This window comes from Coloeus monedula (assembly GCF_965178545.1).
Source record: "Coloeus monedula genome assembly, chromosome: 10".
In the NCBI taxonomy this organism is placed as follows: domain Eukaryota; kingdom Metazoa; phylum Chordata; class Aves; order Passeriformes; family Corvidae; genus Coloeus; species Coloeus monedula.
The window spans coordinates 18,079,082-18,150,011 of record NC_138790.1 but is presented as its reverse complement, the minus strand read 5'-3'; the positions used below and the strand labels follow the sequence as shown (position 1 = coordinate 18,150,011).

The window sequence follows — 70,930 nt, the reverse complement described above, 5'->3', positions numbered from 1 at the left end:
ATAAGGAATCTAAAAACTGTCTACATTTTCTATCTGTAAGTACAAGTCAGGTAGAGCTGCCCTAACATTTGTGCTGCTGATTAAGGAATAGCCTGTTATGTAATAAGCAATAAATACTCTTCTCTAGGAGCAATCTTGCAGTGAAGCAGGAGAAACCACCTGGGTGGAGGGACCAAGGATTAGCTGGTGCCTGAAGCAGAGACTGTATGGACAGCATCTCCAACTGTATTCCTCAGAGCATCTTGAAGAACTCTGGCAGATCACAGCAGAACTATTCTACTTTATTATGTGCTGAAAAGTAACTGGTTTTTACACATTAGACACTAATCAAGGTCACCCCTTCATTGCTGAATGCTCTGCATTCACTGCACTGTTGGCAGGAGGGCTTGCTCTGCTCCTGTGTGTTCAGAAAAAGAACCAAAATAAAATAAAAGGAGAAGAAATCCTTTGGCCAGCCATCTGTTGGAACAGAGGCCATGGACACAATGCAGATACAAACGCCTGGATGCATTTTGCAGGTGTGCCCTGTGACCCATCTTTCCGTGGAGAAATTCACAGGGAAAATAGATTGCACTAGACTGTTCCTGCAACTGCAGTTAATCGTGCCTTTTCTATATTACTGCTACAGGATTAACACAAACATTGCTTCTATTTTCAGGCTTATCAAAGGCAGCAGCACATCTCTCTAATCTCCTATTTCCCTGCTCTCTTTAAAGTGTTTAAATGAATGGAGCACTGATGAGCAGGGATGTGGTGCCAGCAGGGATGGTGTCATTTAATGCCTCGCTATTTATGCTATTTAATGCCTGTGTGGCTTTATGTGCCCTGGGTGACTTGCAAACCATCTGGCACCCTCCACCCTTTCGCAGGACAGACGGAGGTGTAGACAGCACCTTCATTTGTCTCTGGCTCAGAGAGTGACCAGCAGCAATAAAACAGTACAGTTCTGATGTGCCTGCTCCTACACAGCCTGCACCTGCTGTTACTGAAGGATGAAGCTTGAAGGCCATGGCTTGGTGACCCTTGAGACCAGGCAGTTTGGATCTCAGTGAGCTGTGGGCACTCACCTTCATTCCTGTTGGACAGGTTGGCACACACAGCCTGGATTTTTCTTACAGCTGTGAAAAGCATAATGATATCTGATCTGCCCCAGCACCTGTTTGTGCACTGTTAACTTGTCAAAAGGTTTCAGACAAGCTGGAATCAGCAGAATTGCGTGTGTCATATCAGCTCCCTGTCCTAAGAGTCCTACAGCTGGATTTACAGTATCATTGAATCACAGCCTGAATTTTTAGCCGTATTACTTACACAAATCACAAATACTTGAGTTGTGTCCTCCAATCTGCTACAAAGTGGGCTGAGATCCACCCTGCAGCTTTCACACCACTGTCAGCTGGCATTAACTTCCAGTCATTTTTTCCTTTGAGGCCAGATTGAAATCAGTGACCTAGAAGTAAAATACTCTGTATTTTGTTAGCAAGCAGTCCCTGGAGTTGTGCAGCCTAAATTGGGATGTTTTCTCAGTGAGCTCTTTTGTATATCTTCTATGGCAATTGTGCTGTAATTATCACAATCCTCTTTCTGGTAGCAGAATTTATTAATTGCTTTCCACTTTCTCCAATGCATTTCTGCTCAGATCACAGTGAAATAAAGACTTTCTTTAGTGTGTGGATGGGATGTGATATCCTACTGTAAAGCATTAGTTTTCTATGGTGACAAAATCAGAGATTATATTATGGATTCACTGATATTCCTGCAAGGAGAGCAAACTGGAAACTGTGTTGGACACTCACTGCACTGCATGTTAGCAGTACAGCTGTGGGATCTGACCCTGAAAATGCTCATGTCTGGGAGAATATCTGCAGAAGAAAGGACTAGTCATGTGTAGAGAAATTTTCAAAATCAGCCTTCATGTTTATAGGATGGATCACTTGTGGACAGTGCCAAGAGTCTGCTGGGAGGTGCTGGCTGCCCTTGGCAGTGCCATTGCTGGAGGTTCATTTTATTCAGCATTTTAAGGAAGTGCCCAGCTCACGCTGTAACCTTACTGCAGTCTGTTCATATGAATAACTTATGTCTCCACTTTCTCTGGAGTTCAGATTCGGTGTTCAGATTCAAGGTCAGACCCAGCTGGTCACTCTGTGGCACTGTATAATGAATTGCCAGCGTCCCAGAATGTACAAATTTGGAGATTAGAAGCAGCTCCACCTTATTACCATGATAGCCAATTGCAAGTGGTAGTGCAGTGGATAAAGGGCAAGGTAATGTAACATGTGAGTGGAATAGCTCTCAATCTGTGTATTATGAAATTGTCATTCTGTGCCACTGTTCAGCATAAATGGACTAATCTTCAGCTTGAAAATGAGGAGATCTTGACTGTTAAAGAATAGGTCATTTGGCTTCTGGCAGCAGCAGCAGAAGATGCTGTAATATTAGCTGTAAGAACTTGTGCATTCTTGGTAAGAAGATAAAAATGATTAAATTGCACTGCTTGCTTCTCTATCTTCTAAAGTAATTCATATTTGGACCCGGATTTGTCTAAGCATTTGCATAATTCCTCAGGCCATTCCTATTCAGCCATGCAGTTCAGCTTGTGCTTAAGCTCAAGCAAGTGCTGAAGTTCTTTTCAATTCCTGGGGCTTCAGCCTTGCAGAACAAAGTCTGGGTTGTTACTTTATAATGTTTCAGTAGCTTCTGAGGTTGCTGTGCTGTAGCAAATGGAAGTTTGCTGTGTTTGCTCTATTTGTTGTATTACGGGCTGAATACTCTTTAACGACTCAGAAAGGTTAAGGGTGAAGATGTTGGGGCCCTGGAGAGGATAATTTTTAATAGAGTCCTCTGTTGGAAATCCAAGAGCCAGAAGAGGGGTCATGTCTCCAAAGAGTTTCACGGACTCTGCAAAACTGGCAGTCACACTGACTGCCTCCCTTCCGCTGGGCTCTTCCTGAAAAGGAATGAGCAGAGCCAAGGGGAAGGTTTTGATGGGCTCTTTGGGACATGGAGCCTTCAGGCTGATTTCTGTTCCGAATTATGCTCTGTTTTCCAGAGTAACTTCTTAACTTTGGTAGGGTTGTGCCAGGTGGTAGCCATTGGTGATGTGAATTGTAATTTTAACATATCTTTCAAAAACTGCAGTATTACCATATGTATTTCTCTGCAAACTTGGGAGGGAGGGTTGGAGAAGAACCTTGATATGGTGATTTTTTTTTCTTTTGTGGGCCTGGAAAGTTCAAAACATTTTGCCTGGCATTATCAAGCTCTTGTGTGTCAGTTCAGTTTAGCAACAGAACATGTCAGCCAATAGAGTTCCACTGCTTCATGAAGATGTGTGTGGGAACTGGAAATTTTTTAATTGGAATTGACCCCAATCTAAAATGAAATGTTTGGTTATGGCTTTTTATAGAAAATACAATGAAACAATTAATTTTTCCTTTGGAAAAAATAATTTTTAAACATTTGGTAGGAAACACTCTACAGAACAGATTTACGGCCTGAAGTCTTGTTCACAGTGAAACTGGTGGGAATTTTGCTGTTGACTTTCATGTAGCCATTTTACTGAGGTTTTCTTTGCAGCAGGAGGGATTGTGTGACTTTCTATCTGGAGGTATTAATGTAACTTCAAAGCTTCTTGGTCTACTTTAGAAAGAAAAAATATTCTTTATATCCCATCGACTTGTTGGAGGTCTTGCTTCATTGAAGGTAACATGATTTTTGTCTCTATCCCAGAGAACCACAAGGAACTCAATCTGTATTTGTTAAAAGGGAGACCAGCAACATGTTCTTCTAATACAAAAGTAGCAGAAGAAAGGGCAAATGTCCAGGTTAGTGCTCTGCTTTGCTGGGCTGTCTTCACATCATTGCTTTAAGATGTTTGTTCTGTGGAGGAGATCACTGCAGGTTCCAGATGTAGGTGTTTACAGGGGGATTCTGTTTCAGTGCAGTGCTTTGCACGATGATGCTGTCTCTGCCTGCTCCCAGTGTATGAGATGATTCACCTGGATTTTCCTTTCTGTATAACAGATTTATTAACCCCCAGAAAGCTCTATTTGGAAGTTGGTTTTCCACTCCAAACTGAGGTCTCACTACTAACAATCTTTTATGAGCATGGAGCAGTTCATTCCATTGCTGAGTCCTTCGTTACTTCTTCTTCACCTGGGACAAAGTGTCAACAATAGTGAGAGAAGGAAGAGAAAGGACTGGAAGAATCAGAGGAGGGGGGAAAGAAGTATTCTGTGATCATTTTGCATGAGATACACGCATTTGGAAACTTGCTAAAATATGTAATATAGTATGTGTGTAATGTTTTTCATAAGAAACATTAAATGAAAGTACAGTGAGGCCTGGACTTAACCTACCCATTTTTCTCTGGATTTAGGGCTGGCTTAGGGCAGTCTTCCAGTTTTGCACTTCAAGCCCATCCCTACCTGCTCGACTGGCAGGTTGCACTGCACTAGGGACAGCTCTGGTAGACACAAAAAGAGCAGGATCTTTCATGGAAGAAGTGATTCCTAGAAGGGGCCTGAGAGCTGCGTTTCAAAAGCATCGTGTTCCCAAAGAAAGGCCAAATTTTTCAGAAGGACTGAACAACAAACATTCCTGCTGTGACAGATGGCTGAGTATTTCAAAAGATCTTGCTATTAAAGCTGGCTGGAGATTGTCTATTCTCTTGTTTTTGACAGGAACTTGGGTTTTCTGTTAAACATAATAATAGTGCAGAATGGACAGATTTTCCTTCCAGCATTCTATTTTTATGTGAGAGTTTTAATTGTTTTGGTCAGGGAAACTCTCACTCCTGTAGTACATTGATTTACAATCACTGTGCTGGAGACACTTCCCAAAGTCTGATCCCAGTTTCTGACTCCCCAGTGGCAATGAAGCTGTTCTGAAGCTCTGGCTGAACACAAGGGTGCCATGTGTGATGTGGTGGGCAGAGCACTGGAGTGTGCTGCTTCCAGACAGGTTTTCTTGGGTTTCCTTTTAGGTTTCCTAGAGAGGGTTGAGTTTTGAGATACTTGATTTGGGATCCTGAACACACGATCTCCAGTGGGTGAATGTCTTCACTTGTAGCTGCTCACAGGTGGGGTTGGGGTTGAAAGGCAAGCTGTGTTTGTATGTAGCTGAACATGCAGAAAGTGGGATCTTGGAACTTGAGGCCATTTCTCAAAATGTGTGCTTTAACATTTCCATTATTTAACTTTCCCATCCATAAATGGGAAGTAAATCTTCATCATCAGTGAAGGACTTACAAAGTTCAGTGTTTATACACACAACTTTGGAAAAACAGAAATACAAATAAATCCTTTTCTTCCACCTGAATTTCAAAGCTCTTTTAAACTGTTAATTAATTGAGCAGTCATAATGATGTGCCAATGGGGATGAAGAGGGAGGAATAATTTACAGGTGGGAGAAATGAGGCATGAATGCCTTCCTAGCCTTACCTGTGCCATGCTGTTAGTCTGTGTCAGATCCAGACAGATACCTTCTGTCCTGTCTCCTTTTGCATCTGTGATGGGTGGCTGGGAGCATCAGCTTCCCCCCCTCCCTGCTTCCTCCTCTTCTTCTGTAGGGAACCCAACTCCTTATCCCCAGGCTACTGTTTCATGGAAGAACAAGGAGTCCATGTGGCTCCCTCTCTGAGGAAGCAGGCCTGGAAACTGGAACATTTGCTTCAACTCCCAAGTTCCACCTACTGAACAGGACACGGCCAGAGAGTCAACTCTACTGCATGGGAGAAAGGGAGTAAGGAAATCAAACTTCTGGGTGCTCTTAGAGCAATGGCACATTATGGCCTGCCTTCCTCCTCCTGACCTTATGCACAGCTGGATTATGGTGTGCTGTCCTCTGCACACCTTCCACAACAATTCAGGTTATACCTTTGCTGCACTGAGCAGAGTGGCTCAGGAATATCTGACCTGGCTCTGAAATACCAGCTCACCTCTAAGAAACAGCAGAGCCCCCTTTGTCACCATCTCTTTCTTGTCTGAACTCCTGTATCTAGGGTCAGTATACTTTTGTACAGAAAACACTGCATCTTCTGGCATATATAGAATAAATGAGCACAAGGTAAATTCAAATTGTTTAAAACTTAAGGAATGGGCAGGACAAAACTACTGCTTAGGAAAATACCCAGTGCACAATTTCAGCTACAGTTTGGCTGAGAATCCTGTTTAAACTTAGTTCTTAAGCACGTTTGTTAAACTCATGAAGGTGTCACATCACCTGCTCACCCAATAACCTTGAGAGCCTCCTGGGAAGGTAAGCACAGCACCAATAGTGAGCAGTAATTCTAACAGGCTGCTTTGCTTCATTCCTCTGGCTGCTCCTTGTCGAGCTCCTGCAACTCCAGACATGAAGTTTTTCTTCTACTCAGCGTGGTTCCCACTGCTTCTCACTATCAGTTATTCATATCTGAAAGGGAAAGGAAAAATACTGACATAAATTGCTGGTCCTTGGAATACAAGATTTTTATTTAACTGACAGGGCTTATGGTTACCTTCAGACATAGCTTTTAAAGCAGTTTTTCGCTGGATGACAGAGATAAGCCTTCCAGGAAAAAGCAGTGGTAAAGTGGTGGGTCATTATAAATATTTTGTTCTCTCTGTAGTCGTGTTTTCCATTCTTTTTCAGTTTATGTATCTTGTAAAAATTTTCCAGTAAATCTGCTACCTTCTATGTGGTGAATTTAAGCCTACTGATTTGTAGCTGTCCTAATTGCATTTTACAGAACCCCTGCTGCCTCTGGGACCAGAGCTTGAAAAGTCCTGTTTAGTGAAATGGATTGTCTTCTACAGGTCATTGACACCCTATATTCTGCTTTATCTAAATTAGGCAGTCTCCAGTATTTGCTGATCTAATCCCAAAAGTAAGGGGGGTGTGTTATGTGCTTACACAAAAATTTCTACGGAGAAGTTATTGGAAAAGGAGCTGAAAGCAGGTAGAGCTTGCCGTCCCAGCTCAGTGCAAGTGCGGGGACGCAGTGCCTGCTAACAGCTGGCTCTTCTGGAGCTCGGCAGGTGATGGAGTTCCCACCACCTCAGGAGCCCACTGCCAATGGTTAGCACATGCTGTTGTGAGAAGTCTCATCAGTCAAAAATGTCTCATAAATAATTTAGAGGAAAGCAATTAGCACACACAGCTGTAGCTGTTTGCAAAGTCACAGTTATACCTGCCAGGGCAATCTGGAAATGGAAATTTCAAACCCGTTTCTTGAAGTGGCCAGAACAGTCTAGCTTGGAGCTAGGGCTGATGGGTAGTTGTTGATGAGTAAGGAGTAAATTGCACTTTCATGTCTTTTTATGTGTAATGAATTCCAGGAGAGCATTTTAGTATTTTGTGCATATTGGGAAAGGGATCAAAGGGATGCATAGTTTCAAAAACTCCAGCAGTCAAGGCCTTATCCTTTCAGAGGCTCTGCAACTCATTCAGTTTCAGAGCGGGGGGGACAGATTTTAACAGAGACTTGGACATGCATTTTGAAGGCATCAGCTAGTTAGAGTTTGTCTGTATGTACAGACTGCTCAGAGAGGACAGGCAGGAGGAAAAGGAAGAAAATACTGTTTGAAGTATCCCATCTGAGTATGCTTGCCTTGACAGATTGATGAGAGCAAATTTTTTGAGGACTTCTGGGTAATGATAAAAGGGAAGGGAACCTGCTCTTTAAGAATCTCAAGCAACTACAGGGAAAGTGTGAAAACAGATTTGTTTGTGGAGGTGAGTCCTGAGAAGGGGTATCAAACATGAAATCTAGACACAAGGTTGTGTAAATAGGGCACCTGCAAATATGTTCTAGGAGAGGGTTAGAAGTTGCCTACCATGACACTATATTGGGACAAGGGGACAGAGCATAACACTGCAAGATCCTCTCAGCATTTCTGATAGCTGTGCATTCAGTCACAATTTCTCTGCTAACTGAATGCCTAAAACATGTTCATCTTCACAGGATCACCCCTTGGCTACGGAATTATCATTCCTATGTTACCAACTGGAAACTAAATCACAATAGGTTACCACATGAGGCAATCCCAGTCTTAAACTCTGAGATTCCTTCCTCTTCCTAAGGGGAAGTTTGACACTGTATTGTGAAAAAAGCATTCAAATGTGGGTTCATAGTATGAATGCTACAAAGCATTTCAACTATGCTTAAAGACCACCTGAATTAGAAAAGACTGGAGTTAGAATTTGTAGCAGTGGCATTCTTTTTTATTCTGCAACTCTCCTATGCAAAAACACGTCCCAGAGAACCACAAGGTTGTCTGCACCATTTGACTCGGTCTTCTAAATCCAGCTGCCATCACCTGGCCAAGAAAGTAGCAGAGAAGCCCAAGAACCTGCCTGCTACTTTCGGGTGGTCAAGGCCTCCATCCAAGGAAAATTCCACGGGCAAGCCTTAGACAGTAACCAAAAGCAGCAGCTGCTCATTGACTGTGAACTGGATGAAAATCTCTGCAGTCAGCCACCAGGCTGCCCCAGCTGGTCTGGCCTCACAGAGACAAGTAAGACCTCCTGTAAGTGATATTAATTGGAGTCTATCTAGAAATCTCTAACAATAGATTTTGTTTGACTGCAATGGGAACTTTAATACATTATTGAATACATTATGGCAGTGCACCTTCCTGGACTGCATAATGATTAGCTGTTAGTGTGTTTTGGTAAGAGGCTCAAATATTTCATTTGCTTCTTTCTTTCTTTTTTTATACTTACTAGCTTTTAGTAGAAGTGGGGAATGTGAAGAATGTCCTTCAGAACTGCAGATGAATAATTGCTCAACAGCCAGAATTTCAGTAACTCTGAAAATCTTCCTTGAACAGAAATTCAGCCTGGGGTGAATCACTGGTCACTGGGGTGAAACTGGAGTGTTTTGTGGTTTTTCCTCTTGTGAGTTAATCCAACTTTATTCCAATTTAACATGTTAGCTAGACGGGATCATTGTGTGGCTCTTAAACCAAATTAACACATTTTATAAGATTCTAAATCACATTATCTTCTGGACCACAAATAAGTGTTCAAGAAATATAAGTTAAAATAATTATCTAACAGGCTTTAAATGAACATCTTTCCCTCCTATCCAGCAAAATTTGAGTGCAGAATTTGGATCACTATCCATAAAAGCCTATAGGAATATTTACAGGTATCCTTCTTGAAACAAGTTGAGCCCTTGATCTTTGTAACATTATTGCAGGTGTATTAACTATTATATATATTATTATATATATTAACAGCACTGCAATGCAGAAATGTGAGAAACTACTAAAAATCTCAACTAGGTCAACTAAGGATGATTTTGTTCAAAACAATAGGCAGAGTGTTTTCATAATTCAAGAAAATATTCATTGTACAGGAGAGATGACTTCTGTTTTTAAAAAGGGGATTATCTGGCTAGGGTTTAGCTGAGCTTTTCCAGTGACTGCAGCGTACATGAGGGTAAACATCTGCCTTAGATGGTATCTTCTGGGTCCAGAGGTTACCACCTGAAGTCTCCTATCACATCCCTGTTCTGGGAGCTCTGGAATCTGAATTGGGATGTCTTTCCGTTGTCTTTGATGATAAGTTAGGGAAGAAAGAAAGAAACTTTTTCACTAAAGGTAGATTCATCTCCCTCACCTTTAACTTGTAGGAGCTGTCTGGGTGTGTCCACAATGAATGGAGAAGGAATGGTTTCTTCACCTGAAGATTCATCTTCTAATCTAGATTTGAGGACTTTCCACTGGAGGAGGATATACTTTGCTGTTCATTTCAGAAGTCCTGGCAGCAAGGTCAGACTGGATGTCTCCTTTTACACAGTCAGTTTTGGTTAATACCACTATGTATTTCAGCACAGTCGGATCCCTGATATTTCTTGTGCTAGAATAACTCCAGTAACACTGTACAGGTTTTGCTTGGGGGTTGTTCTTCTGCATGGTTTTTTGTTTGTCTGGGGTTTTTTTTTTTGATTGGTTGGTTGGTTTTTCATATGCTCAAAGAGCACAAGGAATCCTTTAAGGAAACCTGTTTTCCCTTTTTAGTCTCAGACATGAGCAATAATCCATGATCTTAAACCTTCAACATTTATCAGTGTGAAGTTCAAGTGCTTACAGTCACTAGCCCTAGGCCAGCCACACTGGATACCTTCCAAATGCAAACAACTGATGCTTCAAACTGCCAAAGTTCCTTATTCACCTGGGGCTCAGCCCAGAACAGGGATCTTTCATTGGACTCTAATGTGAGAGTTTACATTTGTTTTAAAGACACATACAGAAGAGATTAAAGAGGTTCAGCTCTTTTGGCAGTGGCATGTGGCTTTTTCTACAGCTTTTCCAGGGACTGCATGGAAACAGAGGTTATGTCTGAACACTTTCAGATCCTTCTACGTGGTCAGGGTACTATCTGCTTGGCTTTTAAAAAGTCCAAGGACACAGAATGAACTGATGTCTCTGGGGCAGAGGCTGACAGTAAGTGCTGATCTGCTGCATCTCTTGAAATATCTAAATAAGGCCATGCCTATGTTTATAAGATGATAGTTCCTGTGTTGGAGTGGCCCCTAGCTTGGGTTGGGGCATTCCCCTTTCACTTGTAACTTCAACTCAGAAAATGGGCACAGGTCTGAATAACAAACTTGTCATCACAAACATTTTTCGTAGGTGCCAGGGCTCCAAGTATACTGCCTAGATTTTCTTTTTGGGTTGTTTTTTTTTTGGTTTTGGGGATTTTTTTTTGAGTAGGGATGAATAATCTATTTCATTTGTCAGTTCTAATTTGAAAAGCAAAGTTCATTCTGTGTCAAAAGCCTTAGGTATGGCAGCCCAGCTCCAGATGATATTGCATAAATGTCTTGATAGGACACTGGGAAAAGCTGACATCCTTGCTTGCGTCATTTTGAACTCCCCCTTTGACCTTACTTTCTCCTAGCGGATTCTCCCAGGCTAAGAAAAATCCATAAGCACAATTGCCTTTCATTGGTCTGAAAACATGTAGGAAGGCCCCTCCAGTACTCTCATTTCTCTCTGAAGATGGTCTCGGCTTCTCCAGCCTCTCCTGAGAACAAAGATTTTCACTGACTGAAACATCCTCATTTCTGTCCTACAGTGCATGTTCTCTATCCTTCTCCATGTACAGGTCTGGTGCCACAATAACTGTAGCTATATCCTGCTTTAGAAGGAGTTTGGTAATTACAATAATACTATCATTTGGGGAAGCTGATAATCAAATCTTTGCTGGTTTTTACCTCTTTTTCTTTCAAGGTAAAAGAATTGAAACAACAGCTTGGTCCTTCTTAATTTACTCCTTATTCCATTTCACTCTTTTGTTTCTGATTAAACAACCCCTCACAATCTGATATCAGTGAAAGCCAGCAGAGTGTCAAAAGCAAGTCCCACGTCTGGCTGCCAAGCAAAAGACAAAATGTACCAGTAGGATGCTGTGCAGCAGCAGTACTTCCAGGAGGCAGCCTTCTTCCAGATCTTGTCCCTGGTGTGTCACTGCAAGAGAGAACACAACCAACATGTTTTAACGAAGAATATTGGCAGATGACTGGAATAAAAGAAACTGTGTTTATTCTTTCTGTAACACCATTTGTGTTACCATTTGGACTAGCGCCATTTAGACATGTTCAAGGGGGATTCCCACCTACACTTCCAGCCTTGACCACTTCAGCCCCTGCCTCTGGTGGTCCCTTTGCAGCTCCAGAGAAAAACTGGTGGGTATTGCTACTCTTTTTGTTGTTGTTGTTTGGTTAGCAGGGGTTTTTTTATCCATGTGGATAAATTCAATCATTCAGTTTCCAGTGAGCCTCATGGATAGTTGTAGTGGCACCATGGGAGACAGTGGAAGGGAAAAGAGATGCAGGAGTAAAAAAGAGTGACTGGAAACAAGAACTTCCTCCCCTGGCTTCACTGCCTAAATAAACATGAGGAATTGTACCTAGAACTAGCTTTACATTACCTGCTGAGCAGCTGGTGAACTACAGAGCACAGCAGTGGTTACCTGCACATTTTCTGGGTTTCAGAAGTGGGCTCTGCAGCCTGTGCTGGTACCATGACGACACTGCCTGTGGTACCTGGAATAGCTCATTTAAATATAGCCTGTACATGGTCTCCATGAGCTCTAGTCTGTGCAGACATACAGTAAGATATAATTATGGATTTTCCAAGTCCAAAGCTAAACACTATGTTAGGGCTGCCTTTCTTTCACTTGCACAGTCCCTTTTCCAGTTGTATCTGGGGCCTGTTGACTTAAATCTCTTTGTTTCCAAAACACATCTGCAGGGCAGGCAAGCAGCCCTGCCCGTGTCCTATAGAGTGAGATCTGAGAACACACTCAAAAGCAGCAAGAAACCCTTGGGACTTTACCACTCCACCTGTTTCAGGGCAGCCATCAGTGCCACAGCAGAGCCAATGGGCTGTGTGGCTCCTCGTTCGTCAGCACAACGCTGGGTATCTGCACTTCACCACCTGAGGGTGGCCCAAGCTATTCTGACTTGCACACAAAGTGGACAGGGAGCAAGAGCATCTTGTGCCCTGCAGCCTGGGCTAGGAGGTGACCACTGTGGGGGAAGCACTGTCCTGAAATGCCAGATACAGGGAGGGTTACTCTAGGAGTTTGTAGTGGAGCAGAATATTGATGTCAATGCACACCATTCTCAATCACTAAGCATCCTCTCTCCTTCATGAAAATTAGCCTTCCCTCTGAAATCCTTGTCAATGTTGTAATTATGAAAGTACAGATATTTTAAATGCAGCTGAGTAAATGTGCAAGTCGTGGTGGCTTCATGCTTTAAAAGCCCTGCCTATATTTATATAATTGGGTTATAATCATAGAGGAGGAAGTGAAAGCCTCACTCTGCAGTGGTAGAAATGTCAGAGGTGCCCTCACCCCCACCTCTGCCAGAAGTTGCTGTGGGTGAATTGTGCAGGCCATGGAGTAGCCCTAAACAAGCTACCAGAAGTCTGCCTTTAAAATATTGTGGGTTTGGGGTTTTTTAATCAGGTCACTTTGCAAATCCAATTTGGAGTTCGCAGCATACTTTATATGGACTGTCCTTGCTTTGGGGTAACCAGCATGTACTAAGATGTGCAGCTGGAAAATTTGCAACCCCTTAAATGAGGTTTGTGCAGATCTACATGGCTCTAGTGGTATAAGGCTTAATCTTTACCAAGTCCATTAAATTTGGGGGAAGAAGAAATGCCACTTTTACTTTATTGTGAGATAGAAGTCAATGTTTAAATTCTAGAAGATTCACTTCTGGGATATGCTGAAATTATCTTCTTTTCAGAAGCTGCTGTGCACTTGTCCTGGGAGGAATAAGTGAACAAGTAGAGGTGGAGGCAGCAGAATCCTGGGCAGGGTGTGAGCACATGGGGTGGCCATGGGGAGGGTCATAGCTTCTCCAGCTGACCAAGGTTCTCCTCATTAACTAGGCAGGGGCTGGAAGTACTGAGGCAAGATTATGTAGTGGGGCTGTTTCCTCTCAGGGGAGCTCAGGCTACCTCTGTTGTATTATTGCTTCCTTCCCACCTCTTGTAGCCCCCCTGCCATAGAAGCATTAACGTCATGAAACTTCTCATGGCCTGGAAAAACTTCAGACTTCCAAAGTATGGGCCAAAGAGTAGCTGCATTCCATCATTATGTGCATAGTTATGTTCAGGTTAGAGTTCACCTGCTGTGAAGTACCTTTTTTCAAGCTTTTTTACTTTGTTGTAATTTAACAACAATCCTTTCCATGTATTTAATGACAAGTATGTGCTGAGACCTACAGATATTTCTGCCAGTATAGTCTTTACATCACAACTTGAAGTTATGTGAAGGAATGTGCAAGTTCTTTGGAGTGATCCTTCATTTTATTCTGATTCAGAAGTGGAAAAACAGGCAGGGACAACAAAGAGCAAATTTAATTTTCCTTCTTAATCCCTGCCAGTTCGAATAATCTCTTGCTGAGTTTCCTGATGTGGCTATTCACATTCCTTCGTGAATTCAGACTGGCTGTTAGCAGCCTCCAAATAAAACATGGTTATATGGCGATTTACCTTGGCCCTGTTCTTGCTTGGCGGCATGAGACACAGAGAGCAGCCAACTGGTTCAGCTCATACATGTCCTCTTCCAGCAACTGCTTCCTGTACAAGCCCACTGCTCTCCAAATTAATGGGATTGTTGCTTTAGCTCAAGATGTAGGAGATTTAATTCTGGTGTTTGTGTCAGCGATCAATGAAGTCAGGAAATTGCCTTTACAGAGCATTCAAAAGCCCTTTTATTCCGAAAGAATCAAATCCAGGCTTCTGTTAAATGCAGTAAAGGCTGCCATCATTAAAACATTGAGGCTGCAAGTTTGGCCACAAAAATGTTACCGTAATGCAGTTGGTATTCAGTCCTTTCTGTCAGCATTGCCAAGTCTGGCTTCTATTTATTTATTCATTTTCACAAGTCTCATGTTTTTCAGGCATTCCATAAAGCCTCAGTGTTTACAGGCATCTTACTCATCTGAGAGTCTCAGCTTCCAATTTTCAAGGATCTGCTATTAGCCCTCACGGACAGGGAGGAAGCAGGAACGTGTGATAAGGCTGATCCTCACAGGCAAAACCAGAAGGCTCATAAAACCCCACATTTAAAAAGTCAAATATGATTTTTTAAGAGGATCACATGAACTTGGTCTCTCATTTATGTGTCTCAAGTGCCTGGCGTAGACTCTACTAATGATTGCCTGGGTCAGGCCGTGATTCAAGTGCAGAGGTGCTGTTAGATGCAGAGAGCTCTGCAGCACTCAGATGGATTGGGGGAGGAATCCTCTTTCCATTTATTATACTCCTGTTTTAACTTCATGGCCCGAGCCTTGCCCTGTGCACCCTGTTTACTGTGTGTTTCATAAAGGCCAGAGGACTCATCCTGTTGCTCTGAAACTGCTTAGCCCATCTTTGGCTGGATTTACTGTTCAGGAAGAACAAACGGTTGCTTAGGAAAGCGCTGTATTTAACAAGAGAGCCGGGCTGGACTTTTTTCAAACAAACAAAAGCCAGCAACTCTCAGCTTGGCATGGACTTTGCCATTTTGTTTGTTCCATCACCCCATTGTCTTCTCTATCCCTTCTTTTTTAAAATTTCTTTGTTACAGCATTTCACAACCCACAGCCTGGATACTGTAATTCCTGAAGGAATGCACAGCATTAATTAATACTGCATGATCACAAAATAGTTCACCTTGTGCAAAGCCATAGAAGAAAACGATGCATCATGGCTGTTTCCCAATCTTTCCTGCTTCACTGGTTTCTTTTATTTGGAGAAATTCTTTCAGCTTCTCCTCACAGGGGCTACCCAGCGAGAGGAAGTGTAACCTTTCTCCACCCAGCAACAAAAATGCAATGGTTTTGGAGCACTTCCCATTTCCATGATGTCTCTGTACAGCGCAGCACAGAAGCTACCCGCCTGTACCTTCTTCCCCAGGCTGCAGGCAGGGGAACTGGGGTACAGAGATGCTGGATGACCCACACGGGACAGCACACGGAGAAACAAGCCCTCCCTCGTAGAAGCAGCAGCTTTGCCAGACTGCTGGGGCCAGAGTGAACATCAGAACTTTTTAATGTGGGGGTTTTTATCAGCACTTCCATGTATCGAGATATTAATTAATGGCTGATTTTAAAAGGTCAGGTTGCTGAGTTTCTTATTTTGTAAATTGGGTTTTTGAGAAGCACTTCCACAGATCGAGATATTAATTAACGGTTTATTTTAGAAAGTCAGGTTGGCATTTTTAAGTGTCTCATTTCCGCGGCCGTTCCCGGGCACAGCGGCGGCCCTGAGGCCCCGGCAGGAGCAGGACACCAGGGAGGGTCGGTGTCACCTTCGGCACGGCAGCTCACACACCCCAGGAGCGCCCCGCGGGCGCTTCCCAGCGAACGCGGGCAGGAGGGGGAGCGGCTGGGCCGGGTGGGGCCGAGCCCCGGCCCTGCCCCGCGGGCCGCCGGCCCGGCCCCGCTGCGCTGCGCTGCGCCGGCTGTCCGGGCGGGCCCTGCCCGCGGTGCCGCCCGGCCGCTCCCCGCCCGTCGCAGGGCTGACGCGGCGGCGCCGGCGCAGCTCCGGCCCGACAGCGGCGGGGGCGGAGCGGGGCCCTGGCGGCTGCCGGGCTGAGCCGGCCGGCGCCGCGGGCAGAGGTGAGCGGGGGGCGGCGGTCGGCGGCGGCCCCGGCCCGCCCGGAGCTCGGCCCCGCGGCCGCGGAGCGGCGGGCCCGGGTGCTGTCAGCGCGGGGCCGCGGGCGGACGGGCGGAGGCCGCGGAGCGCCGCGTGTGGCTGCGCTGCCTTCCGGCCCTCCCTGCGCTCCGGCCTCCTGCCCTGCCTGCCCCGCGCTGTCCGGGGGCTGTGACCGGGCTAGCGGGAGTCGGGGAGAATCCAGGGACGTGTGCCCTGGGCAGCACGGGGAGGCTGTCCCTGACTACACGCTGTGGGAGTTGGGGGGTTGATGGGGTTGGGAAGCTGTAGAAGGGAATTTTCAGTTGTTGCAAGAGCTTTGCTTTTCCATCACTGGGCTCTCGACCCCGCTTCTCTGCTCCCAAGTTGTCTTCTGCTCCCTGAGACTCCCAGTCCCTGCAGTGTAAGAACAGCGCTTATCTGCTCCAGTGCTGTTGGCTCTCCCTTAGCCCTTCCAAGCTGTGCTGGCCGGGAGGAACGGGGAGCTCAGCAGCAGCAGCTGTGGGTGCTGATACGGGGCAAGCACAGCAGAGATCTGTTCCTCAGCTAAAGGCTGGGTTTAACTAACATGCTCTACCATTTCCAAACTCCACTTGTTCTAGCCCAGACTTGTAGCTCAAAAGAGAGATGGATTGCCTTTGGTAATACCCTCATCTTTACTTACCCTTGCATGTTGCTAACATAAGAAGAGAAATCATCTTTAAAAGCTGCAGGTAAAAGTGTTTAATACTTGTGGAAATACGCTCTCTTAAGGAAGGCCTTCAGAAAGCATCAGGGAGACCCTTGACCTCAGACACATGCACGGACCTCAAATGAAATACCAGTTTCTGTTCCTTTCACAGAGCTTGGACAGCAAAGTTTGACAGACTGTTTCAGCTACTTTCATGCTTCTGCCTTGCAGAGGTGTTCAGGAAGGGACGAAGCTCGAGTCACGTTTCATTAAAATCAGTCTAAAGTCTGAAGATTAAAAAATATTTATATCCTTATGCTTTGCTTGTACAAAAGGATCTTAGGGTTCTTTAATCTAGAAAATTTCCATCTGTGATTTGTGACAGTATTTCTGTTAAAAGTTCTGTTATCTTAAGATACATATCTCCATTAATCTAGTTTTGCCTAAAGGAGGATGTTTCTGTAAGTAAATTATATCCTCTTGCCAGAAATAAATCTAGTAGATGTGTAGCCAGCTAGGTGAGACTGTGAGTTAGTTCCCAGAAGTGCTGGTTGAGAGAAGAGTCCTTGGTAACTGTAGGAGTTCAGGCCTTGCAGTGCGACCATGAGGTCACCAGCTGCATGACCTGCTGTGTTCCTGTGAGTCAGTAACTTCGGACTTTGGCTATTTCTGTATGGTCTTGTGCTAATGAGTTATGTTTTGTCAATGTGCCTTTCCCTAGGGCTTGCTTCACCTCTGGGACAAATGTTTGCTTAACAGTCAACAGAACTGTGCTGGTCAGAAAAGAAAGAGAAGAGGGGATAGTTGCCAGTGCTGTGAGTCTGCTTTTACATGTGCTAATTGAGTCATTTCAGACTTCCTGACCTTATCAGCTTAGCTCTGGCCACGTGGTGGTTTGAAGAGAGACACCCTGCTCCAGCTTCCTCTCTGTCTTTCCAATTTTGGATTCTGCTTGGGGGAGGGAAGGCATCTTGCACAGACTGTCTCAGCTGCACACCATAGTCTCAGGCTGGCCTTCTCTTTCCTGCTTACCTCCTGTCTTTGAGAGCTGCCCAGATCTCCACTGGGAAAGGCTGAACTCTGGGTGTTGTAAGAACTGCCTCCCACGGGAGCAGGTGATGCATGAGTTACTCCTGCCTGCACAAGGCCGCGCTCTCAAGGCTGTTTGCTTTATTTACATTACGGATGCTCTTAAAAACAAGCTTCTTTTATAGAAGAATTTCCACATGACTCTTGACCTACTGGGCACCCTGACACAGCCCTAGATGGCTTGTGGTGATCTAAGCATGAAGGAGCAGCTCTTCTGCAGTGCTGTGGGTTTGTTCTCCACTTGTGTGGACAAAAGGTTTTTGTGGTCTAACAGTTCAGGTGTCAGCTAGTAACCTTTGATAGGGTCTTGTCAGCAGCATTTGCTGGGACTGCCTTTCCCATTTTTGTGCTTTTCAGTTAAAACCTGGGGTCTCTAAACCTGCCAAAAATAAGTAGGACTGCCAAGGACTAATGAGTGGTTAAACTAAGAGGCTTATAATGGGTGAGAGATATGAATGTACAGTGTCTTTTACAGTACCTAATTTCACTGAAGGTGATGTAAGTTGCAGCTGTGTAAGTTGCAAATGGAGTGATCTGCTGATTGATCTAAGGAAAATACAGTGTGTATGTGTGTGTGTGTGTGTGTGTGCGAGTGCACTGGATTTGTTTCTCATAAAGGATCAAGGGCCTCATGTTCCCCCATTCCCTTGCAAGTGTGCACTACTTGATGTCAGATTGCCACAGTCATGTTTGCTTGTAGCTTACCAGAGCTCTTGGGATAAGTATTCTGAAAACTGAGTGGTTCCCAAATATATTTTTTAAAAATTCGAGTACAAAGTAAATTTATAATCAGAATCTGCCATTAATACAGAGATGTAACAGTTTGGGGTTGTCTTCGTCCAGTGCAAAAGAGACTGTGCCTTTTAATATTTAACCATTTGCAGATGGTGTGTCAAACACAGCTAAAGGGGTGACTTACGATAAATTTCTTTCACTTTTGGTCTTTAGGACGTTTACATCTTGGGCTTTTTGGGTTTGAGGATTGCTGGTGTAGTACTGGCAGCATCCCTGTGCAGTGGAGGTGTGGCTTACACTAGCCAGATGACTGTTAGTGGTGCAAGTTCTTCAGTTCACAGGTTTTTCATCTGTGTCAATGAATGGGGCGAATATTTCACTTTCTTTTCAGGTTCTTAAACTTTGGGTGGTGCTTGCTTTATTTTTTGTTTTACACTGCTCACTTCAGTTCCTTTTTTAGCAGTGCACTTCTAAGCTTTCCTTTTGTCTTGCTGCTTTATGGTGTCAAGTAAACCCAGTGACACTCCTGTAGCACTGGTGGAAAGTAAGTTCTTCAAGCAGCATCTGGAATTAAATATTTGCATATGGATCATCTTTTGTCACTCTGAGTAACACTGCCGTTAGAAAAGGGAACTGTTTCAGCTCCTAGGACTGGGATTAACTGCTCTTTGGAGGCCTTTGCTTTAAGGGGATCCAGACTCAAAACTGATTATGTTTGAAAAGGGAGAGGGGAGGGCAAGAAAACTTCACTTGGATTAAATGGCTTACTCAAACTTTATTCACACTTTAAGGAGAAACTTTTTTGTATAGAAAAATTTCATAATGTGGAGAAATTGGCATGGGCATCACAGACAAACATGAAATATTTTTTAATCCTGTAAATTATAATTGAAGCAATTTTAATGATTAAGTTAAAAATGAAATATAAGATCAAGTATGTAGAATAGCTTTACTAACATCTTCCTTTATTTCAGTTTTAAGAAGCTGGATTTCATGACACCAGTGAGCAAATGATCTATTTCCATTGCTGTTGCAATTGTGTTGAAACTGTGGCACCACTGTTGTCTCCATTCAGGTTTGCCTCAGGTCCTTTTTGTTACCAGAACTTGGCTTTGCTAGAATCTGGTTCAGTGTTTTTCCCGCTGTGATCATTAGTTCAGTCTCCTATGGGTGGAACGGTGGCAGCTGTAGGAATTTCAGCTCCTGCGTAATCCATGGCTGCTCAGAAATCCAATGGTTGCTCACCCTTGTTCTATGTCTGAGGAAGTGTCCATGGAGGGAGGCTGTTGGGCTTGGCTGTGGGAGAGCAAAGGGAAAGGCAATGACTCCAAACTGTTCAGGAGTGTTCTTGAAGACTGGCAGGTATGTGGCACCTATTGCAGAGCCTAAGAAGATGAAACCTTTGCTTTCATCTGCTGTCCTCTCCTTGGAGCGCTCAGCACTCTCTGTGTTGGCAGAAGCCCCTTGTGTATGGGGCTCTGTTGAGAATGTTGAGATTTGGCTGGGTTTGTTTGTTTTGCCTGGATGAAGTGTGGCTGGAATAAGCTGTCCTAGCAAGCCTGTGGTTTGGCTGATGTTTACTGAGGCCACTCGAGGAATGTTTTGTAGGTGCTGCACAGAATAGACAGACATGCAGAGTTTGTAGTGGAAAAGCAGGCATAAACTACATCTAGGGTAGAGAAATATGTAAGTGCTAGATGAGCAAGTACAAGAAAATTGGTGTGATGAGATGTTATGTCCTGATTTTTCTGATAACTTAGTTGTGTGGTGAGTAATAGAGGGTTACAAAAGAGCCAGGGCCTGTTGCAGTGCTTTTCTACTGTTAAGCTGTCAGTGGAGGTAGCCAGGTTTCTTTCTAGGTTGTAGGTCCAGTGAATTCTGGACAGTTTTCTGTGTGGTGGGAATATCTTATGCAAGTGATAAATTATATTCTTTGTCCTCTCTGCATTTCCACTCCCCTCTCCTCCACAAAAAAATAATTTTAAAAATGCCAACTGCTGTTCACGTCTAAGATGAGTAGAATGAAAAATGGAGAAGAGCTTCTTAAGTCAGACTTTGAATACCTGGTTTTGCAGGTGTCATTCGTATTTGCCTTAAAAGTCCAATTGTTAATGGTTTATTTTCAATTATAGACTTCTTTTTTTTCAGCTATGCAGCCTATATGTAATGATTAGGACAGACATGGCTAAGGCAAAACTTGTTATAATAGTCTGTCTATCAGACTTATTCTGACTTACAGATGGGCAAGACAAAGTCAATTTCTGAATTTGAGAAAAATACAAACTTGTAACATACAGGATGGGATGTACATGGTGAGGCTGGGATAATTGACATGAGGCATCCCATGTTGTGTGTGCTCCTTATGCCTTCCCCTTGTATTTCTGGATTCTTCTAACTTTCAATTAATATTTTTAGCTACATAGTGAAGATAAACAGATATTACTATGCAGGCTTTACATACTTGTGTAGTCTCAGATACATCCTTATTGAACACTTCGAGATGCAGGTTTTTAGTGGGGAAAGGAATTTTGAAGATGATTAACCGCTGTGCTGCATTGGTACTGCTTTGTTAACACAAAGATAAACACTGATTATAGAAGCTGATAGTGGTGGTGTCATATGGAGAGAGATGTTGCTGTAAATACAGAGCAATCCAGGAGTAAACTGTGTCATTCTTTATCTAGTCAGAGAATCAAAATTTCTGTGGCTGTTTGTGCTTTGCTGTTCCTTTAAAGGAAAACTTTGTGTGAACATGTGAAGTGTTTTCAGAGGCTGCTTACGGTTATTGCACAAGAGTAAGGGCTCCTTTGTACAGCGCTGGTGGGGTGGGGTACCTGCACACACTTGTTGATTACTTGGACTTCAAAGTTTTGTTTTTCAAAAGCCTTTTGAGGCAAGCTGGTTAACTGTGCTTGCCCTACTGCCTGGGCAGCAAGAGAGGTTTAACCTCAGGCTAGAGAGGTGCATGGGATGGGTGGGAATTACCTGTTTATTGCTTTACCTCCAGGGAAGGTAAATGAGAAGAGCCTGTTTACACACCGAACCATTGCAACTATTGCTTGTTTTTCCTTTTGATGCAAGTGAAAATGTCTTAGGGAATCTGAGGTTGTGATTGGAGGAGGGGTGGAATTTTAGATAGTCATGTGGCCTGAGGAATGTGCCTTAGTGTTTTGCTATTATGTTACAGTCCAGATAACACTGACTTAATTTCCCTTATTCTTTCAGCTGGTTTTCAAGATCATAATGCAGCAGAAAAATGAAAAGCCATAAAAGACATCTGCTTTGGCAAAGAAGTCAGCTGTTGGCCGAGTCTGGAAGATGGACCACTGGTTTTGGGAAGCGTGGGAAATACTGCTTCCAAAAGCAATTTTTCCTAACTTAGAAGAAAAGACAGAGTGCTCAGCTATTTGTGAGCTTAAATCACAGCAAACTGTACAGAAGACTGCGGTGCAGAAGGAGGACACTTGAGCTCCAAAGCAGGTGGGCTCCTGATGTGCTTCTAAATGCAGAAACCTGTCCAAAACCTACTGTTGAATCATACAGCTTTCCTTACAAAACTACTGAGAGCAAAAAGATCCTGTCCCTATCGCGAAGCTGAAAGCTCGTCTGGAGAAGCAGTAAGGAAACTCAACAATGAATCCTTTCAGAGTGACCATCCCTTGAATGAAGAATTTGAAACTGTTGCTGTTCTCAATAGCATCTCTGGCCATATCCATTATGTCTCATGTGGTTTGCTGGAAGGTGCTGCCTTACCTGTAAAGAAAGGTGGTTTTGTGTATAGCGGGGAGGAGAGCAATAATGAGGGCAACACAGTCCTGGTAGTTTTAAACAACTGTAAAAGGAAATGCTGTTGCAAAGGGTGTGGAATGGAACTTGTGGCCCCTTGACAGCTCTAAAGAGGTCCAAATTTAACCATCATACTGTAAAAAAGAGATTTTTATTTATGATGCATAAAAAACTTTCTATGATTAGGTTTTGGTATAGAATCATAAAATTCCCGAAACTTCGAGCAAGAGGCAAGGCTTGTAAATTAAGAAAAATCAAGCGAAGGTTGGTGCAGAAAGTTACAAGGGACCATCAAGAAACACTTCAGCCAGATTTTGAAAGTGGATTGTGTCATTTGTTTTCCTCCTGGAGATCTAAAAGTAACCGTCTTTGGAAGCGGTACAGCTTATCAGATATGAACAATAATACACCCAAACCTTTAGGAGAGGAGAATGAAATATGTGCACCTGAGATCTGCCACACACAGGATGTGTCTGCTGAGCCGTGTTCTGAGGCTCCAGAATCCAGAGGGCAGGATGGCAGTGTGGATGCTGTCCCACCAGAACTGCATGTTAGAGCTTCTCCAGAAGCAGAAACCTTGCACCAGGTGGAGACCAACGGGGCTCTGGCAGAGGATCATTGCTCTGACATTGTCATCTCTATGACAGGAAAAGAAATTGCTGTTTCAGATCAAGATGGTGCAGAATCCAAGGAGGTTGTGGGTGTAGACGGAATGACACTGTTGCAGTCCTCCTTGCAGGATTCTGATGTCAGTGATAATTTTGCAAATGGACCTTTATCTATGGAGCTGACACAGAATGAGGACAGCTCTAGCCAGATGGAAGTAGAAGGCTCTTTAAACTTGGACATTTTTAGTTCGAAATTACTAGATCACCCTTACTGTAAAAGTCCTCTTGAGGAGCCTTCACCAGAAAGCACAGGACTGAAACCAGGAACTCGGAAGGGAGGCAAAAGGAACAGTCAGAAAACTTCCCGGGTGGCTGATGAGCAGTTGGCAACGTGGCTTTGTGGTATACCTTTTAAATACCTTAGGGTATCCAGGAGTTCCTGAAAACTGCTGCATGCATTGTGGAGTTTACATGTTGTGTTAATTACTTTATAAAAATGGTTTCTTACTGTGAGTTGTAAAGGTCACTTAGCATAACATTTGATGAAGTGAGGCTGCAAAGAGGAGAGCTGCATGAAGGAGGGACAAATGAGCGTTTACCTGACAAGCTATTCTAAGATTTTCTTTTAGAGAATACAATGTAGTTTAATTGGAATCTTTGCAGAAAATTGTTGATAGAAATTTTAAATGTCTTATGTGGAATCAAGAGGTTCAAGTTTTTAAGTGGTTGACAATTGTTACTCTTAATTTGGTTTTTGAAAATCCTAGGTATTCTAATGCTTCCTTCTACCTTAATACTCTCTTCTCTTGCTCTTAGTCTTAAATTAAATCACCTAAACTCAGGTTTAAATAGTCAAATAATGTTCATTGTCCCTTAGTTTTCTCTCCAATTGTTCATAAAGTAGGTTTAATGAATCTTATGAGACTATTTTTTAAAAAGGCAAGAGTAATCTTAGCAAAGGTTCAGCAAAAAGGCTTTGGCGGTTTTTTTTGTGCTATGCTGAGCATGCAGTATTTGATAGTCTCTCCAAAGAGGAACATGATAAAAATAGTAATTGGTGTCTTATTTATGTGTAGCAGCATTCTACACACAGAGTAAGAAGCAGTAAGCTAACACGTTGTGCCATCTTGTACCATCAGTGTAACTTCAGAGGTGTTCTGATAACTTCCTTTGGAGAAATTGGCTTTTTAGGGTCCCATAAACTTGAAGCTGGTGTCAACGAGTGTTAAAGGAATTGTTTGAAGTTTGACATGCTCTGATTTTTCTGCCTATCTTTTTGTCCTTCAATTTTGCAATTGATTTCTCTAAAGCAAAAATATGAGGGAGACAGTGAATCTCAAGAGAGGAGTTAACTTTCCACATCCATATCTGCAAGTTAGTGTGGGATCTGTTTCTCTGTGACTGGCTTTATGTGATCCAGCAAGGACCAGATGCTCTGTGAGAAATTGAGAGAAACTGTGCTAACCCAGTGAACAGACCACTTCTGCAATGGAGTTTTAAAGTTTGTCCATCAGATAAAGAGATGTAGTCCTTCTATAATAGGCAAGAGCCAAGGTTGTGTCAGGGTGGCAAAGGTTAAGGTTTTGTGGTCTGACAGTATAGTGGTTCTGAGTTTTCTCAGCTGAAAAGCTGTAAAGAAGAATTCTAGTTGTGGTATAACTGTACAGGAGCTCTTATGTGTTGAGGAGTGTTGTTAATAATTAACTGCACCCTAAAAGATAGTGCTAACCTCGCAAGAGTTCCTGGGCTAGAAACATGAAGGAGGTGCAAGTGTTAGGGCTGCTCTTGGGTTTTGAATTTCTCTGCAGCAGCTGAACTTGGACATTAATGGGCTGCAATGCTTAGTGCGTTCAGAAGTGCTATTAGGTATCAAACAGCCCCATGGTAAATCCTGTTCATGATGGATATCTGATTTTGCCCCAGGGTTGAACTTTGTATTCTCTTCCTTGAGTTACACCAGCCCAAGTGAGGTCAGTATCTTACTGGAGGTCTGAAGGTCTGCTGCTGCTCTTGGTTGTAATGACAAGAACAATCCTTCCTCTGTATATTAATAAAAAACCTTTAAAATTTTTGTATATTAAAACAGGATAAGGTATACTCATAAGCCCCATGCATTGTCTATCTAGACTTCTAGCCAGACTGAGAAATGTCATCCCTGTCACAGTGTACTGAGATGTAAGGGATAAAAGTTAGGCATGTGGCAGAGTTGCAAGAAAGGGTCTTTTCCCATGAAGAATGCTTCCTTGTGGTTTGATCTTGCTCTTCAATCCTTCCTCCCTTCCTTCTGTTGCACTTCTTGTTACATCTTCACTGCTATTCTCAGCTCATTGTGTTTTGGGTTTTTTCTTGTTCTCCTTCGGTTTTTGTTCTTACTGCTGTTCTTCTGGCACTTTTTCTGTCCAATGTTTCTGTCATCTTGGTTTTTCCTATCCTGATCTTGAAAGTTTCCAGGAAATGTTTTTAAAGCCTTAGTAAGCACACACTGCTCTATCCAATGATGCTCTCTGCCGTCACACCCCAGCCTCAGAAGAGTCCTGGACTTTGGATCAATGCAGTTTTCCTGGACTCTGATCTCAGATCCAGCTTTCTGTACACATCAGCTTTCTGCACACAGAACACATATTTTCTGCTGCATCTGAAAATTCATTTTCAGAAAGCTGGACAACTTGGTCTTTTTTCTCTTGTTTACTAGCAAGTGTTGAAATCCTGTTCTCCATTCTCTTTCATTCTCAAAGTGGTTTTGGATGCCTGTGTGGAATTTATATCTCCAGCATTCCAGTCTTGTGTTTGAGAAAGAAAAAAGTCTTATTTCCTAGGTTTTTCAACTCCTCCGGCATTCATTTCTTCGTTACTTCCAAGTTAATATCTTTGTTTCTGGTGGTGTGGTTGCTCAGTGCTTCCCTGGGCAGTGACAGGCTGACAGGGCTGTCTTGTGTCACCTTAAATGCCATCCCTAGGATAAAGGGTAAAGGAGTTAAACTTGCTGGGAGTCTGGCATCTTTTCTGTTCACTGTGGTGCGGCAGCGGAACTGAGCAGGCTGCAAACACTGCCAGCTCCAGCTGCCTGCATTTGAGGAGAGTCATTCCGCCTGCCATAAGGACAGGATACTGGCTTTTCAGTGAAACCTGTTGCAGGAACTGATGGCTTTTCACGTTGCAGTAAAATGATTTAAAATGCTAATTGAAGTAGGGAAGGGGATGGATTCTTCTCTAGCACTGGTATAATTAGTTTGCTGTAGATATGTATGTATATAGCAAGAACAGGGGTGATCTTTTCCTGTAAAGCTGAGTGATCAGATTAATGCATTTTTATTTTTGTCCTTCTTCCCCTACCCCCGCTTTTATTTAATGTTGCCAATTTGAGCTGAGTTTTCTTAAATATATACTTGCCATGTGTGGTGCTGCATGTTGGTTGGGTGCAGAATGACTGCTGCTTGTACTTGTAAGAACTGAGAGCTTTATTGGATTGGTGAACTCAGAAGGTTTTGATATGTTTGCACTTTCATTTTTCTGGTATATTTGAAGGATTCCTAGATGAAGTTATGAAGAAATATGGCAGTTTAGTACCACTCTGTGAAAAAGATGTCATGGGAAGATTAAAAGAAGTCTTTAATGAAGATTTCTCTCATAGGTGTGTAGCAATATCACATTGTACACCTGGTAAAGGACAAATCACTCGCATTGCTACTGCATGCTCCACATCTAACAGCTAGCAGAACGGAAGTCCATTTGACATGACCTTGACTTGATTTTTCTCTACCTTTTCAATCCTGTTTTAGAAAACCTTTTATAACCAGGGAAATCATGAAGTATCGGGAAAAACATCCAAAAACCTCCACTTGCAATTTCCGGGTCTTCTATAATAAGCACATGCTAGATATGGATGATTTGGCTACACTGGAAGGCCAGAACTGGCTGAATGACCAGGTCAGAGATGCTTGGTGTTTGTGTTTCCCTAACCCTTTTTAGCCCATTTATATTAGAGTATCAGTTATATACCTTCTGCTGACAATACAGGTGGACTGTCCTTACTTTACACTTGTCAAGTAAAAGGAGTGGTGGGCAGCTTTTACAGTGACAGGTGCAGTAAGTCTGGAAGCTAGGAGGTGTCACAATTAGACTGTTTGCTTTTGAAGAAATGATGTTGCACTATTTTGATGAAATAGTGGCTATCCATACAGATTTTAGTAACTTTCCCCATCCCCAGCTTGAGCAGATTACAAGAATGACAGAGTGAAATAGCAAACTGTGGCCCACAGCCAAAAAACCAGGAAGGTTGCAGAGCTCAGGGCATGCACCAGTAGATTTAAATTGAATTAAACTGCATTTAAGATTGAGGCAGACTTCAAGCAGCCAGTTACAGTCTCTCTCCAGGCTGACCACTATTAGTTGCAGAGTGCTTGTCCTTCAGACAGTGTGGCTTTAAAGGCTCCTCTCCATGTTGCTGGTGTAAGTGGATAAGGGCCTATGTTTAATGGGCACTTGCAAATGTGGGTCTTAAAAAATTGTGATGTATGTATTTAACTATTTACTAACTCTTTCAGATAATTAACATGTATGGTGAACTCGTAATGGATGCGGTCCCTGAAAAGGTGAGGGAGTTTTGTTATTATGCAAATGTATCTAATGAGAGATGGAGAGGGAAGGGTGAAGCTTTGCACACTTCAGACACAGAATCAAGTTTCAACTGAATAATGGTCTGAGTAGTTCCATTATAATTTGTTGCTATGGGCTGCTCAGATTTTCTGCCTTTCCTTTTCGCTTTTCAGTGCTGTTGCTCTTGTTTCAGGAACTGACTGTATTAGCTCTGCAGGTGGTCTCTGTGGTAGCCTAATGTCACTGATGTACCTGCAGAAGACATGTGCCCTCTTTTGGCCCATCCCATTCTCCTTTCTTCCCTAGAGGTTTCTGTTTCTATATTATCTGCTTCTAAGGTGCAGTATCCATGTCCTTGCTCACCAGCCTGGTGTTTCAGCTGAAATTTCTGATGAAGATGGATTTCTGCTGAGATGACAAACCATGAGTGCTAGCATCTGAACCATGCACATGTGCTGCTTGCACTCACCCTCCCGCCCACCTCGTAGCTGTGGGGGCTGTAACAGCTCAAGCTGTGTCAGCTGCTTGCCTGGTGAATGTGAATTTGTGTGGAGCTGCTTGGTTCCTTGGCAGTATTGACTCTGCAGGACTCTGTTTTGTGCATCCTCAACAGAATGCTTACAGCTTTGCAACTGCAGTGCCTAGCTGTTGGTGGCAGTTGAGAAAAAGAAAGCAAAAAAAAAAAGTAATCAAGATAACAAAGCCCCCTCCCATTCTGTGACTAAATTTGCAGCAGTGTCAATTATAAAAACCCATCTGTTTACTAGCAGGGCCGAACAGTTTTCAGGTGAGACCACAAAGGAAGAACCAAACAAAGCCATTCTTAGATGAGCTCTGCACAATGTAACTCTTAAAATCTTCAAGCTCAGAAGAAAGAGTATTGTTGCTTTGATTGGAGGTGATGGTGATTCTTCATTAGTATTCTCCATATTTCCTGAGTGTGTGCTAGGCTTGGGGTATTGGAGATTGTATCTGTTTGCTTGTGTCTGCTTTTTCTTCATAGTGCATAATTGAAATCCTCATGGGGGATTTTGTTCTGGTACCTCAGAATGTGGTTTTGAAGTCTGTAGGCATAGCTAATGGGTGTTAGACTGTTCTCAGATGCTGAATTTTCTAACTTTTTTTTTCAAGTAACAACTCAAGCCTTCTACCACCTCTACACTAGCAGAATTATTAAAAACAGATGTTGCAGATTTCTATTTGTATTAATCTGTTCCTATAATTGCAAAAAACTAAGCACAGGGAATAATGGTGTTAATCTGGAGCTAGGGGGTTTTTTTGCATCAGCCTCCATTTTTTTGGTCATAAATGTAGGTTTTTACTTACCAAATGGTTCTGTCATACTTTAAAAATACTACTTAACAGCAGAATATTGTTCTTGTCGGGAGCTGGTCATAGTAGTTGAATACCAAAGATGATGTTGTTGGACTAAATCTCATAACTGTTTTGATCAATTTTCTTTTTCTGAGTCTCAGCTTCCAGCAACTAAAGCCAGAAGTTACTCCCTTCTCCACCACCCCCACTTTTCCAGTCCAGTGTTCTCTTCCTTGATCCCTGTAAAGAACAACAAAAACAAACTCCTTATCCTGGTTTTTTTCTCCCGAGTCCGTCCCCAACAAAAAAATTAAACATGATATGCCTGGAGATACAAAAATGTAAATATAAATGCTGCAGTGGCTCACATCATATATTATAGGGAAATAAGGCTTATTTTATTAGCTTGCTGAAGAACAGCAATAGTTGAGGCTTGGCAAAGCCTCTGTTTGTCCCTACTGGGGTTCAGTTTCTAAACCTGCATTAAATATTGCCTCATTACAAGTTGTTTTGTATAAATTATCCTGGGGGAAGGGGAATGACTGTGCATGAAAATTTCTGTGTTCATTCCTCCTCTCTCTCTGTTTTTAGGTTCATTTCTTTAACAGCTTTTTTCATAGACAGCTCGTAACCAAAGGATATAATGGGGTAAAACGATGGACTAAAAAGGTACCTTTAACACGGTGTTATCAGTGCTTGGGTTCTGCTGGGCTGGCCTCAATCACTAACTTGAAGCTGGGTTACAATGTGTTATTTGCAAAGGATGGGTTAGCAAAGGGGCTGTACAAAGTGGGGAGGGGAGTGATGAAAATCATAGTGTGGCACTATCCAAGTTAGTATGGGGATGTTGTGAGAGTGTACTTGGAATGGCTAAATCTTCAGTGGGAGGTTATCTCTTTGTGTATGTTCATGCAAGTTGTTAATTTAACTGCAAGAAATGTCTCTTACTGCTCCTGACAGTGCCAGGTACACTAATCTACAGGAGAGCAGACTTAATTCTGCTTCTTCCTTTTATCTCAAACTGGCATTCTTTGACAGAATCAAATTGTTACCCCGAGTAACACATACCAGGTACTAGAAAGCAGAAAAGAGACCCATGGTTAAAAAGCCAGACTCTTGTTCTCAAGAACAGAATTCATCTTGCTTTCCAGAACCCATACCAGATAATGGGTGTGATATTTTCAGGGGTAGCTAATGCAAAAAGAAGTACTCTCTTTTTTCTTCTTTTTTTTCTTATGAACATTTGTCCTTTCTAATATGGGAGATGAGGCAAGACTAATCAAAGGCCATGTTTGAATGTATGATCTTTCTGCAGAAGTACTTAAATAGCACACATCTGTGAAATGCTAGAGATGAACTCATTATCCAAATATAAAATCTATTCATATAATTTATTAAAAATCTCTTTAAGGAGAGATGGAATATCAGTGCTTAATATTCCCACATACTATTTTTTAAACATTTTTTTTCTCCAGCAACCCAAGTTTTGTAAAAATCCCCAAAATTAAGGTAGATTCTGAAAGCATCTGTATTGCAGTTGCTGAGAGGTACCCGATGAGAGCAGGTCAATTGTTTAGACATTTACACTTAAATTCCTGGAGAATCTCTCAAGCAAGAATGAGAACTAAGCAGTTTCTGTGGGAAGCGTTCTGTAGACTCCTTCATCCTGCAATGTGCAATTAAGGGGAATTTGTTTCTGCTCTTTAAACACACCAGAGTATTGTGCCATGTTTTATAGGTGTTCTCTCCTGGGACACAGGATATTCTGGTCTGGCTCTGGCTGCAGTGGTTTCAGAGCTCCTGTTGGTGTCTGTCCCTTCTGATCACCCATCAGATTGGCACTCCTGATCCACTGTAATGACACAGAGCTGGCTCTGCTGTCTTGGTGAAGTGAATCTGGGTTGCCACCACTCTTCCTGCACATTATTTCTTAGTAAAGACCCCACGTTTGGCTGTCTGTTTCTACTCTTCTGCACACTGCAGTAATCCAACAACTAGGGCCACATGAGGACCCTTGAGTTTCGTGTGGCTCTGCTGTTGCTGGACACCACAGAAGATGTAGTTCATTTTTCTTATTCCAGTTTTCCTTTGTGGTCTCAGCTTGCTGCTGGCTGACATCCCTCTGCTTCTCTCCAAGAATGATGGATCGTTGTGTAGCGAGTGTGCTGTAATCTGGTTAGGAAGCAGTTTCTGCAGGTGGGAGCAGGGTCGATGCTTGTCACAATCAAAGGACTGTTGTGAGCCAGGCTCGGCTGATAACTGCTGTGAATGCCCAGACCTTTTTGTCTCTTCAACTTCCCATTGTTACTCAAGAAATAGACTTTTCTTTCCTACAAAAGACCTGCCTTTGCCAGTAGTGTTGCAATTATGTACTGTTCAAATTGCACAGTGCTTAAAAGAAAAGGAAAAAAGCATAGAAATCTTCCCACAGGATGAGTTCATTTAGTTCAGTATTCTATTTTTGCTTATTTTCTGGACTGTGCCACCAAAACCCCAGTAATTAGATACTCATTTAAAGAGGAGCTAGGAGAAGGAAGATCATGAAAGGCCCTGGCTTGGCTGGCTTCCAAAAGCACAAGGACTCATCTGCCATACAGACACCGGGGGTGTTGCATCTGATCTACTTGTTCCGTACTTCAGGACCTTTTCCCTTGTTTGCTTGCCTGTGACCGCAGTGCATCTGCTGCAAAGTTAGCTTTGAGGAAGGATGCATCTGCTCTACCTTCTTCCCCTTCTTTTCTCTGTTCACCAAAGCATTCTGCAGTCCTCTGCCTTCTTCTGGCAAGTCCCAGAGCCTGTTAGAGCAGAAGGAGTCAAACTGCAAACTTGCTGGTTTTGTGGGGTGTTTCTAATTACAGCTTCTCCATAGAATCATGGAATGGTTTGGGTTGGAAGGGACCTTACAGATCATCCAGTTCCATCCCCCTTCCATGGGCAGGGACATCTTCAGCCTTCCAAGCCCTGTCCAGCCTGACCTTGAACACTTCCAGGGACAGGGCAGCCACAGCTTATCTGGGCAACCTGTGCCTAGGTCTTACCACCCTCACAGGGAAGAATTTCTTTAATCTAAACCTGTCCCCTGTCAGTTTAAAGCCATTCCTGCTTGTCCTATCACTCCATGCCCTTGTCTAAAGTCCATCTCCAGTTTTGTTGTAGTCCCTTAGGTACTGGAAGGTGCTATAAAGTCTCTATGGAGCCTTCTCTTCTCCGTACTAGACAGCCCCCACTCCCTCAGTCTGTCTCCAAAGCAGAGATGCCCCAGGCCTCTGAACATCTTTTTGGCTTCCACTGGACCTGCTCCAACAGGTCCATCTCCTTCTTACGTTGGGGGCCTCAGAACTGGACCCAGCACTGCAAGTGTGGTCTCCTAAAGAGAGCAGTAGAGGGGCAGAATCTCCTTCCTGACCTGCTGGCCACGCTGCTCGAGATGCTGCCCAGGATGCAGTTGGCTTTCTGGGCTGTGAATCTGAGCTTCTCATCAACAGCCCCAAAGTCTGTCACCTACCCACAATGCAGCTCTGATAGAAATGAGTGGTGCTCACACTAGACAAGTGTCATTACTGAAGAGATGTAGCTTACCTAAACTGAGGCTCAATTGTATTGCCATCATTACCTAAGGAATCTCACTTCATCACAGGTGTTGCAGTGCAACGTGAGCAGGATTTTGTCACAAGTACAGTAGTCATTAATTCTGATCCTGTACAAGGTTCCATAGCCACTTTCTGAACTGTAACTGTATTTTTGTGCCTGCTAATAAGCTGTGTATTAGGTAAACATGAAGACTGTGGTGAAGGAGTGGAGGGGGCAAAATAAGACTTCAGTTATGGAGTGACAGAGGAAACTTGGATACAATTAATCTCTTGCTTTGCTGTGTTCTGCCTGTGGAACTCTCTCTAATATATGTTGTTCTTTTTGCCAGGTGGACTTGTTCAAAAAGACGCTCTTGTTAATTCCTATTCACCTGGAAGTCCACTGGTCCCTCATTACTGTGAACATCCCCAGTCGAATTATTTCATTTTACGATTCCCAAGGCATTCATTTTAAGTTTTGTGTTGAGGTAAGAATGACAGCTGTGTCTGCAAAGTTTGAACTGTTTACTTAAACAAAACACTCCCCCTTTGTTTCTATTCAGCCGTAAACTTTAAATGTTTTTAAGACTGTCATTGTCTTGCTGTGTATGAAATGAGAATCAGCCTGTCCTGCTGAGGAGTCTGAAGCACAGACCTCGAGGGTCACACCAGAGCTGGGAGTTGAGGTCAGATTGCCTATTGCCCAATTAGCCTGACCGTGTAATCAGCACAGCTTTGGTGACTCTGTCTTGTCACTCCCACAAAAAGCAAGAGCTCAAAGCCCAGGGCCATGGGGAAGCAGACTAACCTCAAGGAGACTGAGGGCATTTCTTTCATCTGTTAAGGGACTTGTGTTTAGGATAAATGATAAATTGTGGTCCTTTTGAGGATAGGTTGCCTGGGTGAGAGCACAGGACTGAAGATGCTGTAGTGTTGCCCAGTGGGGTTTATGTGTTACTGTGCTATTAACAGCATGTTGCCTTTTTCCTTGGCCTGCACTGAAACAGGGTGTTTGCCTCTGGTTATAACCCAGCAACCTTTCAGGGCTGCAACCTGAACACTGGAGTTAAATTATCAGTCTTTCTGATAAAGAGCAGCCAGGAAATTTTTGCTGGGCTTAGCAAATTGTAATGACCCTCTTACAAAAGCTAATTTTGTCAACTTAATTGCTTGCTTGATGCAGCAGCCCTCTACTTTTAACTGTGTAGTTGTTGGCTTACAGAAGAGTAGTAATTATTGTACCCAGGAGAGTTCCCAGCTAGGACTTCTGAATGAAGATAGTATGCCTGCTGGCATTTGCTGAGGATGAAGCTAATGTTTGTCCTGGGAGCAAGAGATCTCATGCTCTCTGGCTTGTGAATGTGCAGCATAAACCAGCCATCTCTCTCGGCAGCCCGACAGTCTCTCCTGCAGCCTTTCAATGTGGTCTCTCCCATCCCTTTCCAGGCAAGGCATTTGCACCTGAATGTCTCACAGACATGAGGAACTTTTATTTTTGCCTGTTCTAAGATTAGGAGGGGAGCAATACCCCAAAATTCACTGTGATCCGCACACTGAGGTGAATATTCGTGTGCTGCAGTGTTTAAATTGTGTTATAAGTGCCCAGCCTGTTTACAGAGAAGTAGAAGGATTTGCTTAACCCAAGACCATTGTCTCATTTATCTTGCTTCCTTCTCTTCTCTTGTGTCAGCCTATTTTTTTTTCCTGTATGTCACTAAAACTCTCCCTGGAGCTTTGTTGATTAGCTGTAGGACTCAAGCATTTTGTATTGAGATTCCAGCAGGAAAATGCGGTCGTATCGAACATAAGGGCCTTGGTGTCAGCCAGTAAGCCAGGAAAGAACACGTGCCAGGCCGCTCTGTTTTTCTCTGTATGTCTGGGATCACTCTAACCTTGTGCCTGGGTGCCACAGCTAGTCTGGTGTGAAATAGAGCAGTGTACAGTCCAGCTGAGGGGAGTTAGAGCTCCCCTTGATAGACCAAAATGAGCCTTGGTGGTAGCAGGCACAGTACCCACCAGAGTTCATTTCTTTACCTCTAGATTTGAGCTCAGCTCCTAATGCTCACCTGAAACTTGTCCTCATTGTCAAAAGGATACCAACCAAGCAGTCAGTGTCTCTCTCTTGTTCTTTAGCAAGTGAATAATGTTGCTTTTTTCCCCTTTCCTCTTTAAAGAACATTCGAAAGTATTTGCTGACTGAAGCAAAAGAGAAGAATCGCCCCGAGTTCCTTCAGGGTTGGCAGACTGCTGTGACAAAGGTAAATGGCAGCACTTTGAGCCCTGGGGTCTGACTTTTTGGGGAGATTTCGTGAAGCTGCTTCTAAATTCATATATTTGTACAAGTAGTAAATGGGTTTATGCTGCTCCTGTGGAGGGTGCTGGGAGAGATGCAGGTAGTTACCCATGGGAATTCCAGCTCTGATGTTCGTTCAGCTCCCACCAGGGCTTTAGCACTTTCTGCAAATGACTTGGGGATCTGAGCCTTTCTCTGGACAATTAAATATATGCGCAGCAAAACCTGCAGCTGGTGTCCATATTGACACAAGGTCAAGGACTGAATGAGCTGGAGACTCAGCTGCACCCCTTCTCCTGAAAGGGCTGTTCTGAATGCCAAATGGATGGGCTTTGGTCTCCAGGGCTGTTTGTGGCACATTGAGTTTGATCATGAGTAAACAAAGTCTGGCAACAATAAAAGGGAATAACTTGTGTGTAGTGTAAATGAGGGAATATGTAATTTGTGTAGCCATCCCATAATGGCTCCAAAGATATAAAACAGGTCATTGCACATTAGACATACTTCCAACAGCTCCCTCCTTGCACAGGTTTATTTTTAGATGCTGATACAATGATGAAATGATTCCTCTCTGCACTCATGCACAACCTATGCAGTCAGTTGTCCTCCTGCATTCTGTGAGGCAGAAGATCTGGGAGCTGAGAAAAAACGATTACTTTGCCTTTTCAAGTGGCAGAGACATAATAGCACTAGTGATTGTGACTTTTTAGCTCTGCATATCAAAATTGAGCATGTTTGAGGAAATAATGAAGGTTGAAAGTTATCATTTGAGACTGCCTTGCTCAGTCCTGTTGCCTGGTGATGAGCCATTTGTCATGTTTTCTGAAACCTTTTGGTGTGGCTGGGGGAGGAAAGCCACTGCTGGTAGCATGGATGCTGAGAGTAATCTTCCTCTAGGCCTGTGTGACTTTGCTGATATAGTTTTGTCCTGTGTAAAGTAGATAATGCTGTACAAACATTTATTTAAACTAATTGAGAAGCTGTTCTGTGTAGGTCACTAAAAGAATATAAACTTGAAAGAAAGACTTGTAATTTATTTTCTGTCCTACACTATATATTTTTCTAAAAATTAGGTGTTATTCTAACAATGTGTAACCTTGCAAACTTTGGGATGAGAACAATTGCAACTCCAGTTTCTGGTGCTGCAGAACAGCTAGCTCTGATCATGAGACAACTGATCCTTATGCTGAATCTCCTTTTGGACTTTAGGCAGGAGTTAGAGAACAAAAGGATAAGGTTCTGACATGTCTCTGCTTGTTTCTTTTCCTTTCAGTGCATTCCACAACAGAAAAATGACAGTGACTGTGGGGTTTTTGTGCTCCAGGTAAGAGTATTCCTTTTTAAAAATAAGTGGCCTGTATTGTTCATGTAGTAAATGTCCTTTTTTTCAACTAAGCCTTTTCCTTTTCCCCAGTACTGCAAGTGCCTCGCCTTAGACCAGCCTTTTCAGTTCTCCCAGGAAGATATGCCCCGAGTGAGAAAAAGGATTTACAAGGAGCTGTGTGAACGCCAGCTAATAGACTAATAAAATGCAGCCAACTTAATTTCTCTGGCATTTCTGACAAGTTGCAGCTGGTGTTTGTGTACTTGAATTTCTGAAAACTTCCATGAATTTTGAGCGATTCTCAGCTGAGTGGTGTGGCCACTGTTGTTACCTCAATTTTTTGCAAAGTTCTTTAATTGGCAGAACATAACAGAGCTGCCGTAGAATATTCCTAATGTCAGTTTGATTCTCTTACGTTCTTTCCTGTATTTAATATTTATTATTTCAGCATGCGTATAGGCAAAGCATGCAACTAAAACCATGAAATGGTAGATTTGGTGCACCTTTGAGATGTAGCTAGAAATGACAAATACAGGTGAATTTGTCTGGAAACATAAAGATGCATGATATGTTTTCTGATGCAATAATGCTTTGAATGTATCAAAAAAAAAATTCAATGCCATAAAAAGAACAGCTAGAACTTATTTGATAGTTCCATTGTCCCTGTTGTGGCTGTGTAATACTGAATACCACGTTTTAGGGTGTCCAAACTCATCTGCAGTTTTAATTATGAAGACCCCTTATTAAAATAGTTCAAGTTGCTAATAAAGTTTGTTCTGTTAGCATTTCTCTGGCTGTCATTATCAGCCTGTCCCTATAGATAAAAAGCAGCCTTTGCACAAATAAAGCTTCAGCACTTGTCTGTGTAATAGCAAGTAAGGAAGTCTTGAGTCAGTCAGTTGGATGGTAAGTTCCTAGATGCTGCAGAAGTCTCCATAATGTGTGCATTAAGGAGAATTATAAAGCTGGCCCTGAAGAGTCACAGCTTAGATAGTAAGATAAACTCTTTGGCTGTAACTGTTTACATCTCAGATGGCTTTGAGTCATTTCTCAGATCCACAATATGCAGTGAAAATGTACCATTTCTTCCTTCAGCTCTGTCTTCAAAGCTTGTTGTCTTTAACCTCCCGTTGGCTTTTGCTTTTGTTCAAATATAAATTAATTCATTTCTGCTGCATCCGCTGTTTGATTGTCTCGAACATCCCTGGTTTTGTCTGCATTCAGTAGCACCGATGGGTCTGGTTGGGAGTAACAGTACTTGTGGGTGCAGTGCAAACACAGCGAGGTGAAGTCATCCTGCTCCAGAGGGGTGGGAGCCTGGGAGCCCGGCTCTGAACTTTGCAGGATTGTTGTGCTGGGCAAAGGATGAGTAGGGGAGGTGGATCTGTTGGGTTTGTACCTTGGCCTGTAAACTGATGTGCTCCTTGCTGAAGAGAGCTACTTCTGTTTGAAGAGATTGTTGCCTGGCACTGCTACACCAGCAAATGTCTTTGCTGTGTTTTTCTGCCAGATAAAGGAATAAGCCCAGAGGAAAAGTATTTTCATTGCTAAACATCATGTGCTGCGCAGCTTCACTTTGTGTCTGTCCATAGCCCTGGCTTCTGATGGAGGAAAACCACTTTGACTTCCCTGTCTTGCAAATTAATTCAGACTTGAGCTGAGCCAGGTGCAAATCCCTCCTAGATGACGGGAGGGAGAAGGGAAGGAGTGCCAGGCACAGGCCAGGAAGTGGAAGCACGTGCACACTGTGCTGTGCTGGAGAAGGAGTTCCTGCAGTATCCTTGCATGTTCCCACTTCCCCTTGTTGGCAGCTGGCAAGGACTGGCTTAATTTAGCAAGATAAGGAAAGCCTTAAACACTTGGTTAGATAATTTAAACGAGGAACTTAATGAATCAGAAAGAACCTAAGACCCAGACAGGCACGATACCTTTGCCCATTGTATGGTGCAGAGCGCCCCACAGCACGTGGTTTATTTGTGTTTCCCTGAGGTGTTACTGACAGGACAGCAGCACCTTCTTGCTTGCAAGTAGTGGAGGCTGACTTCCATGAAAATTGAAACTTGGGATGTAGTTTCTCCTGTGGGGTAGCACATACAAGCCAGTGCTGCCATTCTCATCTCTCTACGCTGGTGTCACATGAACGGTTCCAATGCTTATTCTGCCATGTGGTGGGACAACTGATCCAGTCTACAACTAACCCAGAGGATGGAGTTCTTACCTCAGTATAACCTGTCACTGAATGTATATCCCAGTATGAATGAATACACAGAATTGGGTGGCCAGGAAGAGATGTGGAGGTGTTGCCACTTTGGGTGCATGCAAGTGAGGCTTTATTCTCAAGTAAGACGCCTGGCAGAAAGGGAGTGGAACACAGAACTGCATGAGCAAATTGCCTTTATTTTCCGAACTTGAGCAATTTGGTAAGGAAGCTTGAAAGGTGTCCTGTGAGACTACCAACCTGGGAGGCTCAGTGCCTCAAAGAAAGACCCTCATTTTTTTGTGCAAGCTGCCTTGTTGATGGATATTTTTCATTGCGTGGGAATGTGCTGGAACATTGCACTACTGACAGTTGTTTCCTAAGGCTTGGTGCCTACTGCTGGTTGGTAGGTATCCATCTTGCTCTATATGAGGGATCCTGAGAAGTCTTTAATCACGATCCCTTTATCAGCAGCATCAGCCAAAGCCCAGGGCTTCTGTGAACTGTGTGTCGAATGTGGGTGCTTTGAAGCAAGTGCATGTGTGTCCCAGATCGTTTGAGGGGAGGGGGCTTGCATTTGAATCTGCTGCCTTGTGAACTGGGGAACAGGGTGGGGAAACATGCATGTTGGAAAGTACTTCATATGTGCTTTCTTGTCATCTAGAGGTTTCCTGACAAGTGTTCCAGTTGGTTATGGGGCAGCACAGAGGAGTTGCTCTTGAGTCTCCAGCTGTGAACACACCAGTGAGGGGCCTCTGAAAAAAAAAAAGGAGGGGAAATTGAAAACAGATCTAATGTAAGCAAAGTATGTTGGTGCAGTGCTGAAATTAATCACAGGCAGTTGGAATCTCAGGCTCTGTAATGGTGTATCCTGTGAAACTGGACTAATTAACTCCTCCTTGAGAATGTCTTTGATGCCTTAAAGGAGATGGACTTCATAATCTGTAGTCATTTTACTAGTTCTTAAAACATTCAGAACTATGTACAGTGTTTTTATTATGAGAGGCACATTTATGTGGATGTAGTTATGGCTGTTAGCAATTCCATTAATGTGATCTTCAGATTTTCATAAATCACTCTGAACTGGTTTGGCGGATGCTTAAATTTCACGACTTGTTCCAAAGAGATTGTCTCGCTGTGCTGATTTATACAAATAGTCCCAGAACTGGTGAAGCCTCTGCCTCGTGCGTGACAAATTTAAGCTACCTGAGTTGTAATAAACCTTAAACAGAATTGAAAATGAATTATCAGTTTCCATTCTGTTTGCTTTAATCTATAGTTTTAAATGACTGTGCCCCGATACAAATCAATAAATGCAGAGCGTGGCCTTGATTCTGCAAGGTGAGTAGAGAGATGCCTATTGCTGAGCTGCTGGTACTTGCAGAATGGAGGCTGGACCTTCGTGCCGTCTAATATGCAGTTGTTCTGTTCTTACCTGGCTCTCTTGAGTGTGAAGGTGGTATTTTGAATGTTTCACATGCACTGATCACCGAGGCAGACAGGCTTGCACAGAGCTGCTGGCTCGTGTTGAATCTCCAGCGTAGTGCTTAACTTACCTTTACTTTCTCAGGGTTTTGATTGGCGTTATCTACTGTAGCATTTACTCAGTTCAACAGGAAAATTTAAACCTTGGGAAGTGCTGCAGAGTTAACTCCACTGAGCAACGGCTGTGCTGTGGGTGTGCTCTTGCATTGAATGAAGCCCATGTTCCTGTGAAGTAGTAAAATTGAGTTTTACCATAAACCCTATTTTCTTTCAGCGGTTTGGTTTAATTTTAATTTTAAAAGCAACCAATGTGATGTTTGAGGGAATGTTTGTAGCAGCTTGTTTTGGGATTGTGTTATTAGGAGAACCTTCTCCAGTTGATTAGTTCAATAACTCTGAGCTGAACACTAATGATGCTCTCTGTCTCGCAGTGATATAACTTACTGTGGTTTAAGTTCTGACAACATACAAGATTGGAGATGTCACCCATTGCATAAATAAGGGTGGAAATCTTGCATTAGACACTTTCTTCTGTGGTGGCATTTAAAAAACACACATCTGTCAACAGAACACATAGGACTTAAATTGCTCTTCTAGATCAAGCTACACTAATGCCCTTCTTGTATTGCTTGTGGATTTAGCTGTGTAACTATAGAGTTAAATCTTGTCTTTGCCACATTTTACAAAGCTGTACAGCTTGTGAATTTGTGATAATGGTGAGAATGAAGGCTTAGCAAATGTCTCTTTAAGCTATTAATCATGAGACTGGCAACATCATTGTCTTTATTACATTCATAATTTAAAAATCCTATCATGGAGGAGGAAACATGGATGCTTGTTAAATATATTCTTCAGTGGAAAGTACTAAGAAATCAGATCATTAAAGTACAGAATCAGAAGAGACACTAGAGCCTTGCCAGGAACAATAATTACTATTTATATGTAATAGGCACTCGGAGGGAAAAAGATGAGTCTGGTTTGCTTATGCCTGAACTTAATGCGTTTTATGAGTAACCAGCTAGAAGGATTTGTGGATTGAATTTCATTTCAGAGCATGTAATATTACAAACTATAGAGCTAAAAACTGTTGTAAACGGAGTGAAATATCCTGAGAAATCCACTGGTTTGTTTTCTCTCAACACAAGTCGGCAGAGCATGTGTGAAGCCGCTCCAGCTCCTGCCTGAAATTCTGATGAATTCTTAATTCTTGGGTTTAATTTCAGCATTGCTGGTAACTCATCTCCCCTAACGTAGCACTCTGAGGTTCCAGACCATATGTAAACACTAAGGTTACCTGGGAGTCTTTACAGGCAACTTTGGGAAGTGGCTGGGAGGAGGAGGGATCAAAAATCCATTGGGGAATCTGTTTGCACCACCTTGTGATAAATGTGTTGTGGGAGGAAGGGCAGGGGAGAAACTGAGCATTAAAAAAGATGTATTTAACTGGATAATGTGGGTCAGGTCATGTTTATAGTACATACAGAGCTTGATGCAGACAAGGAGCCATCTTGTTTATGGAAACCCTTGAGATGAGTGGGAGAGAAATGCAGGGAAGAGATGCCTTCTGCAGGGATCACTGCTCTGCACAAGAGGACACTCTGTCTTGCTTCAAGCCCATGCATTTTACATCAACTTAATGCAGGCAGCAACTGCAGCAAAGGAAGAAACTCCCTCTGCAGTGTTCAGCTGAAAATCGCGTTTGTTTAGGGCAGTTGGGGCTTGACAATTTATCCTCAGCATCTCTGACAGCTCCAGCCCATTGAAGAGCTGGCAGGCTTTGCTGCTCCACAGCAGACACAAGGCTGCTCCAAGGGAAGGCACTTACAAATCCAGTAGATTCCAGCTCACCTCTCGGGTCTGGCTTCTTGGGGGTTTCAGGTTGGGGGGGGGTTGGTGTTTTTCATCTTGTTTTTAAAGAAGTCTGAAGTACAGAGAGTTTTAGGGTAATTCTTGAATTAGTATATTCACTTTTCAGTCAGGAAACTTGGCTTAGGAGATCTGCTCTCAGTTTTGCATACTGAAATGCTTCTGTTTCACTATTAATGGGCAGAAAAGAGTCTTCAGGACAGAATTTTTGGCAGAGTTTTGGATTTTGTCCTCTGGCAAATGACTCTTCGGGTGAATGGTTTTTTTTCCTTTAGAACATGAATATAGCTAAAATATTCTTAAGTAATATAATTCAATGCCTTGAATTAATGGCCACTTACAATTCTTGTAAGCAATTGGTTGTCCCTAGATGGGATGTCCTAGCCTTCAGAATGGACTGGGATGTATTTTGATGGGATCAGTACTATTTAGAAAATGGAGCATTAAGGTCCAGCTCCCAAATTCACCCTTTGATCATTTTACCAGAATGAACATCAGAAACAGAGCATTTAAGTCCTGGTATAGTTCTTAGCAGGGCTGTGGCTCATGGCCTTTCCTGGGGCTGTGGGGGTTCCTTGGGTGCAGTTTGAGTCGGATGGATCTTCCCAGGGTATTCTTTGGCCACCAGATGTCACGCAAGGACCACCAGAACAGCGTGTGCTGCTGTGCTCCAGCCCCCAGCCGATGGGTTGACCAAGCCATGGTGTCTCCTGGTTGCGTGTCACTGCCACGTCGGTGGTGTCTCCTCACACGTTCCTCAGCAATGTCTGCGCTGCACTTGCAGAAAGAATGTGTGTGCTAAACCAACCCCCCCTCCACCACCTTCCACCCACCACCAAATCCACTGAAAATCCCTCTGTATCAAACATGTAAGTGTTTGGCTCCAGTGCGATTACTCCAGAGTCCCATCAATTTTACAAATTGGCCGAAACATTTTTTTGGTAGAGAAGTCTTGCATACCAGAAGTCTTTAGTCTGATCAAACTGCTGCCCTACCATAGATCATGACTGTTATTTTTATAACTCTGTATTACCGTGGCAAATGCTGGGAGGGGGGAGAAACCACATCAGTAGCAACTTCTGTCTGATTTGTGGTCATATGCTTATAACTTGACATGGTTTTGCAAATAACTAAACAAAACCAGGAATTCGTTTACGGGGGGGAAAAAAACCTACCCAAAACTCAAAAAAACGGCTGCATTAAGTATCTTGTGTGGAGAGTCTGAATTGCTGACATTTGGGTCTTTTAATGGAAAATGGTTCAGAGCAGGAACGGGAACTGGTTGCCCTCTGTTAGTGAGTTGGGGCTGTGCTGTGCCTGTCAGCCACTGCCAAACACTGTGACAGCCTCTGGGCCATGGATTTTTTTGCATTTTTATTTAATTGCTGGTGTCTGCTCAGGCTTTATCCTAAATTTAGTAACATTCAGTGTTCACTTTTCTCTGCAATACCTTTATAAATTCCCATATAATCTGATCTCTAATTTTAAAGCCATCTGTCATTTTTGAGCTGTGTACTTTCCAGCATTAAAAGGTCTTGTTGAAGAAAAATTTAAATTCATGGCCTACTGAAAATGCATTTTTCTTTAAATTATTCATTGGTTAAAATGTCTTTGAACTTACGTTTGTGTAGCTGGTGAGTCGGGGGCAGATATTGGGATTCCTGGATGGTCCTTGCACAGATGCCGTATCCAGTGCACGCAGCAGCAGTGGGACCTTTCTGCACCAGCACCTCACCCGGGGACCAGCCTTCAGAGAGGTGTCCCCTGTCTGTCACACGCCATCCTGTTCACTAGGTGGCATTGCTTCCCAGTCTAAAAGCTTCTAAATACTTCATTAATTATGCTAATCCCCGCGGTGGATGGAAAGTGAACTGCACTGCCATGCCTTCACCCTTGTGTCCTTTTTATTCTACTTCGCTGATGGGATTTCTTGGGTTGAGTGACCTGCAGCATCCTCATCCCAGCTGTTGAAGTTCTGGGTCCAGGGAAGGCTTTGGCTTGGAAAACTTGAGCAAGCCTGTTGGGAACACTCTGAAGGTACTGCCCTGGCTGTTGGTAGCCAGCTTTGTGGTGCCCAGTCCACTAAAGTCATCATTCTCCTCAAGTTATTGACCTGGATTATCATATTTATAAAAAATGTGAATGCACTTGCTGGAGCAGGGATGGTGAAGCCTTGCCTGTGCTAGAGTGGGAGTAAAGTGTGCTGATGGAGGAATCCTTTCTGATATCCAACCAACCATGGGGGCAGCAGGAGAGCAAGGTGCTCTGGAGGGTAGTGAGCTGCTACTCATCACTTGGGTGTTTTGAGGGAGATTTCTCTGTTCCATCTAGCCCTGCTATTTTGCATTCTTACGCCCTTCCTTGTCTTCTTCCTTTCCTTACCCCAAGTCTTAATTAAGGTCTGAAACACAGTAGATTTAAAAATCCTGTCTGTTGCCAATGGGAATTAATTGCGGCCTTTTGTAGGCTTTAAAATGAGGAAATGAGTTTTGCTTTTACAGGCTCATTTTAGTAGCAGGAGTACTTGGTTTGCCCGTGGGACACATCAGGAAGGTAGGTGGCAAGGTCTGTGTGAGGTGCAGCTCTCACCTCCATAGGTGTCAGATCCCAGGTGTGTGAAATCACAAGAACCTTCGAGGCTGAGAATGACCAAACCCCCTGGAGGCGACTGATGCAGCTGAGAGCAGGGTGCTGCCCCTCGAGGGAGGGGAGTCCTGCCAATTCCCAGCCCTAAATTCCTACAGTGCTTCCCAGCCTGCAGTATTGATGCCCCTTTCCCCTTGCAAACCGTGGAGGTGCCACATCTGAGTTAAGACCTGCAGAAGCAGCTCTGTCCAGAGCTGGTCAGGACAGGCGAGTCCCACGCTTGGCTCCAGCACATCCCTGCTTTGCTCTCATGAAAGGACAAGACAAAGTAGTTTTTGAACAAGACTTTTAATGAACAAGCAAGATAAAAATAAATGTAAATTGAAGATCCTGTTTCTCATGTGTATTTTATTAAAGACTACAGAGTTGTTCATTCTTGCTGTGTAGTATAATTGCTAAAACATGATTTGTAACCAAATATAGCTGCTTGCATTAAAAATGGCACTACTTCTTACTAGGGAGGATGATATGGTAAAGGAATTCTCATTTAAACAATTACATAGTTCAATTTTTGTATTCAAAACCTCAGCTTTTTCACTTTTAAAAAAGTGAACGTAACCTTGAGATGTTTTTTAGCTTGAATTTTGTTGGACTGCACTTGGATGAAGGATGGTATGCAATTAAAATAAACAATATCGTTTTAAAACTGGTTATATACAGAAATTAAACTTGTCAAACCATGTTTTGCAATTTGCAGTGATTGAGTACAAGATAATGAATGTGACAGATTCTGATCACAACAGGACGATGCCTTTCATCATCCAGGGCCTCTGCAGCCATGGAAAGCATTTCCAGAAGCCATTTACGAGACAGCAAGGGCTTGCATTTACTGGTTTAGTACCTACAGCTTTTTAAAATGGTTTGTGTGGCTTTTTTCCTCTGAAATTCTAGAATTTCTACCTCTCACCCTTCCATTGTGGGCTCAGATTTGCTGGGTGAGCAAGGATGGGAAGATTCCCTGTTTTCCCAGTTCTGTCTGAGCTGGGCTGGGTGGAGATCACCTTGCCCTACATATGGTAGCTGGACTGGAAACTGGTGGCGTGAGGAGATGAGCTTCCTGTGTGACAAAATGTGCAGATCTTTACAGTGTAGTAAATAAATCCATCCTTTGTTCCAGTCTAAAGACTGACGTGGTGTTCTGGTGTGGGAGCCAAAGCACTTAAGTAACTAAAGGGTAACCAGAGGGTTAGCTGTCTTCTGAAGGCAGGGATGCTGCTTTCTGAGTTTGTAGCCTGCTAAAAATCCTACATCCATGAAACTGATGGGCCTGAGGAGTGAAGGCATCGTGTCTCTGTTTGGATAATAGATTCCACCGAAGTTTTTGCCTCGGTGTGTGCTATGGCACTCAACAAATGGGTTATTTTTTTTAAATGACAAGTAAATGTTTCGTCCAAATCACCTGAAGTTGGCCTTTCTAAAATACCTGGTTGTCAGTGATGTGAGAGCAGACAGTCAAGGCTGTGCTATACGTGGCTGGGGTCCCGAGGCCTCCTCATTTCTCTCTTGCCCTCAAAAGATTTAAATATTTGCTGGCTCAAGCTCAGTGTTGACGGGAAAGAGGATGTGTTGTGGCAGTCCTGGTGTGCAGGAAAATGCCTTTTCAAACCTCCTCTCTGCTGTTTCCCAGGGAATTTGAGAGCCAGTTGTATATCCACGGCTTTCATTCCTAAGTACCCCTCTCATGAGAGCCAGATACAAACTGATTCAGAGATGTCTTTAAAAATCAATAGTCCTGGAAAAAAGTAAACAATTTCCCTCTGATTTGAGATGAAGTCTCCAAGAGCCTGTGGATGTCTCTGGGGAGGATCATCAAAACCATTCTCAGCCCCACTCCCATGCCAGAGTTTTCATCTGGAGGAAAAGAACAATTGCATTTAATTTGAAATGCTCTTAGGAGATGATAACTTTTTTTAGAATTAGAATTAAGATCAGAATTTTTTAGACTTGATGGGAAGCTTTGGATACTTTTAACCTTATCTAAACAAAAACATTGATTTTTGGTTAGATGTCTGCAAAGTCACACTTCTGAAAGCTCATTCAACAGAATGCTTAAAGGTTTTATTTCTATCCCAAAGGTGAAAGAAAACAACTTCAAAATGTCAGAAATGCTGTTACCTGATGAGCTCTGTTTTTTGTAAGGTCAAGAAAAAATGATGGATACAGTAACAAGTGTTTCTACTGTTACCTTTTAAAATATATATGTGATGCTCAAGTTCATAAGCAAAGCCTTTCAGAAGCTGAAAAATAGCAGCATAAGGCCGGAGTCCTTGGTCTGTCCCTCCTTGTTTCTCCTGAAATCGATTTTTGTTTTAAGTTCTTCTGGTGTAAATAATTTTAATGAAAAGGAGAAAATTGCTAGGTGGAGTTTATCATCTGGAATATATAGACTTAGATGGTTTCTTGAATACAGAAGACAGGTGAGCAGAGCTCTGAATGCCCTGGAGAAATAGTACCGAACCCTTTAAAAAGAAAATTTTAAAAAATAAATAAATAAAATCAGTTGTTATCCTGCAGAAGACTGACCTGGTGCCATTCTGTGTGAGAGGGCTGGGGCTGTGGGTGCAGACCTGGCACAGCCAGGATGTACCTGGGTGTGTGATGGAGCTGTCCCTGTGTCTTGGACGCGTTGCAGGGCCAGATCCCTTTCTCACAGCCCTTGAAGCAGAGGCAAAAGCAGGTGAGAAGCCTCATCCTCCCCACTTCATTTTCTTGTGGTCCCAAGAGATGGGGAAGCACAATTTTGTGGGAGGGCAGGGGGAAGAGGGGGATTTGAGCAAAGTCATGATCCATCCCACAGTGGATCCATGTGATCCATGATCACTCTTTCTCTGTGCTCCTCATTTCTTACTTTTCTCCAGCTCTGATAAACACATATCAGTTTGAAGGAAAAAGAGAGGAGAGGAAACTCTTGAGGTAGGAAGGCACCACCTGGGTCCCAGCCCATGTCCTTCCAGGAGGGGGCTGCATGCAGGAACAGATGTGTCTACAGAGTTTTGTGCTCTCAAAAACTTCTTTGTGCCTTTGGTTTTTACTGCTGGGAGATGCTCTGAGGTGGTGGTTCAAATTTTAGCTTGTGTGTCTCTTGTTCCACTCCCCCTCACCTTCATCAGGGTCCCATAGAGCATCCTCACCCTCCTGTGCCTCCGTGCCAGCCTGTCAGGGGCCAGTCCCAGCTCCAGCCCTGGTCGTTCCCTCCAGACACCTGAATTCCCCTGCCCTGATCCTCTTCCCGGGCACCTCCGTGCGGTTTTGTCACCTCAGCACTGCCCAGGGCTGTGGTGATGAACCTCTTCCCGTCCCTGCCTGTGCCTCTGCCATCAGCAGTGACCGTCCCCAGGGCATCACGGCAGGGAGCAGGAACCTCTTTGCTGACACCAGCGGGCGTTCGAGGGGGTCCGTAATGCTTTGCAGACAATTTTCTCTCTGTTATTGTTTTAAACTCCATGTTAGCCATTCCTGCTTCCCAGGTTTCCGCGTGTTTCAAATTATTTTCCCCAGAGGCATCAACAGCATTTTTCCAAATTGAATCTCATTTATTTTCTACCCAGGTTTCCAATCTCTCTGGAGCCCTTTGTATTATTTCTCAGTCCGCACTGCCGTGTACAATGTGTCCTAATTTAGTATCACCTGTGAATTATATTACCATGCCCTTTAGTTCTTCTTCTATTTAATGAAGATATTTCCAAGAAAAAAAAATCTAAACTACGTTTTATTAAAATAAGAAGGGAGAGTCTTAAAAACTCCTTTGTGGGCTTCCAATATGAATTCTAAATCTTTTTCAAAGGAATCTTCAGCGTTTTAAAGGAAAATTAAAATCTTCCAAATACCAAAGTTTGTAGGTGTAAAAATTAATCAGTTTTTCAATTAGCTGAGACCTCTGTCCCTGTGTAGCAAGCTCTGCATAGTGCACTTTCCCTGACAAAGACACCATCTATGTACTTGCAGCAGATTTTTTTTTTTTTAAACCAGCACCAAACATATGTTTCAATTCCTCAATAAATTTGTTCCCTTTCCCTTCCTGACCTTTTCAGGTTTGCTCTATGTGGCTGTTCTAGCAAACATGTACACTGTCAGGAATGGTGCTGAAGCAGCATATTTTAATGCAAACTATGCAGGCTTATTCATAGGAAGTGATTTTCGAATTCAAAATCATGAATATTTGCACTGTGAGGTTGATTCTGTTGTAGCTTTTCATTTATAAGCTGAGAAGTGCTGCCTGTTGGTGCCCGGCTGGGAGAGCACCATGCCTCTGTTGTGGGGAATGCACCGTGCTATGGGAGCTGTATGTCCTATCAACACAGCTCAGATTTCCAACCCTGGATAGGGAAATAGCACTGGCAGCAGGCAGTTTGCTGGAGATACATATCCTAAAATATTTGCTGCATAATTTCTAGCAATTGGCAATTTCATGAAGACTATGATCTGCTTGTGAAGAGAAATAAGATGTAAATTGGATTAATAAATTGTTCTCTGCAACCGCTTTGCTGGCTGCAGAGGGCTTTTCTCTTTGAGAAGTGCTGGGGTCTTCTGTCCTCTGTGGATTGAGGGTGTGACCCTGCGTGCAAATCAGTGCTGGGGGAGGCGTCTGAAACACCCCAAGCTTTGGCACGTTCTGGCTGTACTGACCCATCACTCTGCCTCTGGCTCCTGCTCTCTGGGGACTTTCCCCCCTCAGCTGAAGATCCCCATGCTGAGCAGGGCTGCACAAAAATTCCTGCTCTGTTTTATCCTCGAGAACATGTGGGCTCCAGGGGTATGTGCCAATTGGGATGGGCAGTGCTGTGTCTCCCCTGCCCTCGGGAGTGAGGAGGGCTGGTGCTGGAGCTCGGAAACGTCCGCAGTGTCGGTGCCCAGGCTGAGCTGCCTGCGTGTCGCTGTCCCCCTTGGGTTGCTGTTGTTTGTTTTGGGGTTAAAAAATTAGCCTTGTCCTCTGCAGGTGTAGGGACTTCCCAGAGATGAGGAATCCCCAAGATCCTGGGGCTGTGCCACAGACATTCCTGCCACCACCGAGGGGGATGCTCCGGGTGGAGCCGCCGGCTCGCTGCCACGCAGCAGCTGCAGGAAATTAGAGGAGCCTTGGGGCTATTCTGGGAAACACTGAGGGAGATTCCCGAGGTTTCCAGAGCAGAAAATTGGCTCAGAACTGCCTGCCTCCATGCCAGGCAGGGATGATGTGGAGCTGGGCGCGGAGCCCCTCAGAGAAGGATGTTTGATTGACAAATCAATGGGATCCTGCAGGAGCGATGCAGAGTCAAGGACCCCTGAGACGGGTGCTGGAGGGTCTGGCCCTGTGCTTGTGGACTGCACAGTAGGCTCCAGCTGGATGTCTGGGACATCCCTTGTGTGGCACAGCAGGCTCCCCCGGGATAGCTGGCATGCCCCTCACATGGCACTGTGTGTAGGGCCCATGGCTGATAGGGGACAGGGGGTGTAGGATATCACGTGCCTGTCCCCTGGGTCAGAGAGGAGATGGTTGTTGCATTGCCTTGGGAGGTTCAAAGGTAGTAAAAGAAGAATCTTGCCCTGTTCACCATCACTTTGTGGAAACTTCAGCCCTCGGGATTTTTCCATCTCTGATTCTGACTCTTGCCTGTGGAGAAAATACTGCTCACCTTGTGGACAGGGACATGGTGCCCTCTGATTTCAGCTGAGCTGATGAGAGCACAGTTGTTCAGCCCCCATGCTAATTCCATGGAGCAAAAACCTTGCCAAAAGAGGGACTAAAAGCCACAACATGTGCAGTGCTGATGTTTGCACTGGGTCTTCTACGTGAGCACATATGGGCGTGGGAAGTACTGGGTCCAGACACCTCCTTGGTAACTTCAGGTCTGGTGAAGCTGTGCTTCTTTAGCTCTACATGAAAGCCACCTTTTGTTTCCAAAGCCACCTTTCCTTTAAGTTCTGGTCATGATAGGAGGCTCCAGCTCAGTGGGCAGTGTCGTGTTACTTAAGCAAGTGTTCAGAGAGTGGCATATCCTTGGGGACAGTGGTGCCTTTAACCCAGGGGACACACCCAGACCTGTGCTCCCCCTCCTGTGCCACAGGCCAAATACCAAATTCTCTGACTGAGCACCCCTCTTCCCCTTTATCAATAATTTTAATCGTTTTAATAATGTCCCGTCGCACGGATAGGATTACGATTAGAAAATGTCAGAGCCTTGTTATCATCTAATTAGAGTCACATTTCAGCAGAATAGAAAGGAAAATCTTCAAGCGCTGCCTTGTGCAGTGAAATGGGAAGAAAGTGATGATTTAAACCAGCTGCGGGCCGGGCCCCGGCTGCAGTCCCGGCTGGGATGCGGGGCATGGCGCAGGACATGGCGATGGGCCCTGGTCAGAGCCCTCTGTGCAATCAGTGCAAACTGCTCCCAGATCACTTTCGCAAAGCGAAAAACTCCGGCACGGTCCAGTAAAAACAATCAGGCTGTCAAGTTTGCCGGCTAACAGCTGAGGGGGTCAGAGCAGCAACACAACACAAACCAAAATAAACAGCACCTCACTCTGCCAAAAAGCCTTTATCACTCTTCTGGGAGAGAGGGAGGCACTTTCAGATGGCTTTAACTTCTCCCTTTTTTTGGTTGTTTGTTTTTGTATGCTTAAATGTGAGCTGAGAGTTAGGATCTCTTTCCGCCCTTCCCCTAATGCCATTATGGAAGGCCGAGGTACTCTTAGGAGACCCTCTTTGTTTGCCTTTTGCAGGAGGAGGTTGGAAAGGCAGAGGGGAGAGTGGGTGTGCTTAACCCCTTGGAAGCTGCCTGGGGGTTTGCTTTGGCTTAGCTCATCCTTGGGCCTTTGCAGCACAGCATCCCATTTGGGGAGGAGGATGCATGGCTATGGTGAGGGACAGGGCTCTGTCATGCTGCTGGAGTATTCATGGCTGTGTGGGATTGGCAGTGGCACTGTGCCTGCTGGAGTGGAATCTCGGCTCCTCCAGGCCTAATGGCCCTGAGGGCTGCAGCAACCCTCGGATCATATTGTGCAATGTTACTCTGGGCACAAATAAGGGTTCACGAGTGCCACGGCTGCAGGGAGAGTGATGCATGCCCTGGCTCCTCGGTCCCTCCACGCAGAATCCCTTTGGCTGCCCTCCTGCTGGGATGTGCTTGCCAGTCTGCTCAGGGAGCTCATGTCTGGTAGCTGAGCAGGGAAGCCAGCAGGGAGCTATAAAACCCAAACCTTCTGCAGCTGCTGTCAGCCTGAGCCCCAGCATGGACACTGGGAGCTGGGCATTGTGGTCCTGCTGTCATCCCAGTGGGACAAGAACTGGCTGAGCTTGGCCAGATCACAGGGTGGGAGGAGAAAAATGGAGCATTTCTCTCAAAAGAAATGCCTGCTTGTGCCTCACCCCACTCTGTAGGGATAGAACCATAGATTCATAGAATTCAGGCTGGAAAAGACCTCCAAGTTCATCAAGCCCAACCAAACCCCAGGGATGCATCCCTTGCAGCCACGTTACAGTGCTTTGCTCTGGGGAAGCAGCCGCTTGCTTCCCCCATGGGTTTAGCAACATGAACACCTCTAAGGGTCTGGGCTTAACCACCCTCCCTAGGGCCAAAACGTCTTTCCCCAGTGATTCCTGCCTTCAGGAGCCTGGCGAAAGAGCAGAAGGACCACGGCCACCTGCTGTTGTGGTGCTTGTCTGAGGCTGGCCCATTTTGTGCTGGGAACACCTGCTGTGCAGAGGGGGCTGGACCCCAGCACTGACCAGCCCCACGTAATAAATAACAACAGTAAAAATAGCTATCACTTAAATAGCACTTTACATCCTCAGGATGCTGTAAAACCCCAACTGCTTAATCACGAGACACTCTCTTGATGTTTAGAGTGAACTGATATTTTTGGTCTCAGAGGAGAATATATTTTCTGGTGCCAAGAGCTACAGTGGGCTGTGTCAGCAGCTCTGCCGGGAGCAGGACAGGGCCACAGCAGAGGCAATTAAAGCTCAGGTGTTACACCAGCACATCGGGATGACCCAGCCCATGGCAGGGGCTGCTTCTGAGCCAGCACCCACCACTGAGCCCTGCCTCCCCCTGCCACCGCTCTGCGGCCGCCTCCAAAACTCCTGACATTTTGGGATTTGCTATATTTAAACAGGCGGACGGTTTAGCCCAGGCCAGGAACCCACCTCTGACAGTGATGGCTATTGAGAGTGGCACCGGGCTGCCCCCGCTGTGCCGGGGGCCAGCGGTGCCATTTCTGCCAGGCAGAGCTCCCCCCTTCCCAATTAGGGGTGCTGCTAATTTTAAACGAGCTGCTGCCACCAAGTAGGAGCACTTAAAATATCATCCAGCCGAAGTGCCTGTGGTGAGAGCTGAGGGTTGAGTGTGAAGTGGAATCTCCGGTCCCTGACATTTCAGGACAGGGAGAGCTGTACTCCTCTGCCTGCTGGAATGGGCAGGTTTGGGAGAGGAGGATTTTCTTTGGATCGATGTTTTCCAGAACTTGGGGAGGGAGAGGGAGGTTTCTTTAATCAAAGTGAAAAACAGCTCTGATTTCATTTTAAAACTTGCGAAAACATTTAATTTGACCTGATGCAAAGTGTTGCATTTCATTTTGCATTTTAATTAATTTTGTGATCTTTTAATTAGATTAATTTCAAAGAAAAAAGTGTTTCTCTCAAAACTAGAAATCAGAAGATTTTTAAGATCATTTCTGCCTCTGAAATGCTGCTTAAAAAGCGTCAGAGACTCTTTCTAGAAACCCAGGTTAATTCCTGCCTTTAAAGAGTTTACAAATGTCGTGGGAGTTAAACCTAAGGAGTACTTTAAAAAGGACCCTTGTTCCTCAGAAGGTGAGCACTGCTCCCTGTGATCCTGAGATGAAAGGGGAGAGGGTCTCTTCTCAGACCTTTCCTGCTCCTGAAAAAACTCAGGGCACTTGTGGGTATAGAGGGAGCTGGAGCCCATCACTGGCCAAGGCCCTCATGACTTTAGGAAACCCCAGCAATGGCAAAATCTCACACTGCCCGAGTCACTCCTCATAAAGGCACACAGCAAAGGACTCAGGATGGAGCCTCTTGGGATATTTCCAGCTGAAGAGGCTTTTGTTCCCCCGTGTTGTTTAGCTGCTGCAATGGGCAGTTTGAGGATGAGTTCACCTGGAGAGCCTTCGGCTCAGTAGCCAGAGGGCTGAGCCTCCACCAGCTCCAGTTTCAAGCCCTGCTGGCACTGTGAGTATCCAAGGTCATCTGGCATTGCTCAGATCTTAGTTTTGCTTTAATGCATTGCTTTTTTCAGTCAATTAACAAAATAGAATCACAGATTTTAAAATACATACACGTTTACGTAGTATTATGGCCAGTAAGTCCCACTCTGAGGTCCCATGGGTTTCCTCGAGCCATCTGGGCACACCTAAGCTCGATGCATTCCTATGTGTAGAGGCAAAAAAATTTCTTTAGAGAAAAGTGTTAAAAATGTCAGTGGATGGCTGCAGCTGTGGCAGGGGCTCGGGGACGGATGCTCAGCTGCTGCTGTGCCACTGTCCCTCATCACACCGGAGTTACCAGCACCTGCAGGAGACCTTCACACCACACTGAGCCTTAAATGAGGAACTTGCTTGTCTGCTGACCATCAGCAGGGCTTCTCCAAAAGAGTCCCCTGTCCTGTACAGCTGTGTCACCCCAGAATACTGTTCCCTGCTCAGTGGTGTGCCAAGGCAGCTCCAGCCTCCTCCAGGTGCTCCTGAACTTGTGGTGGGTCTCATCTCCTCAGGCTCCAGGGACTGATGGCATCCACCTGCCTGCTGCTGATGTAGAAAAACAGGCTTGCTCAGATGCAGCCAGATACAACCTCCAACTCCACCATACCCACAGCTCCCATTCAAAAACCTGCAGTGATGGGACAAAGGTGCCATCCTAGGGCAGAAGGACCCCTGGCTGATGCTGAGCCTATGACATGAAGGAGACTTTGGGAAACGAAAAAATTGTTTGGAAATTTAGCAACACTCTCAGCCCCAGTGGAGGTTACCACAGGGCTGTTCCTTTTTCTAGAGCCCTGTTGGTGTTTCACATCTGTTAATTTCAGTTTGTAATTGGGTTGCGGGTATCCGTCCAACTCTGTCCAGTTGGGACACTTGGGAAGCAGACAATGGAGGAGCTGCCTGTTGTTGCACATCATTTTTGTACATGATATTGAAAGGAGAACAGGTACCAGATACCTCAACTGCTCTGGGGAAGTTTGGACTGCATTTTGGGAAATGTTAGGGCTGTGCTAGCAGGAGGTAATTTTATGCAGCATGACGGGGCACACAGATGAACTCCAACCCTCGGTGGGCGCAGAGCAGGGCTTTACTGAACCCTGTGTGTGCCCTTGGATTGACTCAGCTGGTGGAATATGTTTCCCTGTACTGCTGACCTGTTCCAAGCCAACCCCAGAGCCTTTTCTCCATGTTGGTATTCCTGGATGTATTTTCTCTGCTCAGTGATTAGAAGTTAGCACTCTGAGGCTGCAGAACAAAACATTTTCCTTGAGATGGCATTTGCATTTGAAAGGCAGGATGGATGTTCCAGGGACTTCACTAGTTCACTAACTTCTTCTGTACAGTCTCCTGGCTCCGTTCTCACAGTGCTTAATTTGGGACTCCATGCTCTGATCCCAGTGACCTGCATCTGGCTCGAAGCCAGCCTTAATTGCCCTGTCTCAGGGTGGTTGGGAGAGCCATCCAGCTCCAGCACAAATTACAGTGCTCTGAGGACGGCTGCAATTTCTGTCCTGCTGCCCCCAGTTCCTGGGAACTCTCCGGGCAATCAGCAAATGATGTGATTCACGTTCAAAGAAGCCAGATCCACTCCAGCCTAGCATGATATTTTGATTAGTAAGAGGCTGGCATAAGAGCTGAGAGGTTCTTGTGTGTGTGACAGGCTGTGAGCGTTATTCCCCCACTGCACCAGGCTCCTGCTCGCTGCTGTAGCTTTGGGGAGTGAGTAAGGACCAAGCTGGGGTGCACACTTGCACCTCACCTTCCCTGGGATGGGGTGAGGAGCTCCTGCTAGCCAGCCACTCCTCACAGCCCTGCAGGACTGGGCTTGGTCCCCTTGGGGCAGGTTTGGTGATGCAAGCAGGGCTTCGGTGGCAAAGTTGTGTAACCCAGCCCTGCCTGGCCCTTCCTTTCTTTGCACGAAAATTTACATCTGGAAGTCAGGCTTAGTTTGCCCAGAAACCCAGGCAGTTTGCAGGAGAGTGACTTAGGTCCCCAGATGTGTAGGTGAGATGGGAAATTGCGAATGCTCACACTTATAAATGTGTGTGAGAGCTGGGACGTGCTCAGAAATGCTCACTTTTATCAGCTCTACCTACTTCTGGAGATGCCTGGTTAATTTATCAACTGAGAAGCTCCATCGCGCTAAAAGTCTCATTTCCATATTCTTTCCAGATGGTCAAGATGCCACAGAGACAGTTTCTAAGTAAATAACTTGCTTCTTCATGCTACCTACTGCCAGCCTCCCAAGTAGCTGCCCCAGATGGCTGGAGCATCCGAGACGGTACCTGGGTTGTGAAAGGAAGTGCCGAGCCGCATGAATAATAGACACGAAGTGGCTGTGGCTCGGTCCAGCAAATTCTCTGTTTGCAGCCCTGGATCTGGGATGGAGAACTGCTGGGAAGTCACAATACCCCTTCCTGTGTAGGTCCAGCACAGCTGAGCGGTGCTTTGGTGGCACCCAGGATGGGGATGCCCCGTGGCGGGGCTGGGGTGCTGCGGTGCCGGCAGCACCAAGCTCCTGCTCCTTCCGGCTTCTCTTTGCACCGCTGTCTGATCGCGAGTTAAAACCAAAAGGTTTAAAGCATTTAATTATGCTGATGCTTTCCCAGCGGATTAAACAAGAGGATAAATAGACTACAGCGTGTTATTTTGGATTTGATTTTGTTTTTCAAACAAGGGGAGGGGGGCGGGAGGCTGCGGCTCCTTGGCAGCTGTCACACGTTCCGCTTTTGATGGTGTCAGTTGTGTCTGTGAGGAGGTGTTTCTCTTGCCACTGTCAGCATTTTCCGGGGGAGGCTGAATTCATTGATACAGTCTGTTTGCTGTCCACATATTCACAGTTCATGTGTTACATTTTACATAAAGTAAACTTAGCGAGGGGAAAACCTATTCTGCAATTCTTCAAAGCTAATGCACACTAAATATATTCTGACATTGACAGGTATTTCTTATTAAATAGCTCTGAACTGCAGTACCAGGTTTTGCTTAAGTGGCATTATTCTCCCCGAGCAAAGACAGTTCATTTATTAGTCATTCTGAAAACCAAATAACAAATATTATTCTCTAAGCAAACTAAACAAACCATTTAAAAGGGGCCTGTCTGAAATTATTAAAGTACAGTGTCTGAAAAGCAGCTGACATTTTAGTGCCAAAATACCATATGGAGGCTCAAGTGCTTTATTAACATCCTTTGACCTAAGCTGCAAAATCTCCCAACACCTATGAGCGCCGCGGAGCTGCCTTCCTGCGTGCGAGGGAGAGCGCGGAGGCAAATCTTTCTGCCAGTTCTTCAGATGTCATTTTGGCACACCGAAAAGCGAGGTGCAATAATTGAGGGGCTGGATGCAAGCAGGTCTCTTTTTTCGATTTCTGCCAGAGATACAGTGCAAAATAATTCAACAAAGCTGAAAGTGCAGGCTTTTCACTTACGCCATAAAAAATAAATATATAGTGTTTTTCTTTTTTTCTTACAGCTCTCTCTTTTTCTCCTAACTAAATATTTCCTTTCTTCTAAGCATCAGACATTATTTCTAGCTTTCAGGCGTGCAAAGTAAAAGAGCACGTGCACTGATATATATTTATTTATGGTCTACATGGAGCTGCCTTTGTATATCCCCAGCTCTGCTCTGAAGATTTCCTTCACAAGCAAGAAAACAATTTTGTGCTGCAGGTCAGACAGAATAACTGATACCGCTGTTTACAGATCTGCACTCACTGGAGAAGCTTATTAAGCCACAGTAGGGTAAGGAAAAGCCTGTTCATCCACACTGGGATGATAAAGCTGTGGGTAAGGACTTACGTGGCCGCCGCGCCAGGCGCCGATGGGAAGGGCCCCGTGAGCACCAGGGAGTTGCTGGATGCCAGGAGGAGATGCTCGCCAAAGGAGCTGCTCGGACAACCTGTTGTAACATCATTCAGTCAATTGTTCTCAGCCTGTTCCACCTGTAAAATGCTTGGGATCTGACCTACTTTTTTATTTTTTAAACAAATGTTTTCATTATTAATAAGAGTTCATCAGATAGTGAGAGGAAATAAGTTTTAGCCTGAGGTCTGCTCATGAAACATCTCTTTGTGAGCACATCCTTGCTGGCTCTGAAGCTGGGCAGCTTGAGCTGGCAAGGATCAAAATAATATAAAACTTATGCGAAGAGTTTAATAAAAAACCTGCAGATACTGAGCTGATGTATGTTATTAACTTGCTTCTCTGGGATTAGGTAGGTCTGGGTAAATGAGGAGATATTGGTCCAGGTTTGCTTTCTGCCGGTGTTGTCCTAGTGACAGGGGATTACGCGCCGCTGGGGATTAGCCTGACAACATGACACCACCAGGGTAACGATGAACATGCTGATGTCACTGAAGGCATTTGGTCAGGTCCAGAGTTTCTGGCACGAGCTGATGATTCTTCCCCCCATTAGCATCCCGGGACTGCCCAGCTGAGCAGCACATCCCCAGCACTCTGTTTTGTCCATCGGTCCTCTCCTCTCCCTGGCAGGGGCTGTGTGATCCCAGCAGTCGCTCCCTCCTTGCTGACGAGAGTGCACAAACAGGGTTTTCAAAGCTGGCACCAGCAAGAGCTGTACAAAAGTGGGAGCACTCGAAGTTCCTCTGTGGACACATGATATGGTTCAATGCGATGCTTTAAATAGCTTCTCTTGGGAGAGAGAGAGCGGGTCAGAAAGGCACAATGGCCACGGCACTGTGCAGCCATCGCCGAGTAATGATATGAGCAGCAGATGCGGTTTGTGCTTTCAAAGGCACTTCTGCCGGCAGCCTGCATTAGGGAAAATGAAAGCCGAGCTGTTCCTGCAGCTCATGAGGGGGTGCAAGGCATCCACATGACACAGGCGGAATAATTGGGATCCGGGGAAATGCAGCAGAGGAAGCAGCCTGTGCCCTGGTCATGCTGCTGCCTTCCCACAGCAGTGCCAGGTTCCTGTGGCTGGGTTCCCTTCCCACACTGGTGCCAGGCTCCCAGGCTGCATTCCTGTCCCACAGCCGGTGGTGGCTGCAGGTGAAGCGATGGCCCGCGCTGGCGAACGGTGCCAGAACAGCTGCAGCTCCCGCCAGGGCTGTGAGGGAACAACTTGGTTAATCTGACATCGAGAGCAAATGTTGCTAATGAGGAGCCCAGGCTTTGGTAACCATGGCAATTCATGTTCCTGAAAATGCGAAACAAAGTCAGAGAAGGGGCCAATCCTGCTCCCCTCTCTGCTCCAGTGCGCTTTGCATGCTAGGGATTGCCAGAGGAATACCGGGTCCAGCAGCAGCGAGGAGCGAGGAAAGCTGGAGGGCAGGAGCCTGGGGGCCTCATCCACCCATCACTGGAGGAGCTTACCTTGCTCTCAAAACATTGCCCTCCTACTGCCCACTCAAGGGCAGGCCGAGCCCCATCGGCCTGGCACAGGGCAGAGGCTTTGGCTGGTACCAGGATTGCTTTAGCCATGACCCCCCTGGCTGGGAAAGGCAGCAGCACGGCCAGCACGTGCTGCATGGTCACCTCTGCCAAGTGGCAATTCACTGTCTGCTCCTCACACTGTGTCTCTGGGGCCAGCTGGGTTCCCTATAAATTTTTATAGAAAACATAAAATGACATCTGGAAGCCTATGGCAGATAGGCTCTCATTCTTCCTCTAAGCAGGGAAGAGCATTGCCCTTTCTTAATTTTTCACAAATCTTGTTGTCGAGCTCAGTGGAGAAAAAAACCTGGTAATTGGGTAATCCTGTCTGCTGTTCCAGCTGCAGAGCCATCATGAGCTCCACATATTTTTGGAGAATAAACACAAACTCCAGCCTGTGCAATGGTCACAAAGCCACTTGCAGATACAGGAGCTAAATTGCAGTGCAGTGAGCCTAAAGCAAAGCCAGGGCTAAGACCAAAAATATAATTTCCCGGGACAAGACCAGTCTCAGTTCAATGAGCATATGCACCCAGGTGCATCCCTGGGTGTCAGGACATCCCACACAGGTACCCTCAGAGGAACCTTAAATCCAGGCTTTGCCCATTCCCCCTGGGCAGCCAGGGATTGCTGTGCTGCTGGTAGAGGAGGAGCAGGCAGAGAGAAGCGTTCCGGTTGATGAGGCCTTAGGGAAATCCACTGGTAAGCGAAAATCTCTAAAGCAAGGAGGGGTTTTGCCTTAATTAAACTGCAGTGGGCCACTGGTGCAGAAACCTGACAAAGTGTGGGGGATTATTTCAGCTCAGGAATGCAGGAGATGCCACAGAAGCATCGGGTTGGTGGGAGACATCTGTCCAAGGCAGCAGTGAGTGCTGGTGCCAGTGGTGGGGAGCACATGTGCTGCTGGGGAGTGGGGACACCCCAGTGAGGGAACAGGGCTGTCAGGCAAGGCAGGAAAAAAAAACAACTGGCAAATATAAAAAAAATAGTAAAGCAACAAAAGCGACAACCCACGCAGGTTTGTAACTGGAGTAAATCTTAGAAGGAAGATCGATTAGGAGCCAAAAACCCCAAAACCCCCAGGCTTTGGGGCAGCCAAGGTTTCCAGTGCTGCACAGGATGAGGCACAGCTGCCGGCTCTCCTGCTGTGGCCCTGGTGCCTTTCTCAGGAGATATCTCAAAGGCACCAGGAGCAGGGAGGGGTTTGCATGATGCCTGCAGAGATCTGCCCCCGCTGCCTGCAGGGCCAAGGTCTCCCTCCCCAAAAGATGACCCCTCTTCTCTCAGCTTTTTCCCTGCTTGCCCCATCTTCCCCCAGCAGCACTCTTTGCTTTCTCTGCCCACCACCCTTTGCAGGATCAGGCACATGTCTCCCCATCTCTTCTGCCCCTCTAATCTCACTCATGTTTAAAAGCTTCAGGGGGCCAGTTCTGCTGGAACAGCTTAGTTTTTTAAAATATTCTCCTTTTTGATGAAGTCAGGGTTTGGGAAGTCCTGGAGGACTGCCTCAAAGGAAGTGTTAGGTTTATGTGCAGAACGAGGCAAAAAATAATAATCTCATTTTACTCTCTTTGGAGCAAGAATTGTCCTCTCTCCCCTTGGCTCCCCTCCTTCCCCATGGCTGGGAAGAGAGAAAAAGCTCCTCTTGCTGCCAGTATGCTTTACCAGAGCCTGGGGTGTTATTCCCTGTAAGTGTGGCACATCCTTGGACCTGCAGATGCCCCAGAATGTTTCAGGAACTGGTCCCAGTAAGTCACTGCTAGTGTAGGAATAACACCCCAGGCTCTGGAAAAGCATACTGGCAGCTACTGTTTGGTTCTGCTGAAGAAGGAATGAAGGACGACAAGGAACATAGGGGTCCAAAGTGAAGCATCAAAGCAGAGAAGGCATGAGGAAAAGACCTCAGTTAGGAGGAAAAAGGCAGGGAGGGAAGCAAAGGAAACCTGGGCCTCAGCTGCAGCTTGGTAGGGCTGTAAGAGATGAAAGCTCCTGGGCTGGACACGTCCTGTCCCACTGCCTGGCCAGACAAACAGCAAGGCTTCCAAAAAAGCATCAGCAGAACAGCCACCTACCCTGTTCACATCTCAATGCTTCACCAACCGTCTCACACCACTTACAGTGATGCTGTGCAGGGGCGTTTCTGGCATTACCTGCAAGGGCCTGGTGGCCATGGCAATCAGTGCTGCCTGGGGGCTTCTGGCCGTCCAGGCTGGGGTCCTCCCTTGCTGTGTGTGGGAGCGAGCGACCTGTGCCAGGGACAATGCCCCAGCCCAGGGCAGGGCTCCTGGTGCTGCTCTAAGTGTTCATCATGCTCTTGCTACCTGAGCACACATTTTGGCAAGACAGTCAGCCTCCCCATGACTCTGGGAGCTGACAGCTCTCAAGTGCATCCCAAGGATGAATAAAAAGTGACAGAACAGGTAGTGATTTCTGCAGTCAGCCAGAGTCTCTGCGAAGACGGTCTCAAAACTGTCTCACTGTCTTAGTGGCCAGAGGATGCCTGTCACAGCCACTTGACCTGCAGGCAGATGGTTACTGTCTGTCTAACACTGTCTTTTGGGGCTTGATAGGCACTTCTAAAATGCAGATAGACAGCAAGCCCTCGCTGGGGGAAGGGGGCAGTGCTTGGCAGCTGAATGCCAGCATCAGGATGTGCAGGGCAGGTTGTTGGGGAGCATGGCACGTGTCTGTTATCAGGGGGCCAACTTGATAGCCCCCATCTGTATCCATCCTGAGGCTGGGAGGGCAAGGTCAGAAGGGTTTGCAAAGCCGGATGGAAAAGCAGAAGAGTATCATGGGGCTGATGTCACCTGCCTGTGATGTCACCGCTGTCTTCTTCAGAAGAGCACTTCCAGTGATAGCAGAGCTTCTGCAGTCTGTCTGCCAGCCTGGCACTCGCTCTGTACAGCGTAATTAAGCAAATATATTAATAGATTGGGAGCCGGGGCCTGGGCAATGTTCGTCTGTGACAGACAAATGCAGAGACAAAGCAGACGCTCCCTTCAGAAGTCCTGCAGGATGCTATTAGCGGGCACAAACTCGCATCCCATTAATGCCATTGCTGTTAGGCAACGCCGAGTCTTTTACATTTTAAACGAAGCTCCCAGACCAGCTCCAGTCCAGGATTAGCTCCAGGAAACCTGCAAGACTGTGTCTGCACCAGAGGAGCCTTGGGGTGTCCAGGAATACACTGCCAGTGAAAACAAACATTGCATGGGCTCAGCTTTTGTGCTGATTGCAAAGCCACCCCACAGAGGTGACACAGGACATGAACAAGAGCATGGGAGATGCTGGCAGGGCTCATCTCTGCCAGGGTCTTTTCAAGAATGGTGGTGTTGGTCTAAGTTGATACTCCCTCATGGCCCATTAGTGAATTGAATGTAGCCCATGGGGTGGCCAGCAGGAAAGGACCCTGACAGCTGCATTTGCAGGGACAACTCCTGCACGTCTGCATCACTTACAAGCAGAACATGTTGCCCATCTCCACTGAAACAGCTCTGCAAGCCCTGAAACTGCCAGTTTCCAATCCCTGCCCTTACATGATGGTCTTAACAAACTATGGCATAAATATGCCAGGCAAGGGAAGGCAGCTTTCACAGAGGATTGGGAATGTCATAAAACAAGGGATGTTTTTTTCATCGAAAGGGAGATCTACTCATTTGAACGGACAGTGCTGCAGAAACAAACTGTTCAGAGGTGTTGGGAGGGGAGGAGAGGGGCACTGCTGCCAAAAACCAAGGGGCTAATTGTGTAAAGCTGGTGAGGAGATGCCTTGGTCTGAGCCACCAGTGTGCTAATGGGGAGGTTGCTTAGCTACAGTGGCAATGGTACCTCAGCAGCCCCAGGTAGGGGAGGGAGAGCCCAGCATAAACAGCCAGGAGGAAGAAGGGTCATTAAACTGTTCCCTAAAGACCCCTAACTAGTGCTGGCTGGAGGAAATAAATAAGGAGGAAAAGTTGGTCTGAGTGCCAGGGAGGAAGCCAAGCTGTTCAGGAGATGGCTTGTCTGCTGCCTGAAACTGCCTCTTGTCACTAATTTCAGCTGGAGACTTTTCTGTAGCACGGTCTTCAGCCCTCAAGCATTCCCGGCTTTTTCATCTCTCTTCCACTTTCTCATTTAATTCCTTCCCCTCAGAGGTGAAGGCTGGGAGCTCTGGTGCTTGGGACAGTGAGTGGGGCCCAGTGCAGCTGGGGGAGTGGAAGGGTGCCCGGGGATGGGAGCACACACGTGTTTGTCCCTTCACATGCGCCTCGGGCTTCACAGGAAGAGCAGCCAGGTGGCTTTATGTGACCTTTCCTCTGTCGGCAAACATCACCCAAACTGACCTGAGCCCGCAGCCTGGGGTACACGTTAACAGAAAATCACCAGTGAAGCTCTGCCTGTGTCCTGGTCCTGTCCAGCACTGGATGGTGGGCAGGGAGAAAATCACGGTGAGTGCCAGTGACAGCACCAGCTCTAAACAACAGTTAGGAGGAGAATTATTTTAATGAATACATTTCCTTTCAATTGTATGCGAATAGCGAGATCCCATTAGAACGGGGAAGCAATTAAAGCTAATAAAGATGAACACGCAGCACTGGGCGCATGTGGAATAACAAACAGGGAACAAAGGATTCAGGAGAGAGCTGACTCTAATCCAAATAAATGAGTGGCGATGAAAGGGAAAGCGGCTTGGGTCTCCTGCCGTGAGACACGCTTCCTCCCCCCAGCTCCCTGCCCGGCTTCACCTCAGCGTGGCAGGGAAAGTCATGCTCGGGATCAGGATCGGGCATGGAGGCAGCTGGTCGATGGGATGGTCCCTGCCATGCCACGCCACTTGCCCAGGGGCTGGAGGGGTGGCCATGCTCCCTGGGGAGCATCCTGCTGGATTTTGCATGAAGGTGGCAAATGGCCCCAGGTGGGGCAAGAGGGCTCAGCAGCATTTGGTGGGGCTGCAGTGGAGAGGAGGGGCTGGACTGGGAGGGTGGCAGGAGTGCATAAACTCATGCCATTCTCTGTCTTGTATTTGATTATCGGTGGTGATTGTCCACCAAAATTAACAGCCCTGAACACAACAGGCTCATGACTAGCCTGAAACTATCAGTGCTATGGTGAGGTGGAGCATGGAGGAAATAATAGCCTCTTACAATGGTGTATTTACACAGTAGGCTCACAGGAAAATTGGGTAAACTGATAATTACCCAAGGATATTATTGGCTTTGGCAGAGTTAATAATAATTAGTACTTCTCCTTTTCCAGGCTACTTACAGGAGAGACCTTTTATAATCTGCAGAATACAAAGGACCCAAACCACCAAAAACTGCTTCCACGTGTGGCTTTGGGAAAAAAATACACTATTTCAGCTGGCAGGCTCCAAGGGTGAAAATCACCCAAAGACACTGGGGACCCAGGCTGAGAAATAATAATAACACTAGTAATAATAACAACAGCAACAATAATAATAATAAACTATTTTCTGTATTTGAAAAAAACTTTATGTCAGGACTGCATTTTCCCCAGTCTATCTCATGCAGTGAAGCCGGAGATAAACCCAGCGCTGACATTTGACAGATTCGTGGGATGCTGGAAGCTGCTCTGCTGTTCCTCTCCCAGCGCTGGCAGCTCCTGGTTTGCTTTCTAGCTGCTGCTTCCCGTGGCAGCACAGTACTTGCTCTTCCCATAAAGCAGATATTATCCGTCGCCTCTCGCTGCATCTCCTCCTTGCAGTATCTCCCCAGTGCCTGTGAGACAGCAGCTCTGCACCACGAAGTGCCTGGGGTTGCGGTGCCATGGCCAAGGATGCTGTCACCACTCCCTTCCTGCACCCGAGCCCGGGGCTGAGCACCCAGCCCGCTCAGCAGCGCCGAGCGGGACACAGCCCCCCCTCCTGCCCCAGCCTGCTGTGCTGCTGCCCCCCGGGAACAGCCTTTTCTGGGTCAACGCCGCTTGACAGTTTGGGTTAAACGGGTTGAATTTGTTTTGAGCTCGCTGGAAGAGGAGTGTGTGTGTGTCCCCACCAGCCCATGGCCTCCTGGCTGGCTGCTGCCTGGAGGAGAAGAGGTGTGGGGTGAGAGGGATCAGCCGGGTGATACGTACTCAGAATTGATGTGCGTGATCAGCCATGTGAGCACACCTCCAAAGCCGAGTGCTGGGAGCGATGGCGAGGGAGGGCTCCCGACTTCGGCACGCCAGCTTCCATCCTGCTCGGCTGCGAGAGCGATCGCCTCCCCTGGGTCCCCCACCTCCGAGCTGAGCCCAAATCCCAGCAGCTCTTTAGACATCCCTAAGGCATAGCTTTGCCTATCCCTCCTGCAGCTCCACCTCTCACTCCCCCTTCTGCCTCCCCACATTTCACCCAGCCCTGTCCCTGTGCAGCTACAGTGCCCTCGCAGAGACCCTCGGTGCCATTCCCGCTGCTGCCCTTGCTGCCCTCTGCCCCTGCCTGTGACAGCCCCATCCCTGGCACGTAGGATGTTGGCTGTCTCGCCGGCTGTGGGCAGCCTTCAAATGCTCAGAAATCACCAGTGAAATCCCCTCCTGCCCCAAGCTGGCCCATAAATCACAGCATTATAAAAATAAAACTGTTTTGTGCGTGCATGCACATTTCAGGTTGCCTTTTAAACCTGAACTTGTTTCTCACACGTTGGCAGAAGAACAGAGGGGAGTTGGAGTCAAAAGGCAAGCTTGAAAAATAAACGCATACTTCTCTCTTGCTGCTCGTGAAGGGCTCCCAGAGGAAAACAGAGAAAAACAGGGCAGGAAGGGGCCCCGGAGGGGTCAGTGTGCCCATTCCCCAAAGCAAGGGCAAGCTCTTCCCCGCAGGCATCAGGCTGGCTTCTGCCCAAAGACTGGGGTGATGGCGGTGCCAACTTGGTACCCACAGTGCCTCATTTCCGTTGCCCTCAAAATTTTTTCCTTTCTTCCTTTTCCACCCGTTTTTCCCTGCTTTCTTGTGGCCCCGCGTTCCTCCCCTGTGTCTGTCCCGTGTCCCTGCAGGGCTGCAGCATTGCTGTGGTGCCACGCCCTGCCCTGGCCATGCCATGTGTGCTCTGCTCCTGCGTGAGCCACCCAAGGAAGAGACTGAAAGTTGTGCTGTCTTAAGCCACAGTTTAACATAATTAGACATCCTGGCTTGAGGGCAGTAATTACTTCTATAATCCTTAAACATATCTTAAAAAAAAATAATTGCCTCCCAATTCAATACCTTTCAAAAAATCCTTTTAAACAGCGCTGCCTCCTTCAAACACAACTCAGTCAACAGTAATTACAATAAATTATTCTAAGTTCTAGAAAACATATAGGAATTAATCTATATGTGCAAACTGCTAACCAGTTCTTGTTTACCCTTCCCTCCTGCCACCCGGGTGCTTCCCAGCTCCCTGGCTGCAGCCCTGCCCTTGCTGGGCTCCCATTCTTGGGATCCAGCAGAGCCTCTGCCTGCCCTTACCAGTACCAGACCTGCACAGAGCTCACCCCATCGGGTTTGGGCTGGACACAACCACAGCCAGCTGTAGCTGGAACTTCACAGCCTTGGCTGCGTTTCAGAGCCCAGCCATGGGCAGGCATCACCAAATTCTACTGTCTTTTTAAGCATAACTTCGCTCTAACCTGTGAGGCAAAGGTGGCACGAGTGCTGGCCAATGGATTTGATCCTCAGCTGGGAAAAATAAGGTATAATGCTGCTCAAGCCAAAGGCGAGATCATGATTCACAGCAGCTGAGAATCTGGCCAACAGTGTCAGCAGCACGACAATAACGTAATGTTTTCATTATGCATTGTTTTTTTCCAAATACTTAAAAAATTATCTAGGAATTACTCACACATCCAGTAATAGTTACCAGTCTTGGGTGTTTAGGCAAAGGTTTCTTGAGACAGGGATGGGATTGAAACAGCTTTAGCTATCGCCTCTCATGCTCTGTGCACTTCTCCTATCACTTCTGCTCTCCTCCTCCTCTGTGTACACAGTCCAGTAACCTCTTCCTGACAATCTCCAGATCCACAAAATTGCTCAGTTGGAATTTTGCAGTAAATAGAAAATTGCTTTGCTCCTTTCTCTCAGGACACCACAGAAAATGAATCCAAATGAAAAAGCAAGTAGTGTGTATCTGGTAGACATAAACAGCGCAAGAAAGGCAATTCTGTTTTCCAGCCCTGCTGCAGAGCAAATGACCTTGGAAATAATAAAAAGCCTGGGGCCTGAGCCTGCTGCAGAGCAGTATGAGCCTTTATTTGGGGAAAGGCTGGAAAGGAAAACCGGGAGGAATGGACATGTTGATGTGCAAGTTTCCACCAGCTGAAATGTCAGTGCAAGGGTCCACAGCTTGCAGCAGGAGGAGGACAGAGCTCATCAGTCCTTTCAACCTCACCTGGTGCTCCTGGATTGCTTTGCCCACACCATCTCCCTCCCCTCTGCGAGCTGCTCACAGTGTGCCATTCCCAGTCTGGAATGCCTTTCCCTGGGTGGGGTGGTGGGGCACGTGGCCAGGGGTGAGCAGCCCTCCCAAACCCATATCCAGTCATCCCTGCAAACATTTGCAAATGATGAAAGCCCAATGAGGAGCTCAGGGTAATTCATGGCTGTGGGAGGAAGGATGGGATAAATTTATAATTCTAATTACACGTCAAACCATTGCACCAAGACATGACCAAATAGGAAGCATCTGTTGGGCCTCCGGCTCAGTCAGCGGCATCACCCACATCCACCTGTGGCACTCGGCAGCAAGAGCTCCATGGGTGCTCATGGAGAGGTCAGGAGACAACCCAGGAGTGAGAATGAGAGGTTGAATCTGGGTGTAGTTTGTGTCAGAAGGAAAAGCTGCTTTTGCTGCTGGGGCTGCCAAGGGGATGGTACCATTCCGAGCACGCCCACAGCCTGGCTCTGGCTGTGCTGCATCCAGCAGCGCTGGCCAGGTCATTGTGTGCTGTGAGCCGTGTGCTTTTTCATTCCCGCATTTCTTCAGAAAGAAGGAAAGAAGGAAATAAATAAATAATTATTTTTTTTTAAAAAAAGTCCATGGAGGCAGCCAGCAGAAAATATGTGTTTAAAAAAAAACAGGTTCCTGGATAAGAGCAAAAGGGCAGCATGTGCAGCTCTGCTTGGCATGGTTTGCTTGGTGCCAGGGACACCATGTCTGTCTGCACTGGAGCAGATCAGCAGCTCTGCAGGGAGAGCACAGGGGTCCCAGGACAGCTTCACCCCCCTGCAACTCCCCCAGCGCTGCTTTGCCCACCATTTATCCAGCACAGAGGACTAAAAGCAATTTGTAATTTCAAGAAATGCCGTTGAACTGTAATAATCCCAATATTTGCTCTGTTACTGCTGCTTTTTTAGCCCCAGCTGCTCTCAGGCAGAGCAGGGTGTTGGATCTGCGGTGGTAAAGCCAAATGGAGGCCGGGCTGCTGGGACAGTTGAGCGAGTGCAGCTTGCCTGGCTGTGAGCAAATGACAGGCTTAGGTTTCACTGAGGATGGAAGGGGCAAAGCAGTTACCCACGGGGTCTGGAGAGCTGAGAAATGCCCCGGTGACCTATGCATGTATCTCCCAGAGTGGAATCTCCCTAAATCTCAGAGCTTCTTAACTCAGATGCATTTTTATTTTGTAGCAAACTATTTAATCTGAGCTTCAGAGGTGCAGCTTGCCCCCTCAGAAAGCAGTGAAACGACGAGAGGGGAAAAGGGAGAAGTAAATCCCACCTGTTTCCTGTTTTTATTTCCCCCACCCCCATCGTTCTGTATTTTCTTAGTGTTCCCTGGTTGTTTGGGAGCTCCTGCAACTTGTCCAGAAATACCTCTGCTAGTTCAGTGGCATTTTGGAGCCCAGGAATTTAAGGAGGGCTTAGAAATTCCTAACACAACTTTCAGCTGACTAAATGTGGGTGAAGGCAGCTTGCTGCTTTTTCAATTAGCGTTTCTCTTTCATGTCTCCCTTCCCCTCTCCTGAACTCTCTCTTGTCCCCTCATGCCCAGAAGTTGTGGTACCCAGCTTGTCTTCTCCTGCCCCATGTCCATGGACATTTGGTGCATGTGTGGTGGTGGCAATGAGATCCAAACATTCCCTCAGACAAATCCTATGAGCAGCACTGCAGACTTCTGTATCTCTGATGGGGTTTTGGGGACAAAATTTCACTATATTGCACTGTAGAGAAGAAATCCCTGAATGTAGGACTGGTCTGAAGACATCAGCTGGGAGACACAAGTTTCATCTGATTTTTCCAGGGTTGCTGGGATGTTGCTTTACTCTCCATCATGTCATGAGAGCAGCCCTCAGTTTAGGACAGGAATTTCCTAAGCTCTGCACGTCTCAGTCAGAAGCAGCCAAATTTCCCCGTTAGAATGATTCCCTAAGAAAACAGCCAGGATGGAAAACCACCCCATGAAAGCATGTATCACCTTCCCTGCACCAGCCACCTCCAGCTCCGCTGCCAGGGTTAGCAACACGGCCAGAAAAATGTTTGTGAGATGCTGCCCCGCTACCTAGAAACCCTTATACATCTGTGATATGATCTGTACCACTCGCCTCACAATACACCAATATATTTTAACTACAACCCGAAATGTTGCAAAAGAACCTTTTGAGTAAGTCTCTTTGGTGCAATATAGATACGTCAAGGCTGATTGTTATTGTACATGTCAGGGCTGTTGAAGTGCAGGATAAAGAAGGCCATTGTGCTCCCACGGAGGGGACAGCTCGGATGATTAATGACTGCTCCCTCAATTCTCCGAAGAAGAGATGGAAGTCGGATAAGGCCTCTGCTGGCGGTAGGGGCAGAGCACCAGAAGACATACCCAGAGTGAAAAAAAGGCCGGGGCTCCGCATGGAGGGGCAGGATCAATAGGCAGCAGCCTGCCGGAGCGCCAGCAGCTCGCTGGCTTGGAGCAGGGAGGTGCTGCCTAACACTGGGGCTTGTGTTTGCTGCTCTCACCTCCTTTCCTAATCCAGGCTTTTTTCTCGCCGCTTTTCTGCCTCCAAAAGTGGCTCTTGGGAAGGCAGATGGTTGCCCATTGAGTAAGGCAAATGGCAAAAATCAGGGAAACTGCAAATTGATCTTTGCTGAACACACACGGTGACTTTGTTACCCACTTTTTGAGCCTCGGCGCAAATACCTCCCGGTCTAATTCTAAGGCGTGCCAAAGTAAATTACATTTGGTTTGCCTTAAATAAACAATGACTCTTCCAGGAAAGGTTTGTCTCTTCTGGGCACTTGCATCATTTATCATTGCTCCACTGTTTTGAGTTGGCTGCCCTTTTAGGGTGAGATGTCTCTTGGTTTTAGTGTGTGCACAGCCATAGAGAGGACAAGGTCTTACCCCAAGAAAAATGTACTGAGAAGATGTCATTAAAGCTAATGAGAGTCCAGGCAGCTGCAGCTCATTAGAGAGTGCCTGGGGCCAATTGTAACTGAGACCTTTAAATATACATCATAGTCAAATAAACAACATCATATTCGATCTGCAAAGTCTCTATCAGTTCCTGCCCAGTCCTTATCGCCCAGCCTTGCATTTTGCTGAGAAAATGTTCCCTGTTCAATAACAAACCCAGAAGCAAGCAAGACCATCACACTAGGAGTGATGTGCTGAGAAATGGGCATGGAAGAGGGGGTCCCTTCTCCTGAAAGCTAAATTTGAAATTAATTGATTACAAGGGTAGGAGACACTCAGGGCTCAAGCTCTCCACCCTGCCTGTGGGACAACATGGAAAACAGGTCAAAGAAGCTGCAAAGATGCTGAAGACCAGCACATTTTAAACAGTGAGTGAGCAATTAGTTTTTCTCTAGTTCCTTTCTTTGGCTTCAGGACATGACTTTACCGTAAAAGAAAATGAGAGGTTTCTGACACTACTTTACATTTGTTGTCGTTACAAAGCATTTAGTGAGGAATTACAGATTTACAAGCGCGGGGATTTCCTTCTCAATCAGCAGAGCCCCCAGAGGGGCTTCCCATCACCGCCCTTCCCCCGCGGGCAGGAGCCCCCGGGCTGCGCCATGGGCAGGCTGTGGCTTCCTCCTGTCCTCGCCCCACGTGTGATTATTAAGTTCTTAT

The 70,930-nt window shown here is 45.5% G+C and overlaps 1 protein-coding gene across 2 annotated transcripts; it reads left to right on the top strand.

Moving 5' to 3' along the window:
• The first annotated feature begins 16,012 nt into the window (after window positions 1–16,012).
• SENP5 (SUMO specific peptidase 5) lies at window positions 16,013–40,289 on the top strand. 2 transcript variants are annotated; one of them, XM_082288232.1, is made up of 10 exons: window positions 16,013–16,108; window positions 21,862–22,116; window positions 26,556–26,661; window positions 26,810–26,957; window positions 27,575–27,622; window positions 29,532–29,609; window positions 32,860–32,997; window positions 34,684–34,767; window positions 36,076–36,126; window positions 36,217–40,289. In XM_082288232.1, the coding sequence occupies exons 3-10, from the start codon at window positions 26,573–26,575 to the stop codon at window positions 36,325–36,327; spliced, it is 747 nt and encodes a 248-aa protein (XP_082144358.1). In that variant the 5' UTR covers window positions 16,013–16,108; window positions 21,862–22,116; window positions 26,556–26,572; the 3' UTR covers window positions 36,328–40,289. The 2 variants fall into 2 exon arrangements, with proteins under 2 accessions (XP_082144358.1, XP_082144357.1); XM_082288231.1 differs by lacking the exons at window positions 16,013–16,108; window positions 21,862–22,116 and adding an exon at window positions 22,343–23,432.
• The last annotated feature ends 30,641 nt before the right edge of the window (window positions 40,290–70,930 follow it).

What these genes read in the sequence shown, in the direction of transcription:
- SENP5 (XM_082288231.1), top strand. Translation starts at nt 22,481, where the DNA reads ATGCTGTTGCAAAGGGTGTGGAATGGAACTTGTGGCCCCTTGACAGCT. An exon ending in AATGAAGATTTCTCTCATAG is followed by an intron (nt 26,662 to 26,809) that starts GTGTGTAGCAAT and finishes ATCCTGTTTTAG; the next exon opens with AAAACCTTTTATAACCAGGG. An exon ending in AGAACTGGCTGAATGACCAG is followed by an intron (nt 26,958 to 27,574) that starts GTCAGAGATGCT and finishes TAACTCTTTCAG; the next exon opens with ATAATTAACATGTATGGTGA.